At 38.3% G+C, this 68,335-nt stretch overlaps 1 protein-coding gene across 1 annotated transcript; it reads right to left on the reverse strand.

The window, feature by feature from the left end:
- Window positions 1-5,531: 5,531 nt before the first annotated feature.
- On the reverse strand, window positions 5,532-57,036 carry Stam (signal transducing adaptor molecule). The gene is made up of 14 exons (XM_005081262.4): window positions 56,248-57,036; window positions 45,151-45,235; window positions 34,590-34,665; window positions 34,409-34,504; window positions 31,983-32,129; window positions 27,581-27,671; window positions 26,892-27,084; window positions 25,523-25,617; window positions 23,015-23,103; window positions 19,058-19,145; window positions 18,612-18,666; window positions 17,695-17,848; window positions 13,831-14,006; window positions 5,532-8,769 (listed from the first exon to the last, which is right to left on the reverse strand). Exons 1-14 carry the CDS (start codon window positions 56,285-56,287, stop codon window positions 8,511-8,513), a joined length of 1,644 nt encoding a protein of 547 aa, XP_005081319.1. The 5' UTR covers window positions 56,288-57,036; the 3' UTR covers window positions 5,532-8,510.
- Between the last annotated feature and the right edge of the window lie 11,299 nt (window positions 57,037-68,335).

The raw sequence follows: 68,335 nt of genomic DNA on the forward strand, positions 1-68,335 counted from the left end.
AGAAATGACACTTTAAGAAGACACCAAATATAGTAATTAGATCAATCTATTCAACTCTGAGTGATGGGCATGAGGACTAGCCATCATTTGACACCTCAGATGTTTCCGTCTGACAAATCTATTCACACACACCTCCCAAACACGGCTTCCTTTTACTCACCACCAACTCCTCGTCATCTTTTGGGGGGGTTGGTTTTCCAAACAATTTTCTTAGCCATTAACATAAAACAAACATTTAGCATGAACTATTTAGTCAATTTAAAATTTCCAACATACAGAATAGACAGAACCGAGTTTTAAAGATAGTATTCTTCTGTGTTCCAAAAGTACAAATCAGTGTACATCACTATCAACTCAGGATGAACATCAGAAACAAAATTTGCTCCAATCATGCTAATAATTTTGAGAAAATAATATATAAAAGACATGTATAAAAGTAACTCTGTACTCTTCCATTTCATCTACCCTCAGCCAACAGTAAAACTTGGAACTACTGCCTAGGAAAGGTTTTCTGTTCTAGACAGGCCCCCTGCTTCAAAGCATATAAAGCTACCTTGAAAAGAATCTAGACTTCGTCTCTCTCCATTTAAACTAATATTTGCCAACTACGCACATAATAGATGGCCCTTGTTTTGATGTTGAAATATCTCACCAAGTCCTATTAGAGTATGAGTTGTTTTTAAAGGAAAGAAAAAGGAAAATGTGAAACAAGTGTGAAGTCAGTATTCACTGTGGCACACACATATTCTGCCATTGAAGGAATAAACCTGAATATTCCATTCATTCTGGGACTACTTCTGAAAGAATTCATAATGAGACAGAGAAAAAGAAACATAAAAGCAAAGAAATAAAAAAGAAAAGGGCTGGCCAGGCATGGTGGCACACTAGGGATGATGAGGCACAAGTTCAAGGGCAGCCTTGGTTACAAGACTCAAAAACAAACAAACAAACTTCTTCCCCAAATCATCTGCTTACCAAGAGGAAGTACATGTTTATTCTATACTCAAAGAAAGCCACTATATCTTCACTGGATTCCATTATAACAGAAAATAGCTTGAAATTTTTAAATACCAACAAGTTATCTAATTTAGTGTCCAGCAGAAAAATTAAACATAAATATATTTTATCCTTGGAATTATTTTTATGTAGCTGTAAAAAGTATAAAAACTTTATGGGACTGATTAAGACCCCCTGAATGTGGGTGTCAGTGAGGAGGCCTAGGTAATCTATTGAGCCTTGGGTAGTAGATCAGTACTCATCCCAAGTATACACATGGACTTTGGACTCCCATCCAACAATGTGAGATGCACTCTCACCCTGAACTCTTGGGGGAGGGTCTGGGCCCTGCCCTGGATGAAATGACAGACTGTGGACACCCCCATGGAGGGCCTCACCCTCCCTGGGGAAATGAGGGAATACTGGGGGGGGGGGTTGGAAGGAGGGCACGAGAGGAGGGGAGAGAAACGGAGAGGGACCTGGAACTGACTTGTGAAGTAACCTTGTTTCTAATCTAAATTTAAACTTAAAAATAATTTTAAAAACCTGAAAAACAAAGTTTAAAAAAAATTTTAAGCAGCATGAACATGGAAGGGGGACTACCAGGGGAATAGTGGGAGTGGACAGGTAATGGAGAATGAGGATGACCAAAGTACAAACATCCAAGTATGAAAACATCACAACAAAACCCCACGATTCTGTATGACTATTGTGTGAAACAAAATTAAAAGGTTCATGAAAATAAACCTAATAGCCAGCATTAAATTTTACATTGGTAACTTCAGACTAATTAGCATATAGTGGCATTTACCTTGATGCTGACCTTGTGCCTCATCTGCAATGTATTCAATGAGTTCTTAACTAGCACCAAGGATAGAAACTTCAATGTCACATTATAGTTTCTGACAGTTGTGAAGCTTGGCTTATCTGAGGGGACCCTGGCAATAGGACCAGAATTTAACCCTGGTACATGAGCTAGCTTGTTAGAGCCCAATCCCTATGATGGGATGTCATGTTCACCCTTAATGCATGGGAGAGGGGTCTGGTCCTGCCCCAACTTAACATGTCACTTTGCTGACTCCTCATGGGAGTTTGTACACATGAGAAGTGGACTGGGAGGGGGAAGATGAGAGGGAAAACTGTGGTTGGAAATGTAAAAGGAAACTTGAACAGCACCACCACCATTTTGTTTGAGGATCAAGACTACTACTACACCACACACGAGAACACCAGTAAAATAAAATCTCAAATCTTTGGCTACCTTTCTTCTTTGGTTTAAGTATACAAATACTCTCTATGCCTGGGTGCTGTGATGATTATTATGATGATTACAACCAGCTCAGAACCAATAGAACAGGAAGGGCTACTATGAAAAGAAAACCCTTCTTCCAGAGAGCCTATGTTTTGGCAGGGAATCTATGGGAAAAGGCTCGATGGCTTGCTGAGAGCATCAGTGTCACTAAAGGATGTTCAGAAAAGAAGTTTCCACATCTATGCTAGAAATATGCAACTCCAGTGTCACTATATCCAGCCCCGTGCCACACTCTCCTCATCTAAGTTAACACAGGTTAACTTACGTAATGAGTTAAGTTACTCAGGCCAAATGGCTGGATATTTCAGACGGAAGTAGAAGACAGGAAGCAGAGACTACCACTGATTCTGTAGGTACACAGCACTGTAAATACAAAATAAGTAGAAGGCACGTCTTGGAGGAACCACAAAGCTGCCCAAGATCATTCATGATGAAGAAAGTTCTGAGAAAAGTTGTATCTCTGTTATAGTCCTCTGAATTTCTATGGCAAAAACTGAAATTTCCATTTAATAGAATGGATGTGTGTACAAATACAGCAAATATATTTATATGACATATATATATACACATAAATATATCTACTTCTCTTATCTCCAATGCAAAAATACTATCACTACCATCAAGTACTTCCTTTCTAAGAAATCTTTATGACAACAAAGTATAACATTTACAATGAAAGTTAATGCCACTATTTTACCTTGTGCTATCTATCCAATTATATCAATGAACTTATTATGAAGCTTCTTAAAAGTGAATTTATCTGTATGTTTACCTTTTCAGTAAGTTTTAGCAACCCCTTTGAAGATTAATTTTTCAGTAACTTTGGTTTTGAGAAAAAATATTTTATGTATGCTTCTTTTTGCCTTATGTATACTTTATATAAAATTTCCATGTGAGATCTGACCTAACTAGCAGATATTCCATACTGTGAATTTAACAAAAAAACCTTCTCAACTGTCATGTTTGTCTTTAAAATATACATTTATCATGAATATACACATCTTCCAAAAAACATTAATTAGTTGTATTTCTTAATTCATTAATGAAGTAGGACTTAATTCCGAATCCTTAAAGTCTAATGGTGTTCATTATTGCATCTTGCATGTGTTTATAACTTCACTATGCTTCCCTCAACCTGACTCCAATTTGGTAACCAACTGAAGGAAATTAGCAATTCTGATTTTTAAAAAAGAATTCCCTTGCCCTTTTAGCATCCTGGTACTGACAGTCACTAGGTAAAGAAGAAATCTTTTACAAGCAAACCAAATGTGTATTATCTGAAAATAGTCCTTCTATAATACAGCACCTTTGAAATTACCTCAAAGCTATCCAGCCTGAGTCAAATGGGTATGTGAATATAGCTGTTGTTTTCAGCATAATTTTCTCCACCTCTCTGAATACTACTGAAAATGAAAACAAGGCTGCCGCACCTTCCCCTGGCCTCAGGGACCTAAGCAAGGGCAGTTATACACAGCAGGCAGAAACTAAGGTTAACCACAGTCATTTATATGTGCAGTTTCTGAGAGTGAAAAGCTTGTTTCACTACTTTCTCACACATGTATGTGTGGTCTCTATGTAGACTCTGCACACTTGTGTGTGTGGGTGTACCTATGCACACTCAGGGAAGCCAGAGACCATCATGTGCACTGCCCTGCCACTCACTGCCATATTCCCGTAAGACCATGTCTCACACTGAAACTGGAGCTAAGCCAGCTGTCAACAAGCCCCAGATGCCACTTCTCACATATGGGGTATATGGAAACATGACTACATCTAGTTCTTTTATGTGCATTCGGGGGATTTGAACTCATATCGTCAAGCTTGTGTTGTAAATACTCTTACCTGATGAGACAAATCCCAGCCTGTAGTTTCATCACTTTTATGTACAAGTCATGTGGGCTGTGATTATATATCTTTCAGGAATGAGTCACTTTAATGAGAATGGATTTTCAGATTTTGGGTGATGGATGAGAGCATAAAAATATATTTGAGCCGGGCAGTGGTGGCACACACCTTTAATCCCAGCACTCGAGAGGTAGAGGCATTAGGATCTCTGTGACTAGAGCTAGTTCCAGGACAGCATCCAAAAACCACAGAGAAATCCTGTTTCGAAAACCAAAAAAAAAAAAAAAACCCATATATATATATATATATATATATATGATAGTGAAAGTATAAAACCCAATATGAAGCTCCCCAGTTTGCATTCTGAATGCCTATTTTAACTGTATAGAAGTTAATTTGGTTTGTGGTCTTTTGTTATGGGTAACCTTGGTGTGTGTTTATTATTTACAATGCTTTTTTATAAATAAAGTATAAAAATTAAATAAGATAATAAAAATTTCCATTGGATATAAAAAAAATCAAGTTCAAGAAACAAAACATCTAGAATGTGGGTGATTCTATTGACATGGTGTGTATGGATCTTTAAAAGTCAATATGAGAGTACAGAAAAATGACAATGGGGACTAATCTACATTAATAACAGAATGAAGGGACATTATATGGGTGGCATATATTCCTAGAATGGATCCTAGATTTAAGGATAAATAGTATATATTGTACTTACATATATATATGACAGTTTAGAGGGTATTTAATGGTAATAACATCTTAAGAATCACTGTCAGTTTTCTTGATTTAGATTATATGGGAGGCTGTTCTTATTCTTACAGGAAACATGAAGTAGTCATGTATCCAACTTCCATTTGTAGCATGTTTATACATTTAATAAAGTAGGTGCGTGTGTATACACATGTACATCCACGTAAAAATATACGTGTATATAAATACATACAAAGACATAAAGCAAAATGTTAGTAATTAGTGAGTCTACAAGAAGGATATTTGTGTTGTTGATGCTTTCTTCTTTCCATTTTTGGTGAAGCCTCTCTGTAGGACTGAAACTTCTCTGTGCAGATAGCTGGTGGAGAGAGCACCACCCAAAGCATCAGCCAATTTAGTAGTCCCTACTCACCTTCCAAGATGAAAGATAACTGAAAACACTACCTTAGACAATTCCTTCTATATTTTCTTTATACTAAGGATACAAGCAGTTACGAACCCCCAAGAAACCAAAATTTAAAAACTAACAAAAATCTTTGGGAAAAAATGAATCACAATTTTAAACTTTAGTTTTGTTATTAACATAAAAAGGAGCAATAGGAAGCTATTATTATTATTATATAATTGGTAAGCAAAACAAGATAATAGGTAAGAAAAATAAAACAATCATTTTAATGTTTATTCGGCAAAATGACGACCAATTATACCAATAAACATCATATTAGGAAATAAGTTGTACAATTTGTTGGAGTTGCACAGTTTATTATGCAGGGCATTAATCTAACACAAACTTAAGCACTGGACAAAGGATATTTTCAAGTTCAATGAGACAGATGTCACACATGAAAGTCCTCTATATTAGAAATGAATGATGGCTGATTTATTGAGCACTTTTACGTATTGAAAGCAAAGAGGAAGAAAAAAATGTTCCAGAAGTAGTTAGTAAAAAGGGCACTTCTGGGCATGTATTAGAAAAATGTCCTTCCCCAAGTTGGGGGTGACAGGTAACAGTGACAGACTATCAAAGGGTCAGGGAAGTCTATGAAATCATATTAGCACATAGCATAAGTCACACCTAGTTAATTTCAGGGTACTGACATGTTATCACATCCAATTATGATGGGAACTGCAGGATAGAAAGAGCTGTATTTTGCCTTGGTTAGTTGTCATTTTTATAGAAACATTTCTCAAACTTAAAAAAAGGAATAAACCAAAAATTCATAGACATTTACTCTACACATAATTTGATTTGTGAGTTAGTCTATTTTATCAAAAATATGGACAGCTATCAATGAAAATTGCTTTTTGTTGTTGTTGGTGTTTGGTTTTTGAGACATTTTCTCATTATGTAGCCTGGCTGGACTAGAACTCACTGTATAGGTCAGGCTGTCCTCAAACTCACAGAGATGCACCTGCCTCTGCCTCATGAGTGCCAAGATTAATCACACACAGCAAAGATTTTCTTTAAGTATAGCTTGTGTAGGACTTTAAACAAAACTATTTGTGATTCCAATTAGCCCCATCTTCTACCCTGTCATGCATGCCACATGAAGGAAGAAAGACCAGTGCTTCATTTTCACTGTGACTTTTCTACCAAGTACTTGCATGCTTAACAATTAGTCACTTAGAATCAATGTCAATCACTCATTTAACTCTTTATACACTCTAATACATAATAAAGAATACATACGCATTGTAAAATTGGTAACTTTTTGTTCATTTCACCACTGAAGAACTTACAGGGTAACAAAGGTACTAAAAATATTTTGTTGATATTTTAACATGAAGGTATCAAAAATTAAAATGGGAATATAATTGCAAACAGGAACTTATTAAAATGAAAATACAATATAACTCAGAGGAAAGTATACCACTGAAACCATACTTAACTTGGAATAAAAGATTACAATCTAACTGCTAGCAAGGTTTTATTAAAAAATATTTAAACTGTGACATGTAAATTAAAAATTTAACTTTACTACTTGATGGAGACATACTTTAAATTCACGTAAACTAAAGGGTGAAAAGGGCTTTAAATATAAATCTGAGAATTAATCACCCTTAAGATTATCTGCCAAAACTGAGCCAGGTGGTGGCGGCGCACACCTTTAATCCCAGCACTCCGGAGGCAGAGGCAGGCGGATCTCTGTGAGTCCGAGGCTGGGCTGGACCGACAGCCTCCAAAACAATACAGAGAAACCCTGTCTCATAACCGCCCCCCCCCAAAAAGATTATCTGCCAAAGCTGAAGTCACTTTTAAAAAGGAAACAGACAAGTCTTGGAAATGCAAATATAATTTGCATTCATAGGAGGAAAATTCAGGTCTATCAGTTAAACATGGTACCCAAATTTTAGGTTATTTAAATACTGTTATAGTACAACCAGGGAAATTATAAATATGTGTGACTAAAATGTCAGTGGAAAACCTTTTTGTATGGATTAAAATAATTCATTAAAACACTCCTAAATAAGAAGCAAAAATAATTCCAACAGAACTACAAATGAGACAGAAGAAAAAAAAACTCCAGTTTGAAACTTAACAATAAATATATAAACTATTAAACAAAATTAGGAATATAAATTACTTTCAAACACCTACTTATAGCCATTTTAATGAGAATTGAAAGATACAATGTGTCAAAGACATGGTTAAAAAGGGGGTAAGACAAGTGAATCAAATTTTGTTTATATTTTTAAAATTACAAGAGATTCTGAAAATGTAGTGTTAGTTCCAGTTGAAAAGTTTCTAGGCATTGCCTCTATCTTTGGTGTCACTGCTACCAATAAACACAGTATACAGCTTTAAAACCTAATTACCACCTTCAACTAGAGAAAAGTAAATCAACATTACTTCTTTAAAAATAAGATATAAAGACTAATTTTTATCTCATGGTCCACAATACCTGGAACATCATGCCAAAATATAAAAGTTTAAAGGGAACATTAATCTCTTCTAACTGTACCAAAAAAATGTGGCTACTGTCTGCCGGTTCGATGACAGCCAGTAGTGGGTAGGAACTACAAAAGACATAACATACGTAGATTTTGCTCCTAATTAGTAAAAGAAAGGTTCAATTTAATGTAACACTACAACAGGACAACAATGCCTTCGGGTCAATGTGCTACAACTTGGTTTTCTCGCAGCTCAAAAAGATAGTGTACTTATCTTAAATTTACACAAAACATTAGCAAACATGGTAGTTGTTCATGATTAAAATAATACAGCAATGTAAATTAATTTAACACAGTGTTAAATATATTCACATGATCACCATTGTAATTCAAATGGTCACTAATGAAGTTACATGTCAATATATGTACATGACATTTGCCACAGCAGTTTTTGAACTTTTGAGTGTTGCAGACCAGGTAATTTTACAAGACAATCATCTTGTAACAATTCTTCATATTATGAAAGGAAATAAATGTTGTAAGTAGTTTCATTCCTCTGGGGGACGGGCAGACCTCTAAAAAGTCAGTGCAAATCGAACACAGTTCTACCCTCTTGAGTATTTGAACTTGTTGACCAAGACAGATTCCTATAAGCTGAGGAAAACAAATCTTAGGGTGTTAACGAATCTCCTAACATTGTCAATGGCATTTAGCAGAAACATGCCACCAAAAGGAACATCGGGTCCTATAGCAGAGCCTTCTGAGAATATGCTTGCTGTGGCTGAGGTGGCTGTTGGCTGCCTCCTGCTTGAGGCAGGGTTGATGTTAAAGTATAGTTTGGCACCTGGGGCATATTAGGTCCTGCGTTCTGGTATATGGTGACATCAGCAGGCACAGGTACAGCAGCAGGTATAGGTACAGGTACAGCAGCAGCAGCAGCAGCAGGACTATATATTGAAGCCTGACTGGGATAGGAGTTTCCTTGAACAGAACTAACCATTGCACTGTGGAAGGAGAAAAACACTTAATTAGCTAAACTAAATAATGAATTGTGCATCCAATTGATATGAACAGGAAATCTATTAAATATCCATTTATATTCATTTGATAATTTATTAAATATACACAAAGTGTCAAACACTGTTATTTAAGCACTGAGATGTTACTAAGGAAGAAAAACTAAGTGTCTACTTTTATAGCGCTATGTTTTGTAAGAAAAACAAGTCATTTAATACATAGTATGCCAATAGTTAAAGAAGAGAAACAGCATGGTAAATAGTAACAGAAGTAATAGGACAAAGAGTTTTCGTTTCCTTTCAGATAAGGCTTCACGCAAGGAAACCAGAGGAACCATTATCAGCAGTCTAGAAAAACACACATTAGGCTAAGAAAAAGAAGCCTTTCAGGTTTTAGAATTCGATTATGTTCAAGGAATAGAAAAAAGGACAAGGTGATTGTAACAAAGTGAGCAAGAAGCACAAGTGGTGTAAGAGATAGTGACAGTTAGGAGAGCAAGAAAAGAGATACCTTAATAGAGGGAGCCATTGTAGGTTTTAAGAGAAATGTCCAGAGATCCACAAGGATGACCCCAACTAAGAATCTGAGCAATAGTGGAAAGGCTGCCTTAAATGCCCTTTCCCCATAACGAGATTGATGACTACCTTAAATGCCATCATAGACCCTCTATCCAGTAGCTGATGGAAGCAGATGCTGACAGCACAGCTAAGCACTGAGCCATACTCTTGGAATCCAGTTATAGAGAGGGAGGAGTGATGAGCAAAGGGGTCAAGACCATACTGGAGAAACCCACAGAAACAGCAGACCTGACCAAGTGAGAGTACATGGACCTCAGTCATAAAGCTGGAGAACCCGCAATGGACCGAACCAAGCCCTCTGAATGTGGGTGCCAGTTAGGAGGCCTGGGCAGTCTATGGGCCTCTGACAGTTAAACCAGTGTTTATCCCTAGTGCACAAATGATGTGACACACTTTGATGATCCCTCATGGAAGGCCTCGCCTGTGGAAGATATAGTGAGTACCTTAAAAGCCACTAGGCTTTGCTTGTGAGTAAAATGGAATACACACTTGTTGGTTTTTGAGGAGAAAGGTAATGAGATATGACTTGCAGGAGCCCAGAGTCATAGTAGAGACACAAGAGAAGGGTCACACCCTACTCTGAAGAAAGTGCTATTGAAATCTGATAATACACCAAGTAGTCTAGAATGTCTGGTTTTATAACTGATAAAAATAACTGCAATGGCAACTTACTAAAAGCAGAAAACTACACATGGGACTATAGTTGATTGGAACAAGATAAGCACGGGCAAGAAAAAGAATGGTTTTGGACACCGTAAGTGAGATGCCTAGAAGACACAAGAAAACAATGCACGCTGAATCTGGAGTCCCAAGGGAGAGGAGTCAAAATAGACACTAAGATAGTTCTCATTCTGAGGGCCCTTAGGAAATGACTGAACAGAAGAGAGCAGTCCATATAATGAGCCCGAGACTTCTTGATGTCAAGAATATAAAGGTGCATTTGGCAAGGGCAAATGAGGAGTAGTAAACAAAGATGAAAACCGAGTGACAATGGACTGAAACACATTAATAGCAGGGAAGGGAATAAAGCAGGGTATGAGACTTGTGAAATGACCACAGGATCTGGCAATATGGACATGAACAGCACCTTGACAGAATAGTTTCTTTTTTTTTAATTTAGTTTTTATTTTTTTATTTTATTATTATTTTTTTTACGAGACAGGGTTTCTATGTATTGTTTTGGAGGCTATCGGTCCAGCCCAGCCTCAAACTCACAGAGATCTGCCTGCCTCTGCCTCCTGAGTGCTGGGATTAAAGGTGTGCACCACCACCGCCCGGCTGACAGAATAGTTTCAATGGACTAGTAAGCACGATTATCTCTCTATTTCCCTAAAACGTACAGCATTAAGAAGAGCATCTCACACACAGCAACTACCAGCACATCTACCAGCTACCTGTGACAGTACCAGTTCAGATGTGCGTCTTTGTGCTTATGCGTCTGACCTTACATGCAGTGGAACATTAGTGCTGCCTCTGAAGGAACACCTGTGCATTTTATAGGTGCTTTCTGTAGGATAAGTCTTTTAAATGTTTGCCCTTTTTGGCCTGGCTTCTATCTGTTCTCTAGTCAGTTCTTAGCTTGGCTTCATTTTCTCTAGGATACGTTTGCCTTCTGGTTCTCTATCTGTTGCTCCTGGGTGACATGAGAACCCACTTGTATATCTGTCACTGTTTCCTCTGGTGGCTGCAATTTTTATGTATCTACTATAAAACTATGGCAGCTTTAAGAGCTAGAACTGAGTTTCTTTCACCCTTTTAACAGCCATCTTTGCAGGACACAATTTTATACCATAAACTTGATGAATATGTAATATTTAAATGTCAAAGTGTTGATGATGACAATATCAAATACTAGATTGAGATAGAGGTGGGTTGCTGCTTTTCAATTCCTTGAAAGAGTATCATAAAGATGCTAAAATAATGCAAGAGTTGATTATAATCTATACATGTATGAAAACAAATGTGTGTGTTCTTATGAGGAGAAATAAGGCAACTGATAGCAGAGCAAATGAAGGATTAACAACAAAAACAAGCAACAACAAAAAAAAAAAAAAAATGGAAGAAAAAAGCAGGGCCCGGGGTGAGTCACACTGAGCTTTCCAGGACGTAAGGATTTTTACTGACTGACAGGCAGGTTTTCCTAGTCCTCTTGAACACACATCTAGGAGGCTATTTCTTCTTTTTCTTTCCTTTTTAAATCTTATATACATATATACACAACCACACACATACACATATATAAACACACACACATTATCATCACCACTCTTTCCTCCCTCCAGCCCCTCCCATGCACCCTACTCTCAAATTGCTAGTTTTTATTTCCCTGATTGTTCAATACATGTGTGTGTGTCATTTATATGTATGCACAAATACATATTGAGTCCATTTTTGTTTGTAAGTAAAGAGTTTTGGGGCTGACAACTTTGTACTGGAGAACCAATAAGGGAATGCATAAGAGGCTGTTTCTTACTCCTTCACACACTGTTTCTGTTTTAGTTTTAGAATTAAGAGCTTTTCAGACATCTGTCCCCTAAGCCATTTGGAAGGTGCTCATTTAGGAGGTGTACTCATGCAGGTTCCAAAAGCTACCTATAGTGGGGTCAGGACTTTGAGAGAAGAGTAAGTGATGAAGTCACCATAGCTTGTGTATTTATCAATTATTTTATCTATTAAACAGATGTTTAAGAATTTAATAAGATGAGGTACAAACTGGTGGTACACATAGTTTTGATCCCCAGCACTGTGAAGAACATGTGTGACTGGAGGAGTGGGGGGTGGGAGGCACAGACAAAAACAATTTCTTTAAAGTGACTGACATGAGGTCCTTTCAATGTGAAATGGGGTAGTCCAGGAAGGTCTCCCTGCAAGAAGAGACTCTTTGATATAGGCATATACTTCCAAAGTCAGAAAAGAATGTAAATTTAAAAAATGATAAAAAGATGGGAATAATAAAGAGAAATTAACTTCAAAAGCATCCATTCCACAGAAAGCATTCAATAATATTAGCTCCTTGAAATGAGTGATAAACTCAACAAACCTGGAAATACTCATGAAGAAAAGCAAAATCAATAAAATGAAAAAGAAAGCTTAGTGAACATATGCTAAATGCTTCCTATACAAATGATTCCATATCTTAGTTTCAAGATAATACCAGTTGTAGGAAATATATAAAATATGCAATTTGTTTTGCACTAAATTAGAAATATAGGTATGTAACCACTGCATTAAGGTGCCTCAAACTTTGAGAAAGTTTTCCAAGGAAATAGATCCAAGTTGTATCCTTCCAAGAAGTAAAAACAGTAAACATGTTCCATAGCCATAACCAACAAAAATATGGTAGTATGGCATGCAATGGCACCTGTGGCAGGAGCACACACGAAGGGTAAAAAGCCTGGAATGTATTAGAGCACACTGTTAGTACTGAGTTACTAAGGAATACAGTGGACGGCAGGATCACAAGAGAGATACACACCTGGAGAAAATGATGAGGACTGCAGAATGAATGAACTGGAGTCTTAGCTGATGAGAAACTCATCTTTATGTATAATTGGGCAAACTGATTCATAATGAACAAAGAGCTGTGCAGCCATGGTGATTAGGTAAGAAATTATTAATATCCAACTGCAACTATGACATTAACGGGAAAGGACTATTTTGGAGATTAGCAAATAATTACATATTAGTTGTCATGATAAACAGGCAATGCAGAGGAGAGATAAGAAGTTTGTGTGAACTGCAGGGTTTAGCCTTGGCTACCATGTGGACAGTGGAACTGTTAGTCGAGATGAAGAGTATAACATAAAAGGAGACAACTAGCATTTACAGGACATTTAGTATGCCCAGAGCATATTAATGCTACACCATTCCCATTATCACTCCAAATGTACTACCCTGTGAGAAAGGGATTTCAGTATGCAGGTACAGTGATTAATCTCTAGAGCCAGAATACCTGGTTTTGGATCTTAGCTAAGTGAGACAGATCCTGGTCCACAATCTCAGTTTCCCATCATCAAAATGGAGGAGCTGATGTAAGTCAGTTCAGTATGTGTTAAACATAAACACGGTCCTGGAACTGTACCATAGCCTGAGACTCGGGCTTCATTACCTTCCTTAAAGTCACGTTAGCACCCTAAACACAACAACTGTTTTTAAAAGCTCACACACTCTTTGTGGACAGATGCTACAACGGTGAGGTACTTACAGGAGCATTTACAGACACTTCTGCTTTCTGGAAAGTGTGCCTGTGCTACCAAGAAACACTGTGCTAGTGAACTCTTAAAGTCTAGCCTTCTTACTTCCAGGAAAAGAATTAGGCTGGGTTCTTCCAAAACCTACTCAACACTACAGGTGGAGCAGTCTGAACAGCAATGCCCACCTCCAGTTTTTCTTATCCAGGTTTCTGCTTATAGACCACTGCAACAAACTGAGAATTTACCATTAACCCCAAATAACCAATAAGGAAATTACTTTGGGTAAGAAGCCTGGGTCTGCTGACTAGGGAGAGCGGAGTTTGCCGAGGGTGGAACTGCTCCTTGGCTGATGGAAGACAGCTGCTCTGGGGGCAGACTGTAGCTCTGGAGATGGCTCATCTGTGCACTCCCTGTAACCAGGTAGGTACCACTTTGAGCAGGTCCTGGATATACCTACAAAAGGTGACAGGGAAACATTCCATTATATAACTTTAATGCTTATTTCAAATTTACTCAGCAGAGGCATTCAGTCACAAAAACAGCAAACATTGCTCCTTTAGAACGTCTTTTAAATGTTACTGCTATCAACTGGAATTTTATGAAAAGCACTTTTTAGCAGATTGATGGTTTTATAATCTTTTTGAAAGTGTGTGTGCTTGCAGGAATGTGTATGCATGTATGAGTATGTGGGAGCATGTGGAGGCCAAAGACTGATGTCAGGTGTCTTCCTGGATCATTTTCCACCTTCTATTCAGCCAAAGCTCAACTATCCAGCTACTCTGTATTTCAATACGCCAGGATTATCATGCCCAACTGGCATTTACAAGAGAGCTGGGAATCCAAGCACTTTACCCACTGAGCCATCTTCCTGGTCCACATTTTTATTTTTAAGCATTACATGAACAGATTTTACTTTTACATAGAAGCAGTAACAAAATATATCTTATACTAATATAACCTCTATATTAACCTCATGATATACTTTTCATGTTGGTCTTTCAAAAAATCTTTTTTATTTCAATTCTGGTTTGCTTGTTTGACTATTGGTTTATTAGGCAGGGGAGTTATGGTAGTATGTAGGAGGGGAGAATCTAGGGAAGAGAAAACCATGATCAGAATATATTACATGAATATATATATATATATATATACATATACATACACACACACACACACACACACACACACACACACACACACACACACACACACACACACGAATCCCAACACTTTGGAAGTATACTTGAATTCACTGTTTTATAGCCCCAGACTGTTGTGGATATAAGCTTCTGTCCCACCCAGTCCTGCTGCTATTTAGTCCCAAATAAACACACTGAGGTTTATATTAATTATAATCTGTTTGGCTGATGGCTTAGGCTTCTTACTGCCTAGCTCTCTCTTAATTATTAACTCATATCTATTAGTTTATGTATTTCCACATGGCCTTATCTTATCAGAGAATGCCCATGTGTCCTACTTTCCCAGTAGCTACATGGCATATTTCTGGCAGCTCCTCTCTGCGTCCCTCTTCCCAAAATTCTTCTAGTCTGGTAGCCCCATTTGTACGTCCTGCCTGGCTAGGTCCTGCCTGTCTATCGGCTGAAACAGCTTTATTCATCAATCAATAAGAGAAACATATATTCACAGCATACAGAAGGACATCCCCCATCAGACTGTATTTATTAATTCACAGTTTCTAAACTGTAATTTAATAAATGGAGAACACACTAACTTCTGAAGGCAGTGGGATCAATAAAATTTTCTTATTTTGCCAATTCTTATCTAAAAGCTGTTCTTAGTTGTTTGTTGTACTTAAATTTAATGAGGCAGAAGTTCTTTTCTTTCTGAAGAAGGTTGGTTGTAACCCTGACTGGCTTGGTACAGCCTCACTATGTGGTCCAAGCGGGCTTAGACATGAAGCAATCTTTCTGCTTCTGCCTCCTCCACCATGTTGGCATTACAGGCAAGCACTAACACATGTTCAGCCAACCTCTTTAGCAATCATCTTACCAGCTGTCTTAAAACATTTTTTTAGTTACTATGAAAGTCTTTTTATATATTTGAAAAGACATTATACTGTCTACACTGTAAGATTGTTCTCATGGGCTAAGACAACTGACAAAATCACCAAGAAACCAATACCCTTATACTTCTTTAAATGCCACAGATACACTCAGAAGTTCAGAAGTCTTCATTACAAGTATAGCTAAACAAGTTCTCATGGATACATTTTATTACTCTTTGCAGATTCAATGTGAAAGATTGTTTAACTCAAACTAGTGACAGAAACTATTGAGCAGGTGCCATTCAAGCTCCTGATTCTCCACTTGAGGGTGGAGAATTCATCCTCCTGAAGATGCCAGTTTCTTTGTTTTTTGGGAAATGGGTCATGCAAGAAAATCTGAGCTAAGTTTGTGACTGCTCTAAGTGGATAAAACAGACATCTAATTATATTCAAAACTTGCTCAACTGGTGGCACAGGGGCTCTTTTTTGTTTTGTTTTGTTATGTTTTACGAGACAGGGTTTCTCCGTATTGTTTTGGAGGCTGTCGGTCCAGCCTGGCCTCGAACTCACAGAGATCCGCCTGCCTCTGCCTCCCCAGTGCTGGGATTAAAGGCGTGCACCACCACCGCCCGGTGGCACAGGGGCTCTTAAGCAATTGTTTGGGGTGAAAGAGAAAAAAGGGTTCCATGTTGAATGTATGCGTGATAATGGAAGGAGAAGGAGCCTCATCATGAAGGCTACTCTGTGAGTACAGATTATTCTATTTCATTGATATCAAACAGCTTCTCAACTCATTTTCCCACTGCATTTAGGTCCTCCTCTTACAGATGGGTTCATATTCATTTTGTGTTTAAGACAGTTTTTATAACAATGGAAATGGTTCATTTTACTTTGGAGCTTCTATCAAAATCTACTAAAGCATGATCGACATACAAAGGACAACACATACTTAGTGAATTCAACTTAATGAGTTGGAGATAAACATATAATACCCTTGAAAGCATAATCATAATCTATGGTCTAAACACATTCATAACTCAAGGGTGACCCCTATTCTCTTCAGTAAGAACACTTAACCAGGGCTGGAGATGGTTCAGTGGTTAAGAGTACTGGTTGTTCTTTCAGAGGACCCAGGTTCAATTCCCAGCACTCAAATGACAGCTCACAACTGTCTGTAATCTAGCTGTAAGTGTTTTGACACTCTCATACAAACATGAATGCAGGCAAAACACTATTGCACTTAAAATAAAAATCATAAAAAGAACACGGTTCGGTTCAGTGTAAAATAAAGTTGTAGATACTAGAAAAATATTAGAATTAAAAAAAAATATGATAGAAAAACCAAAGGTTTTTTTTAATGATTTATTTACTTTTATTTTATGGCATTTGTGTTTTGTCTGGATGTATGTCATTATAAGAGGACTGAATCTCCTGGAGTTGGAGTTACAGACAGGTATGAGCTACCATGTGTGTGCTCTTCAGCCACTGAGCCTGAAACCTTATAACAAACCTCAACTTTAAAGACTTTTATTCTGGCCATTTATCTGAGGAGGCAGACAAGTGCGCTCTCTCTCCCCCTCAACATCTCCCCCTACCCCTTCCCTTTCCCCAATAAAACTCCCTTCTCATGTGGAAAAAAAAAAAGACTTTGATTCTACAGGTCTAGGGTAGGATCAAAATACTTTTGCTTAAAGAAAAAGGGGTGGGAGTAAACTACTTAGTGGGTAATTTTTCTTCTTATCCCCATACAAAGTAAAACTTTAAAAACGTGTATGTGTGTACACATATATACAGAATAGACTGGCACATTCAGTGTATCATGTATTTGTGAATTTTAAAAATTCTATCAATTTTTTCATTGTAAACATTATACTGAAGAAATTACACATTTGGGGCTGGAGAGATACAGAACCCACATCAGACAGTGCAAAATCATCTGTAAATCCAGTTCCAGGGAATGTAACACCCTCTTCTGGCAAACAAGGGGCCCAGTCACACATGTGTTAATACTCAACGACAAAGACACACATATATATATGCATGTATTATTTTTTTTTACAAAAAACCGCACATTCCAAAACATCTCAAGTACATTCAAGAATTTGCACAACATCCCTGAGCTTTACCAAAACATACCTGGGAACCAGAAACACCAGATGACTGCATATAATACTGCTGATTCTGTAATTTTGCATACATAGAATACATTGGATCTTCATTCATTAACTTCGTATACAATGAAAGAGCTTCCATCACTTTCACATTTAGTTCTGAGAGTTCTGAATGCTTCCTGAAACAAACACAATAATTTAATTGCTAAATGATACAATGCTCTAAATAGTGACTTTAAATACCAATAGATAGGACAAAAACCTTCTCCCTTGACTCTGAGACAACAGAAACATGTTTTCAGGTTAGATCCCATGCTGGAGTACTTGACTGTACCTGGAACTGTCCAGATCTGCTCACTTGTCAACAGATGCCAGCCTGTGGGCTCTGTAATGCCACCTCAGTAAGTACAATTATATAAAAAAAAGAGGAAGACAGTGAAGGCCCACAGAAGCCCTGCTTTTCAAGGAAGGGCAAATGAGTCCAAATCAAGGTGAGAATGGTGAATAAAGAGTGGTTCTTTGAAGTACTGCCTGTGTGTGCTGTGTGTGACAGCTGTATGCACACACAGAAGCATGAGGCACACTGGGTGTCTTTTCTCTATGGCTCTCTACCTTTCGTTTTGAGACAGGATCTCTTAACCCACCTGAATCTCATCGGTGCACCTGGACTGGATGGACAGAGATCCCCAGAAATCTGCCCATCTGCACCATACCTCCTCCTTCCTCTACCACCCTCACCACCCTGGCTAGGTTTACACACATGCACAACCATGCCCAGCTTTTTATGTGGGCTTCGAGGATCCAAACTCAGGTCCTTGCAGTTATGTGGCAGGCACTTTACCATCTGAGCCATCTCTACAGGCCCGAGTACCTTTTTAAAATGGCAGTCTACTGAAATGCTTTCAGAAAGATACACAATTCAACACAGAACAAGTTCTTTACCTATCAATATCTTCCAGCTTTTCATCAATGAGAGGTCCCATCTGGTGACACATTGCTAAAATGACAATTTTTGAAGAAATAAGAAAATGAGAAAAGAAAGTAAACTTCCAAAAAATTTTCGTTAAAGAAATGAAAAGTTTAATGTGAAGTAATAAAAAATATTAATTATAGAACCTAAAATTCATTTTCTTAAAGTATAATGATGACAATTTAAAATATTGATTTCAATTTTTTTCATTAAGATGCTGAATAAAATAATTTGTACAGTAAGGTTTGTGATTCCAACCTCTACTCAAGATTTAAACAGCACGTGAAGGTGAGACAGGCACAGGAAGAAGGTCTAATGAATGTTTATTTCTAAAGTCACTCTCAAACGCCATCTAGAGCAGTACAGTGAGATCTTTGGTTATTCTTTGCTTGCAAGGTAGACAGAAAAAGAGGTTTACCTTCCAGATGAAGCAGCTCTGGTAAGTCTGGCTGATTATCACTGGGATCTGTACTTTGCAACATCTGTAACAACTGGTCCATTTTATCCTATAGAAATTAAACAGCTACTGTCAAAAAGTATCCAATCTCTATAAAAAGTTATGTTCTCACTTTGACAACTCAATTACCGATAGATTCCCCCCACACCCTCGGACAGGGTTTTTCTGTGTAACCACTCTGGCTGTCTTGGAACTCACTTTGTAAGCCAGGTTGGCCTCAAACTCACAGAAATCCACCTGCCTCTGCCTCCTGAGTTAAAGGCATGTTCTGCCACCACCCAGTTTTAGATTAAAGATTTTTATAGTTCATAGTTAGAAAGGTTAATTTTCTTTTGTTTTTAATATCTTATGTGTTCCCTTTAGCACCATGCAAAAATCAGACCCTTTCATGCTATTTGTAGTTATTTTTCAAAATGTTCATATTAGAACAGGACATCCTGTTACAAGGTATAATTTCCCCCATCTCTTATATAATGTTCAAGAATCTCACTGTTTTGGAGCATCTGTAGCTTAGCCACACAACAGATGGAACATCCCTCTCAAGACAGCCTGCTCTGACTAACAATTCAGTCATTACTTCTCACTGGCAGTGAGTAAGACAGCTGTTCCACAGGCAGAGCTCAGGCCTTTCACAGCTGTTCTTCTAAGTGGAGCTTTAAGGATTTAATAAGTTCTCTTTCCATCAACATTTCCATTTGTCAAAAAAGAAGAAAAAAACTTGTGGTTTATTCTTTTTGTGGGAAAGACGGATGATATTATCTCAAACCACTTACTTGGGTCTATTTCAGTATCCTTTAATACTTAGGATTGAAGGAACCAAAAAAAGGCAGGTGCATAAATACTCATACATTATACAAGATCTGTCTTTTCATTTACCAAATTCTATGAAAATTATTACACACTTTTCACTCAGATTTTCTATATAGTGATGCTAATACACAGAGGTAAACACAGCTAATAATTTAAGGACTACAGATTCTGAGTAAAACTATTACTTCAAATACAGACGGTTCGAGAGATGGAAGCAGAGGAAAGCTCCTGTCAAGTCAAATGAATCCTGTACTTTAAAATGGATGTTCTTTCAGGTAAAAGATTCATGTTCATTTTAAGACATTTAAAAAGGCAGCAGAAACGTTCATCTCCTGTTAACGCAACATGGTTTCTTTATGAGCCACAATTGAGTACTCAGACATTTCCTTATGTAACAAGCAGAAAGTCTCTGGCTCAGTGGGATTCCTTAGTACTTAGCACTCATCCACATTCTTGTCTCTCTCAAAGACAAAGGAGCACCACACCACCATTGAGACCAGGCTGCTCACTAGAAGACCACTTCCCTGGCATGTACAAAGATTCTAGGTTCCATCCCCCAACCACAAAAACAAACAACTGCTTTTAAATCAGCAATTCCAAATTGATCGTTTTTCTCCTTAAACTCATTATATTTCTGTTCATTATCTCCTACAAAAATTTATCTAAATGTACTTTAAAGTCTTCTAGAAGACTATGTCAAACTTCTCTGAAATAAAAAAATGTATATAAACTGTTAAGACTTAAATCATCTCTATGCATTAATGATTTCTACTAGTATATAATAGATTGAAGTAACAAAGTTCAAATTTAAAAGAATCAAATGAGCCAGGATTCAAGGTCATTCATATTCATATCTTATGTCATCATAGGTGAAACTAATGAGAAACCTTGTTTTTATATTTCAAGCTATTAGAGCAGTACCACGGAATTATTTCCATCGCTTCTGAGTGCCACAACAAGAATCTTCAGTAGATTATCATTAAAAATTATTTTTAGGGGCTGAAGAGATGATTCAACAATTGAGAACACTGGCAGCTCTTTCAGTGGACCCACATTCAATTCCCAGCACCCACATGGCATCTGTTATTCCAGCTCCAGGGAAACCCAATGCCCCCTCTGGCCTTTGTGGACACCGGGCATGCAAGTGGTGCACAGACATAAATCCAGGCAAAATACCCAAATATGAAGTAAAATAAAAAAAAATTTAAATTGCTTTTAATAATCTATAAGCTGACAATTCACTGTACTCATGTTTTTTTATTGTTGTTGCAAAAAATGTATGAAACCATTTCATTGTGCTGCCTAGTCATAACCACCACCAATATTTGGAAATGCTGCTAGAAATCAATCACAGTAAGGCTCATTGTGGGCACAGGATGAGACTTTTATCTGTACAGTGGAAAAACAAATGTAAAAGCAGAGAAAGAAAATGGAAAATCATGGCAGGAAGTGGTCTCAAGCACATCAACTTCTAATACAAGAAACAAATGCAAGAAAACCAAGTTCTGAAAAGTGTTCTACATTGATCTATACCAAGGGCCAGATAGTCAGCATGAGGACTATACGATATCTTTAGTAACTTCTGGACAAAGGTAGACAGAAAATATGTACATATATATGTATGTAAGTAATACAACTGTGAGAAAATGTAACTATATTTCAAATTTGACCTGCTGGAATCATCCTTGCTGATTCCATCATATAATGTAATTTACTATAAGTTAATTCAATACAATATTGATATTACTATTCAAAACAATACTATTAATAGATTTGAATATAAAAATGTAATTTCAGGGGCTAGAAAGATGGTTCAGCAGCAGAGAATGGCTGCTTTTCCAGAGGACCAGGATTCAATTCTCAGCACCTACACGGCAGCTGACAACTGTCTGTAACTCCAGTTCTAAGGAGACACAAGCCCTCTTCTGGCTTTCACAGGCACCAAATATGCACATGGTGGTCAGATTTACATACAAGCAAAAATATTCATACACATAAAAAAATAAATTTAAAAATATACAGCTGCAAACATGATTAAAGATAAAAACATAACGAATGTTAATATTTTCTTCCTATGTATTAATAGCAGATTTCCATGCAGCCTAAGGAATTATGACATATTTACTTAATTCCAGAGATAACACGTTTGAGTTGGAGACAAAGCCCAGGGGTAAAGTGCTGGCCCTGCATGCACAAAGCCCTAGGTTAATCTACAGCACTGTAAAACAAACTTACAACCTACCAAGTTGACTATAAAAAACACTGTTACAGTTGCAACTAGGCATATTTTCAAACATAACTACAGAAAATAATCACTGTTTCAGATTAACAATGACATATGGACAGGTTTTAAAATAAAATTAACAAGCTTTCCCCAAAGACTCAAATGTGTTTAATTCAAGGAAGAAGCACAATTCATTTCACTTAACTGGTTTATATGTAGTAGCAATTTAATAACAGCTTCATTTAAAAACCATCACATTTGTTTTATTCTTTCAACAGACAATATGTGTCCCATACTCTGTAGTGTACAAGTGTAATGTCTGCTGAGTATCTGGAAAAGCAGGTATTCTTATAAAGCATAAACAAAACTACAAAATCTCCCTCCTGTTCAACAATTTCACAGTACCTATTAACATGAAAAACACACAGATCCTCCAGTTTGGAAGTTCCATCCCTGGATATCTAAGCTAAGAAAAACAAATGTTAAAAAAGAAACCCAAACAAAAAACCCTGACTATATATATTGTTTGATAGCAATTAAAATTGGAAACTGCCCAAGTGCCCAACAATTATATACATCAGTGTATATCCAATCAATAAAATACTAGACAGAAAGTTATATTCATTCTTATATTACCCCCTTTCTATAGCACTAAAGATCAATTCAGAGTTTCACATGCTACTCAAAATGTTTAGCTACTGAGCTATACCTTCAACCTTTAGCAGGATAAATAACAAGACCTAAGAAAGGTAAAAATGGAACCAAAAAAACTGTAAGAAAAATGTATGCTCTATCTATATTGTTAACCTTTTCAGAACAAGAAAACAAGAATCCAGCTTTTACACATACAAAGTACACGCCACTTTAACAAGGAAATCACTCACCTCATCAATGAAGGCTGGTTCTGGTTCTGGCTCTATCGTTTCTATCTGAACATCATCACTGAATTGTACTGTTTTTTTCTCTGTTTTAACTGAAAAAAAAAATAAAAATTATATTTTCCTTAAAATGTACCTAAAAGTTTAAGTCTTAATAGAGACTATGGACTTTAGAAACTGAAGACATCTTAGAAAATGACAGAATATCACTTTATAAAATTACCCAATTTTCTCTCAAAGATCTTTGTTTCCTATAAGCCATCTCACTAAAAATAAATTAAGCTTCTGAAATAAAAACTACCTACTTCAAAATTCAATAAATTATTACAAAGTAAAGTTTAATATGGTGTAAATGAATTCTGTAATTTAAAACAATTCTTTTTAGATGACCAGACAATTCAAAAGAAAAATTTTCTTTGGTAGAAATACCACATTACTACAGCATAATGAATTGGAAAATATATGTAGAGAGTAACATCAAGGCCAGTAAAGAACCATGCAGTAGCCTAAACAGGAATCTGCAATGGCTAGCATGTGAGCCTGATTTTCTAGTTTCATTGTACTCAGAAGAGAAACATGGTAAGATTCAGCAAACAACTGGCCTTAAAGAGATTTCCCTTGCTCACCAAAGCATTCTTTACCTTGTATCACTGAGGTCAATCAGACATGGAAATGTTAGGGATAAAAGTGAAAAGGGAAATGCCACAGTAGCAGGAACTGTGGATAATAATAATATTCATCATATGACGCAATGTGCTTGATGGCAATATTAACTTGCTCTGATGAATTTCTAAAACAATCCTATATGGCATGCTTTTTTTTATAAGTAGTTTAGAAAGATTAAAATCTCTTGCACAAGGAAAACTAGCAATTAAAAGGCTTAACTTGAATGTCAGTTGGTCCTTTTGCCTTACTACTGAAATCTGGCTTGTGACTTGATTTTGAAAAGAAGTTATGCATTATGGGCTTTGGCATTGTCTGTTTAATTGGAAATGTAAGGAACATATTCGTTCCATTCAACTCACTATAAAGCAACATTTTACATACCAAAAACAAAAAACAAACACAAACACAATTGGCTGATTCATCTTCCCATGGGGAAAGAGACATCTGTTATAGACATTCTGTTTGCTATCTTGTACTATTATCAAGTAGAAAGCTGGAACAGCTCTCTATTCATTGGCTGTTACCCAAAATAAAACACATGGCAGATTTCACAGAACTGATAATGCACAAGTTTGCAGCCCCTTTTCTCATAGGAAATGATACCAAATGCATGATATGCAAAATATGTTCTCTCTATATATATACACACACACACACAAAATAGTATATTTTCACAATAACTAACTCTGTCTCCAAAAGAAAATAAGTCAGGCATGTGTATCTATGTGACAGATAAGTAAATTTGACTTCTACTTCCTGTGAAAGAATGATGCTACAAAGATCCTGCTAGCACATTTTCTAAATCTGAAGGCTATTACTGCACTAGATAGGTTCCTATCCTCCTGTTTCTCTTACACTAAAGTGAAACATGTAAGAATCAGAAATCTCACAGTACAGCTCCATTGCTGGATGAAAGATAAAGATGAAGCAGCTACATAACAGACACGAGTGAGATCTAGGCTCTCGTTTTAAACAACAGTCCAATTAAGTTCTAAACTTGCCAACAGCTGACATACAAAAGCTCAAAACACAACAAACACTTCAAGCTGACCAGATTATTTAAAAAAATGACATACCATCCAAGGCCATTCAAACAGGCTTACCTAGGCTTTAAATGTATTTTTTTAAAACTATGCATACATGTCTGTCTGCATGTCAGAGTATGGTTAAGTACAGGTGCCCAAGAAGGGGAGAGGCACTGGATAACCTCCCTGGAGCTCCAGATAAAGATGTAAGCCACTAAACGTGAGTGCTTGGAAATGAACTTGGTCCTCTGGAAGAACAGCACATGCTCTTAAAAACCAAGTCATCTCTCCAGACCCCAAGTTTATACATTCCTGAGTTCCAATGATTATTTTAGCTCTAACAACTGTATTAAAAGAATGAGTACCAAGATCTGACTCTACAAAAGTGAAAAAAGACAAGTCAGTAGCTATAAGAGAGAACCATTTCATTAAAGATCTATTAATTTCTGATTTGCTGTTAAAGGCTTTTCTTCACTGTTAATACATATAGCCTATGGTAGATACATATAACAAATAATACCAGGCTTCAGTTCTTAAACTGTTTCTGATAGGACTTTTATTTATTTATTTGCTTTTAGAGACAAGGTGTCTTATGTGCTGAGGGTGGTCTTCACTGCATAGCAACCGTTCCCCCACACACTGGGACTGCAGGAGAGCTGGGATTATAAGCATGCACACCACCAAGTGAGCCTGGAATGTCAGTGCTGAAACACCTAGAGGCAAAAACATTTAAGCCATTCGCCTATAACGCTGGGTTTACTCAACTTTCATCAAGAAGACTATGAATTACCCATCATCCATCAACAAACCGAAAGTTACTTACTCATCTCTGGTTCAGCAGTGAGGTCTGCAGTCACAAAATTAGAAGGAAAAAGACCTATGCCTTGATGGGCTTCACCTTTCCACCAGTTAGGATCACTAAGACAGACAAAAAAGAATGCTTTACCACAATAAACACTTATTCCTGTAAGAATTTACCATTCACAGCATTTAACTTGCATTATCACCAGACTGGAACTCCACAACAATTCAGTAAAGGAGATAGTAGCCTATCTTCACAAACAAGAAGCCAAGAGCCTGAGTGGCACCATCAGTTAGTGTGAGGTTATGAAACAAATAGGAAATGAGTCCCACCAACAGAAGCTTTTGAAGGCACAGTTCTTTCCCTCAGAAGGTCAGTAAATCTTCCAAGAAGCCAATAAAAAGCTATTAACTCTCCCCCAAAAGAGGCCCTTAGGCTTAAAATCACACTTGTCAGGTACTCCCTTGGGCTCCAACACGAGAGCTCTTTCTACTAAGATGTGGAAGTGGACTCTTAGACCACATCTCCATTCCTAATCACTACTCTTTCATGCATACACTAACAAAGAGTGTTTTCTCATCCCAACTTGACACACACAGAAGATAACACCACCTGTAGTACAAAACTTGAAACAGAACTGTCTCCAGTGCCCACTATACAGAAAGCCAGAAGGTTTATAATAAACTTTTCCTTTTCTAAAGAATGAATGATGCAACTCTAGCTAACCAGCTTGAAATTTACATCATTTCAACTTCTTCATGAAAATGTTAAAATATAACAAATGTTTGTCTTCCTAAAACTCATGTGCTGAAATCAGAAGGTGGTGCCTTTGGAAAGTGATTGATTCATGATAGCAGAACCTTTTTAAATGGAAACTGTGACCTTATAAAAGAAATTCCTGATTCTTTGCTCCTTCTGCCACTCGTGACACCACAGAATACACAGCTGTGTCTGAACCAGACAGGGCCCAAACTATGTGCTAAATCTTACAGATCCTGGTCTTTTCAGTCTCAGAACTAAGAGAAATACATTTCTGTTGTTCAAAGGTTGGTTTGGCAACACAAAAGACTAAAACAATAAAAACTTTAAAACCTTAAGCTGTGCAGCTCTTCCCCTATGACACCATAGGCATAAAACTGTTATGGTTTACATGGATCTATTGTTCTGTATGAATACTATCAATAGATAATGTACTTTCTTCAAATCAATTCACCATATTTTCAAAACTTTAATACTTACAAGATTTAACAATTTGAATTACTAGATGGAACAAAAAATAAACAGAAAAACATTGTGATTATGCTTGGTAATTACTTTCAATAAAATGATATTAAACAAGGGTTTCATAGAATATATTTTTGCAAGTGTTCAATATATAATTAACCATTACCTGTCGTCAAGAACTGTAATAACTTCTCCAGCTTTGAAAGTAAGTTCATTATCCTCAGCCGCTTCAAAGTCATATATAGCACGAACTTTTCTGCCTTCATGTTGGTGGTTAGTAAGGAGATTAGATGTGCTTGGATACAAAGTAGAAAGGGTGGTTGACTGCTGTCTTTGCTCCTTGAGAGACAACTCAATAGCTACAAAACAGTGAGATTTTAAAGATCTTTATTAATATAGTCAATAATACACTGAAAGTATTACCTTTCAATATTATAACAGACTAGTGCATACCCTCGTACAATAACAAATCATTACAAGTTATGCACATTCGCCCATCACTGAAAGAATAAAAATAACTTTCAAAAATATGACATTTTTATTGAAAAATTACAATTTAAGTTATTCTGGGTAATAAAAAGACAAACTTCAGGCTGGAGACATAGCTCAGAAGTTAAGAGCAACCATATGATGGCTCACAACCATCTATGAGATCTGATGCCCTCTTCTGTCATGCAGACACACACGCAGGCAGAATACTGTATACATAATGAATACATTTTTAAAAAATTAGAAAATACAAACTTCATTTAAAAACTAAAACAGCTCTGCTCATCTGAAGCTGTGACTCACTAAGAAACGGTATTCAGTCAGAGACCTATCTTCTTTCCTTCCTTCCAGAACTTACAAACTCACCTTTTGCTAAATCTTCTTCTTCCTTTTTGTTAGCCACAGTGCCTGGGTCTTTGGCTACCAGAGCTGGACTTGCTTTCGCTTGTTCTGCAGCCTAACATACATGGAAAAATAAAGACAAGGAGTGAGCATTGTTCTCAAATTGCCCTATGTGTACCTAACCTAAAACCTTGCAAGACCCCTCTCATTAGTCCACTACCGACTTCTCAAGAAGACAGACACCCAATCTGGAAGGCCTTCCACTAGAAAGAGGAAGGAGCATCACAAATGGAAAAATGAAAAGTAACTGAACAGGCTGATAGACATCTGCATTTCCTCAGATTAATATAATGATGATAAACAAAACCAGTATTTTATGATTTCAGAAAAATTCCAGAACTAGTAAAGGGGTCAGGAGAGGAAAGCATGGAATTATTTTAAAAACAAACAGCTTTAGAAAATTATGTAGTTGTATTTTACTATTTCCTTTCAGGTGAAAAGGCAGAAAGTAATCTATAAATGAATTCATATTTATAAATAGCAATAAAGACAGTTCATCCTCATCTCCGCTCCAGACAGTTTCTCTGGGTAGACTTAGCTATTCTGAACTTACTATGGAGACAAGACTGGTCTTGAACTCAAAAGAGATCCACTGTCTCTGCTTCCCAAATGCTGGGATTAAAGGCTAAACATAATCTTAAAAGAGCATTTCATATAATCTTAAAATCATTGGCAGTGTATCAATGCTTACAACTATATTGTAAACATGAAAATGTGCAGACAGAAACATGTGTTACTTCACACCTGGAATTAGAAGCTTCTAAGCTTCTCAGGATATGCATTCACTCAATGCAGATCAGAATGCAGCCTACTTTGCTAATTCCCAGAAGGTAACAGTGGTTCCTGAGTAGACTCACACTCTAACTTCCACATATGGCCCATATTTGCTTCTGTTTATAGTTCACCTTAGTTCACCGTGCTCCATCACTTTTTTTTTCTTTTTGTCCTACTAAGTTCCAACTCGATAGTCAGTATATAGCTAACCCATCACTTTCTCAATGAAACACTACTAAACCCTTAATTAAGCATTCTTTGTGACCTTTGGTAGTTAAACAAGGATTTGGGAAAAGGTAGTATGAGACAGATGATTAAAAATACGAGCTGAAGCTGGGCGTTGGTGGCACACGCCTTTAATCCTAGCACTTGGAAAACAGAGGCAGGCAGATCTGTGAGTTCGAGGCCAGTCTGGTCTACAGATCGAGTACCAGGACAGCCTCCAAAACCATACTGAGAACCCCTGGCAAAACCAAAGGGGGCAAAAAATTATAAGCTGAAGAATTAGGCAAATGTAAGATTCACATCTACCACACTTTCTAGTCATATGACATCAGGTGCCTCTAGCCACATGATACTCTTGATGCCTCAACTTCTACAATAAAGTAAGGACATAACAACATCTGCTTCTCATGGGTGCATTACAACATATTCAGAGGCCTAAATTTGCATGTGTAGCTTCTAAAATCAGATGGGTTCAAAGCAGAACATTTATATTCAGGGGCTTACCAAAATGTATAGAGGTAATTTACGACAAGAGATGCTGAGGTAGGGAGTAAACAGCAAATGATGTATCACTGACTTGATTACAAATCAATAAAGACATTATTGCAATCAATTAAAAAAAGTGAAACTTTTAAGAATTTTTCAAATTTTCACATGTACAGTACTCAGAACAATGGCTGACACATAGCAAAGGGCGGTAAATCTCAGCTTCTAGGGTGAGTTTCTGTCTCTCCCAGACTATATGTTCCTTGAGAGAATGTGTCTCACTATTACAAGCAATCAATAAAATGTATGCTGAGTGTAATGCAAGGCAAACAGTCAACATGACAACAAAATACAACTGCAGATTTGCCACTTACTGATTGTACATTATCAAATGCGTAGGCAGTTTTTATTCAGTTCCATATGTTCACTTAAACACAACTTTGGCCACACTTAATTCTGACCCATGGATACACTTAAGACTCTTAGATTCTGTTGTGACTACTATACACATCTCAAAGTTTTAAGTATACTTGATCAGAGACAGCCTTTATCATTTATATGAATTTTTTCATTATTTGCTGAACTTAACACAAACGTAAGTTGATATTTTTACATTCTTTGAGAAAAACTCTCTACAAACTAAGATGGAAGTATAGAAAAAAAGCCATATGAAGCAACGTGTTGCTAAACTGTGTGCTTGGTCTTCAGCTCCTATCAAGAAGAGTATTAGCCAACCAAGATTCTTATCACTAACTAGTCAGCACGGCAGCAGTTCTAGTTTTCTACTACTACGTCAAGTGCTAACAGGACTGTGCAGCATGAGTCTGGTGTGACGAATGATTTCCACAACATCTTCACATCATCTTCTTCTGTCTTTGAGTAAAAAAATAGGTTTAGAAAAGCCTTTATATCTTCAGAGGCTTTTATGAAGTCTGCTGATAAAAATCTAGTTTGATGAAACTGCAGCAGGGACTTCAGTGGCTAAGTAGCTCTAAAGTCTACAGGAGACTCTGCAGTTGGACCCATATCATTTGCTTTTCATTAAATACATCTTTATAGTTTCTAATGACAAGCTTTTCAGAAATTAATTTACTTTCCATGCAATTTTCTGTAGCTCAAAAAAATAATTAAAATAAAAATAGTTTTGCATATATATATGTATATATATATATATATATAAAGTCTTCAGGATCAGTACTCTACATGTGAAATAATCTGAAAAGAATAATATAATTTCTACACCAATCAATAATAAATGCTCTCTCTTGCCAGTGACTACTACATTTCATGCTTCATGAAGCCTGATCTAAACAGAAGTATATCCAGTGAACACGATCAGAAAGCAGCAAGAGCAGGCAGTCTAAAAACAATGAAATGAATTAGCCAGTGGTGTCCTTCCTCCAGCCACTCTCAGAATCAGTTATCTCATGTGCAAAATGAAGGGATTACAGTAGAGGACCTCTGAGTTGCTCACATCGCTATCTAAGATTCCAGACTAATGATGAAGGCTCTGTGTCAAACACATCATACTGTTTCCTTCTCTTACAAGGGCAATTCCATCTGTGAAATGAGAAGCATTTGCATTTAAACTGAAGGCTGTGCTCGAGAACAGTGCTTCTCAACTCCATGTTCACAGTGGAAAGCATCCAGGAGATCTTATTAAATGGAAACAATGAGTCCACAGCTGTGGAGTGGCATCTCAGAGGCTGAAGTCCTGATAATCTCCCAGGAAATCATGATGATGGTCAATGAATCACACTTTGAGTAACAAGTTCTAGAACAGGTATAGAAAATGCAATTCTACTAAGTCCACTCTATATCTCTCCAGTGCATCTACTCTCTGATAAGATATTATTTACGTCACCAAGGATTCTATAGTACCTTGGATTGTTCTGCCTAAATATCATTAATTTTAAATTTTCAAAATTATTAATAAAATATAGCTATCAAATATAAATGAATTTTAAGATATATCACAATAAACTTAATTTTAAAAACTATTTTTTAAGCAAAAAGAAAATGATCTACTTGCTCCTTTCTTTCTTGAATATTTTTCTGGGTCTTCATATCTAAAGAGCACTTATATAAAATGAAAATGCTTTAGGAAGAAAATCTAGACAAAAGTATACAATCTTATAACTCATGAAAGTGGTCAACAGTCAGAAGGTAAGCTCTTTACAGAAGGGATTGGTTCCATCATGGTTCCACATAACCTGTTAAAATGTGTTCCAATCCATACAGCAGGAAAGGAAAACATACTAAATTACTATGCATTCACCCTTAGGGATTGGCTTCCTAGAATAGAAAAGACATCTAAAGGATGTCCTTTGATTTTTTTACTGTATGACACAAATCAGAAATTCACTGCATTATACCAACAGTTTTGTGTGCCAAAGGAAATCTAACCCTGCACCAGTCACATCTTTTAGAGGAAATGCAAGACTCAAGCTCTACTTAACTCCCGTTTAAAAAGATAAAAGTCATCTCATTTGCTTCTGTTCCACTGGCCTCTTATAACTCCTAATTTAAATAAAGGTACTTATAAATTTCCCAATAAAAAGATTGCCCAATTTTTAAGCTATCATTCTTTGTAGATAAAATAACAGCATTAAGAACATTTAACAAGACTATCCAATGTTACCTGATCCAATACAATTTTGTTGTAGTATAACTAAATAAAGAATTTAAATTGCAAAACATTAAAACAATTCATTTTTGAAGGAGAGGTATTGGGAAAGAAGAGTCTACAGTACACTAATAGTCTTCTACAAACCACTCTATAGCAGTAAAACCTAACTATAAATGAAAGCAAGAGAAAAATTGAGACATAGCTACATTAAAAGAAAAAATAAATTATAGCACACACAACTTCACAAAATACCTGAGAGCCAATAGCTGGGAATGTAACACCTTGTTCCTTAAGGTTCTTAATCATTGCCGATATCAGACTAAGCTGCGGATCATTCTTAAATTCATCCGTCCATTCAACCATAAGAGCCTTTAATTTTTCACATACTTTAGGGTGACCCTAAGGAATAGAAAAAAAAAGAAAAACTGTATAGTTAAAAATATAAAAATTCTAAACTGTTACCTTTTAAAATTACAAATTATCCCTTTATAAGAGATGCCATTTTAAATATAAAATTAAATTCATACATGTAGCATGTATATGTATATGTTCATTTTCTATAGCAGTAGATTATACATATGAAAATAAGAAAATAACAGTTAGCATCTATAAATCAACATTACTTTCATACCATGAAAAAACAATGAAAGATACTATTACCTATATCTCACTGCAAAACTGAAACATTAAATGTGTAATAACTTACTTTGGAGATTGGAATGACAGGCCTTTTCAGTGTAATTTACAACTTTACATGCTTTATACATCAGCATGACAAAGAAAACTAACTTATTTTGCAGCTATTTATATTAAAAAAAACTGGACAGAGAGAATAAACTGTATGGTTCTCCCATTCCTTTCAATTTTCACACCTGTGGTTTCCATGACTCTTGAGTGAGGTCTGTGTGAGGTATGCTACATGCTGATCATCTTAGGAGCTCCCTTTCTTCCAAAGAGCACCTTCCCCTCGAGGAAAAAACTAAAAGCATTTAAAGTCCCCTCTTTGTATGTTCCTTTCTTTCCAAACAGCTGTTTATAGTACTACGTAACTTTTTTCTATATCTTAATTAAAATTACAGAAAATTGTTAGCAATCTTCTTAAACAATCACCCCTTTCCCTAGACATTCAGAACACTGTAAGACATGTTCTTTCATTAGTTAAAAAAAAAAAAAAAGACAAGTGTGATTCACTGAAACAGAAAAGGGAATCATGACTGAGACCTATAAACTTTTTATTTCCTTTCCCATTTCTGTACAAGCTTTTCTACTAAAACTCAGAAGTACTCATATACTTCAAAATCGCCTGAGGAATTCCCCTATTAACATTAAAACCCTTTTCTTGATATACAATACCAAATAGTTTGAGCCAGAAATAATTACTTATAAAACACGGAATCTTTTACTAGAAAAACTGTTACTTTTATATTTTTAGACTCCTTGAATTATGCACTGAATTTTTTCTGACATGCAATTACATAAGCAGTATTAGAGTTCCCAGCTCTCTTGCTTTCTTTGTCCAGACAAAAACACACAAACACAGAACACCTTCATGTTTTCCTCTATAGACTTGCAAATAAACCAGGCTTGTTCGAATTCTTGGCTGTAATACTAAAGATCAAACATGTGGGTAAACATAGAATTCAGTCCTGACCTTGGGTAACTTCTAAGTCTACAGTCTTCCTATAATTCTCTAATCAGCTACCTTCATTACAGATATATCTGGAGAGACTATCTCTTTTCTACAATGTCTATTTATTATGAGGATTCTGCTGTCCTCAATATCTAAGTTCTACTTAACAACTAGTATGAGGCTGATACCCCCGGAATTGAGTGCTTCTTAGTTTGGAATCACAACTGGCTTAGTCTTGGCTTTGGGGCAGTCCCTAGTAAGAACTTCTCTGCCTCAACCTTAGGAGCAACTCCATCTATAGGCCTGACCCAACAGAATAGTAATACGTAGGAACACCCTTTGATGGCGTCAGGTAGTGTCCCTGTTTACATAAGATGAAGATTCAGCAGGACCTTAAATTCTGGCAGCTTCTTATGAAGGATTCTACATTAGGGGAATATCTTTGTGTAGATACAAAAATGGTACCCAAGCCAGGCGCTGGTGGCACATGCCTTTAATCCCAGCACTCGGGAGGCAGAGGCAGGCAGATCTCTGGTCTACAAAGCCTGGTCTACAAAGCGAGAACCCTGTCTCAAAAAAAAAAAAAAAAAAAACTCTTGCCGGGCATTGGTGGCAAGTTCCAGGACAGCATCCAAAACAAATCAGAGAAAAGAGAAACCCTGTCTTGAAAAACCAAAAAAAAAAAAAAAAAGTACCCAAAAGTACCAAAAGAAGATAGGTATTTATTTCATTAAATATATAGGAATATGTTTTCTTATCAGATGAAGGGATAGAAGGACCCTAAACCTATTTTAATGTGGTTTGCAAAAGAACTAACACAAAAATTTATGTGAATTTGTAGTCTTTTCAAGGAAACACAGTTCTTATAGTCTAGGAACACATACATACACACACACACACACACACACACACACACACACACACACACACACACACACACACACACACACTCTCTCTCTCTCTCTCTGGAATTTAAAAAGGGAAGAACTTAACAATAAAATACATAAAAATGAAGGCTTCCTTGATTTTTGAGCATAATGTTCCTTACCTTATTTAATACGTTGCTTACTTCACTAGCAAAATCTCTTGAACATACTTCTAAGTGAAAAATTTTGCCACAGTTTGATACACATGCTCCTAGAAGCTATAAGGATAAAACAAGAAATTAAAAGGGTTAAATGTTGAATGATAGTTAAACAATGCTGCTTGTTTTAAGTAGGGCTACTTACAGTTAAAGCTTGCATAGCGACGTGGGGGTCTTTATGGTTCACTCTTCTCATAATAGAACGAAGACAGTCTTTAGGTCTAAAAAGTGAGAAGTTTAACAATAAATCTCTCTCCACTTCATGTATGAAAGGCAAAATATTGTACAAGAGTTAGATTATTAATGACATCTGAAAACTATATACTAGTTCCTTTAAAATTTCCAAATGTTATCATCAAGTTTCCTTGCTTAGTAGGCATAGATAAGGCATTTCAAACTAATTCTGCATTAAAAATTGTGAGTAAAATTGGAAACACTTGCAATCAACCCAAGAGAGAGGCCATGTAGACAACAATGCAAAGGTTAAGGGACGGAGTTTATCACTGAATGGAAAATATTTGCCAGTTATACATCTGGCATAAGATTAGTAACTAGAATGAATATAAAAGAAATTTAAAAAGCTAATCTTCAAAAACACAAGACGATCAAGAATGGGGTATAGAACTGAACAAAGAGTTCTCAACAGAAGAAATACATACGACTTTCTTAACACTTCATAATTTTTTCAATATCCTAAGCAATGAAGGAAATGCAGATTACAACTACTAAAAATTCCATTTCACCCCAGTAAAAATAGCCATCATCAAGAATAGTGGCAACAAATGCTTATGTAACACAGAGTTAAGTATCCTTTGACACGCTGGCAGTAATTTAAAATAGTGTAATCACTTAGGAAGACAGCCTGGAAGGTCCTCAAAAAAACTAGAAATAAAGTTACCATGACTCATCCATACCACTCTTGGGCACATACATACCCAAAGAAATCTGTCTTATTTCAGAAATACCTGCGTATCCACATTCACCACTACCCTGTTGTCAAGATAGGAAATGGCATCAGCCTCGATGCCATCTCGGTGGATAGGAAAATGTAGTACATATACACAATGAAATTCTATTCAGCTGTAAAGAAAACTTAAAATTTGAATTTTCAGGTAAATGGAAGCAACTGGAGTGAGGGGGAATACTAAGTGAGGCAACCCAAACCCAGAAAGACAGATGTCACATGTTCTCTTTCTTAGGTTCCTAGCCCATCTCCCCCCCTCTCTCTCTCTGTGTGTGTGTGTGTGTGTGTGTGTGTGTGTGTGTGTGTGTGTGTGTGTGTGTGTGTGTTTAACTTGGTGTATATGCAGAAGCCGCAAAACTAGAAAGAGGTCAGGGGTGGGGGTAGGAAAAGGACCTTAGTGAGGAGGATCGCAGCACACAGGTAAGAATGTAGAAAATGGGGAGTGGGGTGCACACATAAAAAATACAGAGCCATGAAAAGGCCATATGAAAACCCACAATCTTCTAATTCAATTTATATAAAATTTATATAAAAGTTTGAAGGGTGATGCCCTGTATGGCAACACACTGAACCAAAATTCTAGTGCTAAGTGAGGGAAATCTCCATATGAGTAATTTGTCAGTGAGGCCCCTGAGGCCCAAAAACAATACAAAGCAAGACTTATTGTTTAAGACATTATACATCTTGGTTGCAAGATATAGAGAAATCAAGCTAAAACTGACCTGGAAACCTCCCTGCTGGCTAGCAGGAGAGGATTATACAGATTACTGGGGGAAGAAAAAAAACTTTTTCAGCAGTGAACTCCACATATTACAACACTAATCTGTCAGGGATATGTGACCCGTGTGCAACAGTGGCACAACTGTTATATGGCATTAACCAACCACTTCTGACTGGACCTGAGGCCCACTCCACGGATGAGAAACTCATGCCCTGCAAAGTCACAGGATCTATGAGGGAAATTACTGCTGATGTCGATTTAAGCTATTTAGACAAAAATGTTAAACTGTCTTCTAAATGTCTGCATTATGCCCTTAGACAAAGGCTACTCTCAACCCTAATAAGAAAAGCCTATCTTTCTAGTAAACAGCAATCAATGCAGAGACCCAAGTAATAAATGAGGGCTCAGACCACAACAATTCATTTTTCATCCTCTATTCAGGATTGAAATCATCTCCCAGCAGATACAGTTACTTGTGTTGGACCTGTACAAGACAAGCCCTCAATGATCAGTTGTGAATGGAGGAATCATGGGACTATGCCCCTTACTGCTACTGTAGGATATTGATAAGACTCTGTGAGACAGAGAGTCACTGTCTTCAGTTTTGTTCCCACTGGAGAACCACCAGGTTCTAATGGATAGTTCCAATCTCATGGCCGTGTAGATAGCCCTGTTCAAACAAAATAAAATTGTAAAACTAAAGGACAAAATGAGGTGTGGGGATGTGGAGGGGAGACAATCAGGATACATTTTTACATACATGCAATTATCAAAGAACAAATTCAATGAATAAATTAATGGGGGAAAGTTTTGCCTTTAAAGTAATCAAGCCAATTCTAAAGTGTATATGGGGACAGAAGAGAAGATCAAAAGAACGGGTAAGATAAACAAAGAGAGGAACAGGATGAAAGTGATATGAAAGTCAAGTGGGAAGGGAGGCTTTGATTGGGAAGGGATAGCAAAACAAAGGAGAAGGAGAAGGAGGAGGGATAAATCTGAAAACACCTAAAGGGAACATTTTATATTTATCTAATTGTGTGGGGGGTGTGTGTATCTTAAATGAAGTTTTGAGACTTAGGCTAACAATGTTCCCCCCCCAAGAGCCATGGACCCCTAACAAAACCCCACTAGCCAGCATGAGAAATCTCCTTCTGAGCTGTTGGTAGAGGGAGTCCAAGAGCCTCCTAAAACAATGTAGGACACCGCAGGATACTATAGTTGCCCTTTGATGCTTCCCTATTATTGCTGAGGATACCATGAACACAGGATCTGGAAGATTCAATCTAGATCTTGCCTAAATACCACCTCCTTGAGCTTTCATAGTGCCAGAAGTTTCTATACAAACTGCCAAAAGAGAGAAGTCCTACCCTGCTGTGATTTCTATAAACCACAACAATAACCAAATATGGCAAGATACCCTAAATGGTGTAATAGTGGCATTCATGAATGGAAACCAAAAGCTCTCTAACTGAATTTAAATCCCTCTCAATAGGAAAATCATACTTATTACTGGAAACCTAGCCAACTACCTATGGTAATAAGACAATGGATCTTAGAGGAGAACCTATTACCACTACTTTACTAGGCCAGCATAATTCCTAAGTGCATTAATGCTACTGGCAACTTAGGAATGCTGAATGCCTGAATGCTGGAGAGGGGGAGAATTAGTCTTCCCCAGGAAAGATGCCCCTAACTGGTTATTCAAAACCAAGTGGTCAGCACTGAAAAGCATACACACAGAGTAAGCAGTGTGTGAGTGTGTGAGTGAGTGAGTGAGTGAGTGAGTGTGTGTGTGTGTAAAAAACAACAACAAAGAAAAACAGACCACGATCTGGGAAGAAGCAAGGCAGGAACATGACAGGGGTTAGAAGAAAAGGGAAACCGGAAAATGATGTAATTATATTTCAATTACAATTTTAAAAATTTAAAAATTAAGAAAAGAAAGCAATGAGGAAGACTAGTCCTATCAAGTATTAAAACACATTACAAAGCTTTATCAACTAAATCCATAAGTAACACACATATAGCAGACACAGTATGACATTAAAGAGAAAACTCAAAAATATATCCAAATACAGGTTGGAAAGTACTATAGAAATGTAGTATTTCAAATCAGAAGGAAATAAAATAGGACTATTCAGTAATGGTACCATTGTGCTTGGAAACAGGTAATAGTTTGAAAACTATCAGCACTGTGTATGCTGAATGGAAAAAAGTAAAGTTGGGATAATTCCACTTAGTGCTTAATAAATAATGCGATAAATACCAAAACAGACTAAAGACCTCAAAGTAAAAGATGAAACTATAGTGGGTAGTGTTGAGATGGAGTGGTGACTTCTTACAAAGCTAAGTATAGTCTTATCTATAAGAACACACCCAAGCTCCTAGGCATTTAGTCAATAAATAAACTTCCCAAGAATTTGCATTTTATTTCTCACAAAATATCTGATAAAATGATTACCATTTTATCTTTTAATTCTGTTTCAGAAATGTTAAGATTGACTGAACAGCCAAATATACCCTTAGTCAACTAAAGAATGACATCATGTTTTCCAGTTTCTTCATAACTAAAGGGAAACAATTAACACAAACAAAACAGAATCAATTATACAACTTCAACTAATGTGGATAATCAATACTGTGCCCTCCAGTTTTTATGTCTACGTGACACAAGCTAGAGTCATTTGGGAAGAGGGAACTTCAGTTAAAGAAATGTCCCCACCAGATTTGTTTGTGAGCAAGCCTGTGGTGCACTTTCTTAATCGATGATTAATGTGGAAGGGACCAGCTTACCTGGTGGAGCCACCTCTGGGCAGGCAGACCTGGGTACTGAGCAAGCCAGAAAAGCCAGCCAGCAAGTAAGCACTCCTCCACAATATATGCCTCACTTCCTGCCTCCAGGTTCCATCCCTGTTTGAGTTCCTGCCCTGACTTCAGTGGTAGATTACAATGTGGATGTGTAAGCAAAATAAACCTGTTCCTCCCAGAGATGCTTTTGGTCATCGTGTTTTATCAAAGCAATAGAAATCCCAAATAAGACAAAGGCCTAGCCCTACATCTATTACATGAACAACTAATAAACCAGCACACAAAAGAAGCTATTTAAGAAGACATTTTAAAGAAAACTGGTATCATTTTGAAACTTCGCCTGATTTCTAAACAAACAAGAGGCTGTTTAGTTCATCATATGACCTAGTTAGCATTCTTCACCACTGACTCATGCACTGGAACTGCACACTAAAAAATCATGTGAGTATTCTGAGAAATCTCAAGTATTTTTCAAAACATCAAGTTTAAGTTTAACATAATCAAATAGTTTAGTTTTATCTTTATAAAAACCACATAACCTATCTAAGAAAACAGAGAGTACATGAGTAGTTTTCCAAGATCAATACAGTTACTAAAGATACTAATTTTTATTCATTAGTGATTGAACTTTGTTGAATATTCTGTTTATAACCAAAATTGATGTTAAATTAAAAAATGTTTTTATTTAATCCAATACTAATAGACATAAAAAATACATTTCCAAGAGTGACTGGCTATATTAAGGGATTATGTACTAAGTACAGAGTAGCATTGATTGGACCACATACAATCATATTTGTGTAAAGGTATAATGAAAAATGTAGATTAAAGTGTTTTTACCTATAGAAGGTGGGTATAAGAAACATGGATGGTAGTAAGATTTATCAATTTTCCTCTTGTAGACAGGTATGCTGGTATATGCTACAATTCCAGCACTTGAGGCTGAGGCCGGAAGATGAAGAGTATAATGCTATCCTGTATCCCAGCTTACTGCTCTCTTCAAAAGAAACTTAATGGAAGAGAGATGACAGCTCAGCAGTAAGGGCACCTGCCATGCAAGACACTGGCAACAGAATAAGATTCAAGGATAGAGCAAGACGCCTGACTTACTCCTCTGGCTTTTGCATGTGCGCAGGCAGGCACACACCTCACACAAGACATAAACAACACACAAATCAAACTTTCATTTTAAAAAGAAGCTTAATAGTTTTCTATTACAGACTTAATCTGGGAACCTATAATGCTAATCCTTTGGGCATGTAAACACATGGCATCTCTAGTTCACAAAAATCGTAGATGCACACAAAAATGTTAAATTCTTTCAAAGATTAAAAAATAATTTTTGTGGGGTTTTTTGAGACAATGTTTCTCTGTATAGCTTTGTAAACTCAAAGAGATCCTCCTGCCTCTGCCTCCTGAGTGCTGGGATTAAAGGTGTGTGCCACCATCACCTGGCTAAAAAAAGAATCTTTATATTAAGATGGTTAAACATATGTAAATTTCTTCAAAATAATTCAATGATAAAATCCCATAAAGCAAAAATTTAAGGTCAGAGAAGTCCCAGTGGCACTCTATGCTTATTACTTTCTTTAATAAGAATATTGAGGTACTGCAATAAAGCAGAAACACATGTATGTACATAAACAGAAAACATATTCATACATTCATTCACTCATTCATTTATCACTGTGTAAGCCAGGCAAACCCAGAACTCTTTATGTATCACAATCTATCTTTGAATGCCCACCTATCTTCCTGCCTCTGCCTACTGAATACCAGAATTACACACATGGGACACCAACACTGGTTTCCAAAACAGTCTTACAGGCCAGAGAGGAAATCACACATGATTTTTAAACTTCAGTAATACTGAAACAATACCTCCATTATTATTTAGATTTCCAAACCATTAACATGGGCACTGACATGTCTCATGTATGCAAGCAAATAAATGCTTAGAAAATAATGATGGTTTACAGTGGGTCTCAACCTGTGGGTTAGACCCCATTTTAGGGATCACATATCAGATATTTACATTACGACTCTTTTTTTGTTTTGTTTTGTTTTGTTTTGTTTTTGTTTTGTTTTTCGAGACAGGGTTTCTCTTTATTGTTTGGAGGGTGTCCTGGAACTTGATCTGTAGACCAGGCTGGCCTGGAACTCACAGAGATCCACCTGCCTGTGCCTCCCGAGTGCTGGGATTAAAGGCGTGGGCTACCAACGCCTGGCTTATATTACGACTCTTAACAGCAGCAAAATCACATTTATGAAGTAGTACCTCATGTTGTGGGGGTCACAACAACACGAGGTGCTGTATTAAAGGGTTACAGTATTATTAGAAAGATTGAGAACCACTGGTTTAGAAGAAATAGAGACCAGTAATTATTGGGGGAGGGTAATAAAAGGAGGAAGAAAAGAAGGGAAGGGGGGACTGCAAGTGAGTAAGAGCAGATGAACAAGAGAACCATCCCTGATCAAGATGGAATTATCTAAGTAAATTCCTAGATTTAGTATAACTAGTTCAAAATCCCAAGCAATAATTCAAATGTTAAGAATACACTGGGGGGGGAGGGGCTGGAGAGATGGCTCAGAGGTTAAGAGTACTGACTGCTTGCTCTTCCAGAGGTCCTGAGTTCAATTCCCAGCAAACACATGGTGGCTCAGAGCCATCCATAATGAGATCTGGTCTAGTGTGCAGACATACATGAGGCAAGATGTTGTATTCATAATAAATAAATAAATCTTAAGAAAAAAAAGAATACACTGGGAAAAAGCATGTGGACTGATTTTTTTTTTTAAAGAGCATGTACCTAAACCTACTGGTGCTGAATAAAAAATGTAGACAAATGCATTCTTACAGGTAAAAATGAGTACATTTCAAATGTATAAGAAAACATGTCTAATGAATATGGCTGGTATAATGTTAATATAATGAAAAGAAATGATGCAACTTCCCCATCATTAGACACCACACAAAATTTCAAACTGATTTTTAACTAGAAAAACAGGAAATATTTCTAGTAATGAAAGAGATATACGTGATTTTAGACATTTGACCAAATTGTTAGAAAAGGTACCTACCTGATGAAATGGCTCAGTGGTTAAGAGCACTGACTGCTCTTCTAGATTATTTGGGTTCAATTCCCAGCACCCACATGGCAGCGCACAACAGTCTGTAACTTTAGTTCCAGGGAATCTGGCACCCTCACACACACATGCAGGCAAAACATCAATGCACATAAAATAAAAGTAAGTTAAATATTTTTAAAGTACCTATAGAAAAAAAGAACACTAAAGAAAAAGAAAAAACTGAGGACAAATTCATAACTGTGATACTAGATAAAGTTGTACTTTTAAAATACACCAGACTAATCCTTTTTTTTTTTTTTTTTTTTTTTGGTTTTTTTGAGACAGGGTTTCTCTGTATTGTTTTGGAGGTTGTCCTGGAACTCACTCAGTAGACCAGGTTGGCCTCGAACTCACAGAGATCTGCCTGCCTCTGCCTCCCAAGTACTGGGATTAAAGGCACGCACCACCAACGCCTGGCTTCAGAAGAATGTTTTTGAGGGGGCTAGAGAGATAGCTCAGCAGTTAAGAGCAATGGCTATTTTTCCAGAGGATTTGGGTTCAATTCCCAGCACCCACATGGAAGCTTACAACTAGAGTTATTGCCTATAACTCTGCCTCCAGGGTATATGACACTCTCACATAGATATACATGCCAGCAAAATAACAATGCATATAAAATAAAAATAAATTAATGATTTAAAAAAGAAAACTGTTGTTGATACAGTACTTTGAGGACTAAGAGACTCAATATTATTAACAATGAAGAGGACAAAAAAAGCTTTGAGATAAATGAGTCTGATAAGACATATGTCAAAAGGGTAGGAAATGAGAGAAGAAAACATTCTACATTTAAGGAATAAAGAACCCAATAGCATTTAACTCTTAAAAATAACAACAACACTCCCCCGCCACTGGCAACTCCAACATTAACTGCACAGAAATCAATGTCATGTAGGAAAGAAAGGAAGTTAAATGATCTGGAAAACTATAAAGTGACTCCAGAAGGCAAAAAATGGCATGAACAGCTTTTGTTTGGCAATCGGGTACCAGATTTAGACACAAAAGAAACAACAGGTTAATGTACCACTCCAGACAACTTAAATGTTCTATTTGCATTTCTGTTGCTATTATCAAAATACCCTGACAATAAAAAGCAATTTAGGAAGAAAGGTTTATTTGGTTTACAAGTTCAAGTCACAGCCCATCATCATCTGGAAGAAATCAGGACAGTAACTGAAGGTAAAGAGAGAAAGAATTAAGTTATGCATGCTCAGTGGGTTGTCTGCTTACCACTCAGCTCAATTTCTTCTTCTTAAGAACAGTTCAGGACACCCACCCACCCATCCTCACCTCTTACTCACCCAGACTGGCCTTACTCTTCAGGCATCAACTAAGACAATCCCCCACAGACAGACCCACAAGCCAACCAACATAAACAATCCCTCACTGAGACTCTTCTTAGGTGACTACCTTGTATCAAGTTGACAATTGACACTAACCGTAATGAGGAATATTCCAAATAAAGTGGGCCAGATGAAAAGTGGAGAAGGAGCAAAAGCTAAGTAATACATAGCAGTTACTTAAATTTAGTTAGAAGAACCAGACCAGAAGAAAACAGTCTTTTTTGTTTTGTTTTTGCTTTGGTTTTTTGTTTGTTTGTTTTGGTTTTGAGACAGGGTTTCTCTATATAACAGCTCTGGCTGCCCTGGAACTCACTTTTGTAGACCAGGCTGGCCTTGAATTCAGAGAGATTCTCCTGCCTCTGCACCCCCTCCTGCTGGGATTAAAGATGTGCATGACCACCACTGCCCAGCAGAAAAGTCTTAGTACAAGAGGTAGATGGCTCAACTGGCTCAATGCACATGCGTCCCTGAAATCCATGTAAAGGTAGACGGAGAACACTGAATCCTCAAAGTTTTCTAGTGTGGAATGAATGCACCCATATGTAGACACACACACACACACACACACACACACACACACACACACACACACACACACACACAGATTAAAGTTAAATTAAAAAAAATTAAGTGAATACGCAGAGGACACATTGCAGACAATCTTGGAGAACCAAATAAACACAGTAAACCAGAGAAACCAGAGGCTGAAGGCACTGGAATAAAGGCCCTGTGCATAAACTGCCTCTGTCTAGCCAAGCTTATGGATCATGGACATTTTGTTACACAGACATTTTGAAAGAGATTATGAAGGCTACATGGCTGAACTGAGTAATGGCTAGGATTGTTAGGATTGCCACTGGAAGAATGAAGCATGTACCTGACAGTGCTTCTGAACTATTCCCATATGACTAAAAATACTATTTGTATAGTAAAACACAGTAAATGATGTTGCTACGGACTGAATGTTATTAGCCCTGAAGCTGAAGAAATCATCTATACATACACATCAGTTAATCAACTCTGAACTGTTTAGAAAGTTTGTAATTTATGTTAACGTTTAAGATTCTACTTTGCTTATCTTTCAATCATCATTAATCATTTGAGATATGTGAAAAAAATCCAAATATAAGCATGAAACTTGATAACTGGGAAATGATTAATGTCTCTAAAGTGAGTGAAAAGGTAATTTCAGAAAGAAAAAGATACAACAGAATGCGCAACAAGGCTCCAACTTTATAGCAACCTTATCACCTCCACATGCCATAAGGAGTTATAGTATTTGTTTTCCTCATGGCTGAAACCAGATTGGGACCAGAAGCACTAAGGGCTAATTTTGACTACAGTTCAAAAATGGTGGGAAGGATATAATGATAGGAACAAGGGGCAGCTGATCAGAATATCTGAATTCAGGACACAGAGAAGGGACAGGATGCAGGGCCAGGAATAACCCCTGAAAGCATATTCCCAGTGACCCATTCCACCAATAGGGTTCCAGGTCCAAAAGGTTTTACAAGAGTTCCAAACATCACCACCAACTAGAGACCAAATGTTCAAAACAGAAGCCTAAAAGGGGTATTCCCAATTAAACCACAATAGGGGTAAACTAAATAAGACAATTCTTCAAATCTTTTTAGTGAAAGTGTTTTTTAAGCTAATTTAGAATTACAATATACTTTACTTTTCTAATTTGTCTTAATTATTAGAAAGATGAACAAGAACTCCTGAATCCTTGCATACTCACCCAGTACGAGATTGGCCAACCTTATCACAAATATCCAAGATGAGGCCCCAGTCCTCAGCAGTATTCATCTCACTAGTTGCTTTCTCTGTAGATTATAAAAAAATTACAGAAATATTTACAATAAAAACTGTTATAAAATGTTATCACATTCAAATCAAACTGTAATGCAATCAAGTCTCAACACCAAACCCAAATAGTTGCCAGCACTATGATTAATCAGATTTTGATGTCCATCTTTCAAAGGTGTGGGCTCAATCTATCACAATCTACCCTTTTCACACTTCATTTGCTTTTTACTTCACACGTAAGCCACTGATTTTTCTTCATTAAAGTCAACCCCTATCTGCAAACAGACTAAGGAAATATTTTTTATGTTCGGAAAAATTTTAGCTTTACTTGGCAATGAAAAGGACATGGACTAAACACTCATCTCTATCAAAATGTTTCAGGTAAATAAGTTATTTAGCTACATTTGTTGATTTGTCTTTGTCAGAATGGAGAGGAGAGAAAGCTCCAAAAATCAAATCAAGCTCTTTACTATTTTTCCTTAAATAAAACATGACACATTAGGGCCAATAAAATAGGTTTGACAGACTCTGGATCCTACACTGGAGACTTGACTCTTGAAAGTTGTCCAGTGCACAAATGTATACGTATACACACACATAGTAAAAATAAGTCTAAAACTTGACATATGAAAGACATCAACAGAGGCAGGCAGATTGATTTTTAAAAACAAGGGCAAGATAAACATAACAAGCTTTGGGCAGCAAGTTTTCTAGCAATATAGATATATAGGGTAACCTATATAGAAGACATAAGGAGAATCAAAATAGACATAATAAAGCCTTAAGAACAAGGCTGTTTTATACTGAATTACAAGAAAGTTCAAAGCCTGGCAACATCAAACTCTAGAAATGAAAGTGAACATAGAGGACTTAAAAGGAACGAATATATATAGTGACACACTCCTTTAATCCCAACACTTAGGAGGCAGATGTAAGTGACTCTCTGTATTCAAAGTCAACCTGATCTATACAAGAAGTATCAGGACAGCCAGAGCTACATAGGTGAGACCCTGTCTCAAGAGAAAAATACAAAACAAAAAAGCAGCTAGTCTTGACTAGAACACAGTGATAAAGTAATGTAATACTATCATGATCTTCAATAACAGATTCAATTTTTTTTAGCCTGAGATAGATCAACCAATACCAAGATTCTTATTTGTAGCAGTTGGTCATAATCATGTTAACAGTGAAATCCCCTGCTTCCTTCTCCTCCTCAGTGCCCTGCTAATTCAAGATTATTCCCTATTTGACATACTACTGAAGGCTAGGTCAGTGTTGGAAAAGTTTAATAGCATAAAATTCTTTGCAGACTTACAAAATGATCCATATCATAGATCTCAGAGAGTCTGTCATTTTGTTCCAGGGAGGGCCCAGGCCCTCTCCAAAGTGTCCAGATTGAGAAAGCATCCCTCATCGTGGGATGGGCACCCAAAGTCCATTCATGTGCCAGGGATAAATACTGATCTACTACCCAAAAACCACATAGATTGCCTGAGTCTCCTCACTGACAGGTCCATTCAGGGGGTCTGGATCAGTCCCATGCTGATCCCTTGTTCAGGTCAGCTGTTTCTCTGGGATTCACCCACCCAGTCTTGACCCCTTTGCTCATCACTCCTCCCTCTCTGTCACTGGGTTCCAGAAGTTCAGTTCAGTGTTTAGCTGTGGGTGTCTGCCTCTGCTTTCTTCTGTCACTGGATGGAGGTTCTAGGATGGTATATAAGATAGTCTGCAAAATCATTATCAGGGAGGGGCATTTAAAGTAGTCTCTCCACTATTGCTTAGCTTGCCAGTTGGTGTCATCCTTGTAGATCTCTGGAGATCTCACTAGTGTTAGATCTCCCCTCAAACCTAGAATGGCTCCCTCTGTTATGGTATCTCCTTTCCTGCTCTCTATTCTTCCCCCAACTCAACCTTCATGCTCCCCCATGTCCTCCTCTCCCTTTCTTTTTCCTGGCTCTCTTTCCCCACCCTGTGCTCCCAATCTGCTCAGATCTTGCCTCATTCCACCTCTTAGGGTCCTTCTTTACAGGTCCCATTACCTCTCAACATTGCCATAATGGATACCAAGCTTCCAGCTCATGAACCTGAGGGACAAATTTAAGCTACAGTACTGTTGTACAATATTTTAATAAGATAACAAAAGTAAGCTATTCATTACTATGTAAGAATGCATAATTTTCAAAACATTTTTTAATTTACTGTTAGGCTCAGAAAATGTCTCAAAGTAAAGGCCTTATATGCAAGTTTTTTGTTTTGTTTTGTTTTTTAATTTTCTCTTGCCTTCCTGTCCAGTCCTATCCCTCATTCTCCCATGACCAAATTCATAAAACTAGAATTATTTTTTCCAAGGGTGTGTTATAGTAAGTAAAAGCCATTCTCTCCACAGTCAGCAGTAAAACCTAGGAATTTTCTAATCTTTCTCTGCCTTTCTATCTAGTAGCTTGCCATAAAAAAGACCCTCATTCCAGAGGTGTCCTGCTTCACATTCAGGAGAAACAAGTTCCATAGCAGAGATGAGAATCTCAACAGGTAGGTCTTGGTAGGTTTCTCATTCATTCCATTGCCATTAGCTCATAGCCTTTCTGTCTAATCACTTTTATGCATAGTTGTGCAAACATTAAATTAAAGCATGAAATGTAGAGAACACCCCAGATGTCTGAGACTTAAATAAGACAGAAGTCGAGAAAAACTATGGTAACATCAATCTGTTATGTTTATCTCTTGTTAACTTGTCTTAAAATTGATTTCCTTTTTAAGATGGGTCTTGCTATATAGCTTAAGCAATCACTGAATTCACTATAAAGCCCAGGCTGGCTCTGAATGCATAATCCTCCTGCCTCAGTCACCTGAATGATACAGAGACCAATAAACACCACCATGCCCAGCTCAATCTGGCTTGATACAAGGATACTGACTGTGGTACAATCTCAGAAATAGGATCAATATGTCTCTCTTACTGGTTGATAATAAAGCACTGTTGGCCAATAGGGAAGCAAGATACGTGGGGACTAGGAGTGAAGGATTCTGTGAAATGTAGTCAAGAGTGCGGAGCTGCCATGTGCTCCCAGGGGATGCGTCAGGATGCCGTCCTCGGTAAGATAAATCTTTATTATAGAAATATATATTAGTAGTCATGGGTTAATACTTAAGACAGACCTAGCCAATGAGAAACCCTGGACATTGTCCAACAGCACTGTAACTAATAAGAGTCTCTGTGTGTTTTTGGGGGGGGGGCTAAACCGGTGACGGGACTCAAGCAGGAATCCTGCAACAAACTATCCCACGTCTACATTGATAAGATGACCCTATAGAAAATTAGAAAATTATGACATTTCAGTACATACTCAAGAAACTAAAACAGATTTCTAGCCCATTCCAGGTCATATCTGTAGTGGTCTACTACTATAATGACAAAGGAAACTAACAGATACAGACCTAATATAAGATAGGAAAGGTGTCTCAGAAATTATAAAGACCAAAGTAATTTGAAAGAAAAGTATAGAGGGGAGAAAGAAAAAAAATCAAAAAGGATATGGATACATTTAGAAACTAAAAAGAAATAGACCTCTTTTCTTTCTACTTAAGTGATGAAGCATAAAGTAATACAAACAAGAAAGCGTAATGATGGATCCAGACTGGTTGCTGTACAGACCACTTTGTTAAAAGTTGAAATAAGACAACTACACTATGATGTAACCCATTTGAAGAAGTATTTGTATTGATTCAAGAAACAAGAGAGCCAAGAGCCTTAAACAACCAAAAAATACCATCAGATTTAGGCTGCTAGAAAAAGAATTATTCTCTACCAATATAAAAGTAGATTACAAGAGAGAAAAAAAGAAAACATGAAAAAAATGACACTACTATAATAACTAAGTTGCTTGTTTACAATGCAACTACAAAATGATTTTTAGTTTTGTTCTGATTAGAGAAGAACTGTCTCAAACTTACCTGCAATTGTTTAGGCATCCAAAATACACTCTATATTTCTTTGAAAATAATCAACTCTATTTAAAATGTTTCAAAACCTATGCTCCCAGCCCAAGTATCAAACAAATGCTGAGAAAGCCCCACAGATAAAAGGTCAGTATACAGGTCCTCAGCTGCTTTGAATCTCAAAAAGACTTGAGTCAGCTGGGCAGGTATCTCTCAGTTTAACATTTACTTCATCTTTGGGAAGGCAAGCCAGCTGTTACTTTGACTTGGTAGTACATTTTAATAATTTGTCTTGGACTGGTAGACAAGCAGGCTATTTTTTAAAAAGGATGCCTACATGTAACTAGCTAACTGAAAGTAACAGGCCTATTTCTGATCAACTATAAATTGCCTATTATCATAACTATGACCTTTACATTTCCTAAGTTAATGAGATTTTCAGGAATGTATGGTGTCTTAGTTTCATTTATATTGCTGTGATAATATCATGACCAAAAGATGCATGGGAAGAAAGATTTATTTGGCTTACATATCCCAGGTCATAGTTCACTGAGCAAAGCCAAAGCAGGAGCTAAGTTAGGGACTGAAGTTAAGACCACAGAGGAATGCTACTTACTAGCTTTGTTCTCCATGGCTTGCTCAGAACCAACTACCCAGGGATCACACCATATCATTAACCAAGATAATGCCCTACAGGCAATCCAGATTGAAGATTTCTCAGTGGAGGTTCCTTCTTTCCTAGGTATGGCCAGGTTTGTGTTAAGTTGACAAGAACAAAGCAAAAAAAAAAAAAAAATCTAAGCAGCATATATGGTATATTCCTTAGCAAACATGCTGAACACCACTAGGAATTCTTCCTCACTTCCTATGCATACAGAGGATCAGCATTTGACTCAGATCTGTTCATGTAAATCAGAAATGCATGCAAAACATACAAGCAGGCATGGTGATGCATGCCTTTAATTACAACACTTGGGTGGAAGAATTACGTAGAGTTCTGAGTTCGAGGCCAGCCTGGTTTACAGAGAAAGTTCAAGCACAGCCAAGGCTCAAAAAACCAAAACAACAAAAAACAACAATGCATTTTACAACTCTGAACTGATCACATCATTTCTGATACTGCCTCAAGATCAACCAAATAGTGGCACAATTCTTCTGAGCGCTTTAAAAAAATTATTTTCTAAATCAGAATATAAATGACCAGCAGCAACTCAACCTGGTATTATAAACAGCAAATGAAGTAAAAAACATTAATTTCTAAGATAAAATGGGGGTAGCAGGGACATACACACATACCAGACCTGCTTCTGAAGAATTCAAAGCTCATGATTTCATTTTATCTTTAGATTATCTCTACAGTTGTGGTGGTTTGAATGAAGATGGCCCTCTATAGGCTCACAGAGAGTAGCACTATTAGGAGGTGTGGCCTTGTTGGAGAAGTGTGTCACTGGAGGTGGGCTCTGAAGTTTCAGATGTTCAAGCCAAACCCAGTGTTACTCTTTCATCTTGCTGCCTGCTGATCCAAATGTAGAACTCTAAGCTCCTTCTCCAGCACCAAGTCTGCCAGGATGCTGCTATGCTTCCTGCCATGACGATATGGACTAAACCTCTAAAGTATAAGCCAGTTCCAATTAAATGCTTTCTTTTATAAGAGTTGCTGTGATCATGGTGTCTCTTCATAGCAACAGAAAACTAAGACAACAGTCATAAAAAGGAGATTAAGGATTTTCTAGCAGTACTCAGAAGAATCACACATGAATGCCTCAACTGAATTTTAAGCCTTCCCAAAGGATTACACAACTTTTTACTGATAATCAGGTATTTCTAATTTTCCAAAATAGACTGTTGAATATTTGAAGTAAAGAAATGGGACAGGATAATTACCTCTAACAATTATTCTACAGGGAAAGGATTGTCCTTAGTCAGCTTCAAGATGTTACAGTTCTCTAACCCTGAACAATGAAGGCTTAAGGCTCAGTGGTAGTGGGTATGCTTATGTTTCAGACACTGGGTTCAATCCTCAACATTCAAAGGAAAAAAACCAAGCTAGTGAAGAGAAATATATTTCAGGCCAGAAGAGAGATATACCTGATCAAACACAGTTGCATAAAAACAATAAGGAGTAGAAATACACCTTTAAGAAACAAATGGAAGAAGGCAGAGGCAGGCGAATCTCTGTGAGTTCGACAGAGTGAGTTCCAGGACAGCCTCCAAAACAATACAGAGAAATCCTGTCTCGAAAAACCAAAAAAAAAAAAAAAAAAAAAAAAAAAGAAAGGAAGATTGGAAGATGAGGAAGGAAGATTGGAAGATGAGGTTGCAGAATTAAAAAGAAGCCAAATCAGATGCAGGCCCTTCACACCTGTAATCCCAGTACTTAGATGCAGAGGCAGGAGGATTGCTTCAAAGTGCAGCCTGTTTTACATAAAAAGCATTTCAGCCTGCCAAGGTTTCACAGCAAGGCACAGGGAACCTGATTTGAATTGTTATAAGCCATCATGAAGAGTTCCTATTAGGTTGTAGATTCAATTAAAATATTTTATTCAAAAGGACTACATTTACATTCTTTACAGTTTCTCTGTGTAGGCCTGGCTGTCTTGGAAGTAGCTCTGTAGACAGGCTGGACTTGAACTCAAAGAGACCTGCTTGCCTCCACCATGCTGGGATTAAAGGCATGCACCACGACCACCACCACCATCACACAGCACATTTACATTCTTAAAAACATGACCATTAACTATCCCTAGGGGAAAAGATAGAAGCTTCTGTACTAATCTAAAAGGTATTTACAGTTACAAGAATAGAGGGATGCACTCAAAGCATACACACCATATCAATATCCTGAAGAAGCAGGGTAGATGTGTTTATTACAGTCAACAGTACATATTTGCTGTCAGGAATGTAGAGGATTGCAACCACAGAAGACAAAATGTCACACAGGTTACTGACCTGTGTAAAAATTAAGCAACTGATGTCCAGTCATAAAAAAGGGGGATAATGTTAACTAATAAAAATGTCAAAAGCTTCATGATAGTTTTGAACATACTAAATTTGAGATATATGACACACATTCAACAGCAGTAAAGAATCAGAGTATCAAGTGTTTTGACAAATAACCTCAACAGCATCCCTATGAGTGAGGTATTTTCACAACTACTTATAATACTAGAAGGTGAACTCAAAAAGTTTGATCCTGTCCAATACAAAATTCTCCCGTTCACCAACAGTAACTTAGCAAATTGCCTAGTACCATAATTACGACTTCACATTTTCTGAATTAAATGTGCAATGTTTTAGCCAAAGGCATGAGCTGTGCACTTTAGGATAGTGGTTCTCAACCTGTGGGTCCCAACCCTTTGCCAAATATTTCAAAAAAAATATTGCATTAAGATTCATCAATATATTCATAACATATTACAATTCATAATAGGAAACTGACAGTTATAAGGTAGCAATGAAAATTTTATGATTGGGATCACCATTACATGAAGAACCATGTTAAAGGGTTGCATTAGGAAGGTTGAGAACCACTGGTTGAGGACAAAAATTAATCTGTGATTTATGATGCTGACTGGACTAAGCAAAAAGAAAAAAATCTATATATAACATATTAACAGTAGACAGACTATGAACTGATCAAACAGAGTTTAACTAAGAATGCTTACTTTAAAAAAATTAACTTATTCCCTTTTATTTAGACAAGGTCTTGCTGTATACCTTTGACTGGCCTGGAATTCACTAGGTAGACTGTCCTCTAGCCAGAAGAGATCTACCTGCCTCTGCCTCCTGAGATCTGGGATTAAAGGTGTGGGTCACCACACCTGGCTGATAACTTACTATTGTAAAAATCAAAAGCAGCCGGGCGCTGGGAGTACAGGCCTTTAATCACAGCACTCGGGAGGCAGAGGCAGGTGGATCTCTGTGAGTTCCAGGCCAGCCTGGTCTACAGAGCGAGTTCCAGGACAGCCTCCAAAACAATACAGAGAAACCCTGTCTCGAAAAAAAATCAAAAAATCAAAATCAAAAGCAGCATTTAGCAGAGAAAAGGGATGATTCAAAGATATTTCATGTTGGCACTAGGCTTGCTGTTGGACACCCATCATCTTAGCACTTAGAGGCAGCGGTAGGAGCATCTCAAGTTCAAAGCCAACCTGGGATACACAGTGAGACCCCATCTCAAGAGAACAAGTCAAGGACTGCAGGGTGTAGGTAAGAGGTAAAATGCTTCCTGGCACTTGCAAGGCCCTGGTTGGATCTCCAGCACTAAAGAGAAGGAGGGAAATCAGCACTTTTATATTTTAAAAGTCAAGATAAATGGAACATTATAAAACAAATAATGAAAAGAACATGGAAAGGTAAGCTCAGTTTTCTTTTTCTTTTCTTTTTTTCTTTTTTTTTTTTTTTGGTTTCTCTGTATTGTTTTGGAGGCCATCGGTCCAGCCCGGCCTCGAACTCACAGAGATCCGCCTGCCTCTGCCTCCCGAGTGCTGGGATTAAAGGCGTGTGCCACCAACGCCTGGCTTATAGTCCATATTTAAAAACAAGGAAACGGAAGGTACAGAATATCTAACAAACTAGTTCGAAGTCACACTGCTGTTAAACAGCAAGTTTGATATTTGAATTCAAGTAAATCACTCAAAATTCTACTTAACACCAAGCCTCCTAAGGCTCTAAGAGAACAAAGTGTCAATGCAAAAGAGGTTTTATTACTGAGCCCAGGTTGCTCAACATTTAGACTGGGGGGGGGACGTGAGGGAAAGACTAAAAAGTTAAGCAGAAAACCAGAAAAACTTTGGAGACCTAGAACCCTATAGATAAAGCACAGAAGAAAAATTTAAGACCTCAATTAAAAAATGAATGAGGAATTGATTTTTGGAATTGGTAAATCAAATCAATAGTGAATTTGACGGTATAAATTATCTTTATAAGTCAAACTGAATTTTTTCAGAATCCATGTCTAGCAGTTTTAACATATTTTCAACTCAGCAAGGATTTATTCAAATATGACTGGATCAGCGAACAAACAAGGAGCAAAATAAAGAACACAATGATATCTAATGCTTAATTTAGTACAGACAAAAATGGTGAAAATCGTAGGAATTTCAGGAAGGTGAAAATCACAATAGTTCTGAAACACAATGTAAACACCCTAAGAGACATTAAACAATGCCTAAAGACTTTCAAAATCATGACTGGCATCTACTGAGTAAAGAGCAAAGCCAAAGCTAACACTTCACTGTATAGAATATAATCCTTAAGAATTTTATCTATTCCAAACTGTCAGTAATGTTGCTAAAGAAACTCCAGGTTGCAGGAATTAGCAAATAATTGGAACAAGTTGGATTCTAAGTTGACCTTAAAGCACGAGGACATATACTATGTAGAAAGATTAAATAACAGGAGTGAAAACGTAAGGGCTAGGAGGGGCCTGAGTTTGAAATGGGTGGCATGGGTAGCAAGAACAGGGTTGTAACATTAAGAAATCCATCTGGGCCAGGAGGTGGTGGCGTAACGTAACCCTCTAATCCAGCACTGAGGAGTCAGAAGCAGGCCAGCCTGGTCTACACATCTACACAGAGAAAGAAACCCTGTCTCGAAAAACAAAACAAACAAAAGAATCTGAATCCAGTGCAAATGTGAGCTCAAAAAAAAAAAAAAAATTAGAAGGAACACCAATATTAGGCCCTGAGCTCCACTCCCTGCACCACAAAAACAAACGAGTCAGCAGAATATAAATGTGACTGATTAACAGGAAGCAAAATGCCATTACAACTAGATAGAGGAGCCAGGTATGGTGACACACGCCTTTAATCCCAGCGCTTGGGAGATTTCTGTCTCAAAACAACAACAAACAAAAAAGTAGATACAGGTAAAAGTCCTGGGAACAGAAGCACCAAATATTGTTTTATATTGATACAGTAAGTTGTAAAACTGCCAAGGAACAGCAATGCAGTGGCCTTCGTGGTTGTATTTCTTAATTCAATGAACACTGTGTTCAGTACGTACTGGTGCTACGCACTTAGTAAACACACTTTTCTAATTCATTACTTATTTAGCATTATTGATGATTTCTACAGCTCCATCCACTGCTCAGATTAGGGACATTCATTTAAATCGCTATGCACCAAGCAGGAAGTGGCAGTAATAGAATTCCCAGTGAGACGCTATAAAGAGTTCAAAGAGGAAAATTTAAAATTCACCCCTCATAGACAGAATTCATAAAGCAACTCTCACACGTTATCCTCACATTGTTTTACTATTGGGATGGTTAAAATCAGTCTTGCGGGCTTGGCTACGGCATTGGTTTGCTTTCATTCTAGTTTGTTGCCAGTGTGGACCTACATGAATTCATCAACCCAAAATTCTCTTTCAAGAAATCTCAAATTCCACTATTACCTTCAGGCCAGTAAGAGACACTTAACCTATTTAACGGGTATGATCGATTTCCAACACCAATGATTCAACGAACAACAAAAATGGAACAGCTGGGACCCCTTCCTAGATGCAAAATGCTCTTCCACCCTCCCAAGGCCCAGCCTGAGGAAGGCATCCCAAAGGTTCGCGTCTTCACTTGCGTTCCAGCTGTGCCAAGCAGTGCATCCTCATCTCCCCCAGTATTTCAATCTACCCGTAACCAGACGGGTCATAAGAGCCACTCAAAAGCCCCCTGAGCAACCTTACCCAAAACATTTTACCAGTTCCTGGGGCTTCCCATTGGGCCAGGCAAAATATTTGTGAGATGGGGCTTATACTCAATGTGCTCACGCCAAGATAACGCCCCAGCCCTTCGCTCCTCTCCAGAAGCCCAGCCCCAGCGGCGGATGGCTTCATCGGCGGCTCCTCCCGTGACCGACAACCCTTTACCCCAAATCCCTTAAGCAATTCCCCCGAAGCCCCCCGAGTCCCGTGCCAGGGCCCAGGGGAGGGGTGCTTAGACCCATTTCTTTTCCGAAGGGGATGAGCCAAGCCCCCAAGCTTCTCCCGACTCTGAACGAGGGACCCCAGAACGTGGGGTTCGGCCTTGGAGTCCAGAACGAAGGCGGGGGGTGGGCGGCGTGGGCTCCCCGGTCTGGCGGGCGGCGAAAGCACTTACCAACATCCTGGTCGAAGGGATTGGTGGCAAAGAGAGGCATGTCCGCAGCGAGCCGAGCTGTCCCCGGGGACTGCCCCCTCGACACCGCGGGAGTCAAGGTGTGACGGAGAAAGGAAGCCCCCTCAGGTACGAGCGCCGCGACGGACACAGCCTCCACTGGGTCCTCCTCGGCCCCTCCTCTCACCCACCCCCGGCGACAGAGGCGGCGGCGGCGGCGGCGGCGAAGCGGCCCAGGCCCCCGCGCGCGCGGGGCGTGCCGGGAAGCGAGGCGACCTGAGCGCTGCCTGCTCCGGGTCTGACGAGAACCCTGCCCTTCCGCCGAGGCCCGCGCGGCGACGAGCCCCCTCCTCTGTTGCTCTCCCACGTGTCCGCGGGGTTGGCGGCTGTGTGCTCGGCTTCTCCCTGGCCCGCGCGTCTCGTGAGGACGAGGTCCTTCAGGCGCGCCGAGGCCGACTAAGCACCTCTAGAGTGAACCCGACGCTGGGAAAGAAAGAGCCTTCGGTGTGGGTCCCGCCGAGCCCTCAGCGTGCGCTCCCGGGGTTCATTCGATGGGCTGCTGTCCCGTTGTAATCCCTCTAGAAGGTCGGGCAGCCCTCTGGGCTATCCGAGTCAAATGCTCAGTGAGCCCGTCTGCGGGGACGAGGAAGTGACCGGGACGGAGTCATGTGAGCTGGTGGAGCTGGCTGGAATCCCTTGGGAGGGAGTGTCAAGGCGCGCTGTCTCTGGAGAGGCTGAGGTAGCTAACGCTGGCTCCTTCCCCAGCCTGCGATCAGAGGGAAGCTTTCCGGGTGTCAGCACCGACTGACTAAAGGTGTAGTCACCGAGCCGCCTGAGTGACTGGAAGATTCGTTCTCCGCAGCCCGAGATAACCACACACACCCAACAGCAGGATAAACAAAACGAAAAATGGAACCAGACATTGATGGGGGGTTCTTGGCAACTTAAATTGTTGATTTGGTGATCTAGTCTGTACATTTGTATCGCACACACATACACACTGCCCTCTAAATTATGTGGAAATCTTAAGGATCATCTCTTGAAAATATTACGTAAAGTTAGAGAGCTCGTCTTGCACATACTGTGAAATTATGTGAGGTATGCCCAAATAGAAACACATAAATGTAGCCTATACACAGATACATGACAACAACAGGATTGGTATGACAGTACAAAAAAAATGCTTACAAAACTCAGTTTAAAATGAAGTCAAATTGTGAAGAGAGATAAGCAAACAAAGAATCCAGCAGGCGGTGGTGGAACACTCCAGCACTCCACTAAGGAGGCAGAGGCGAGCAGATCTCTGAGTTTGCGTCAGCCTGATCTACAGAGCAAATTCCAGGACAGCCACGGCTACAGAGAGAAACCCTGTCTCAAACAAACAAGACATAAGAGGGTCCAAGGATTGTAGGGATATATTACTTACGATTTTTAAAGCTTGCCTTTGGGTTCAGAAAGCAAACTGCCACAATCCATAGAAACCAGGCACACACCTTTAATCCCAGCAGCCAGAAACTTGGGGGTGGTGGTACACGCCTTTAATCCTAGAACTGAGGATTAAGAGATAGAGGGATCTCTATGAGTCCAAGGCCACCCAGATCTACACAAAAGTGAACCAGTCTAAAAGAGAATTATATATCACACCTTTAATCATGACATTAGGGAAATATTTAAGACAGAAACAAGTTCTGAGAGAGGCATTCATTCTCCAACCATGCTGAGGAGAGGTTACAGTCTGGGGCTTGTGAAAGCTTGTGGAGACAGAACCACCCAATTAGGTCTGAGGTAGAAGTAAGAAGCTAGTGGCCAGCTGCTTTGCTTTTCTGATATTCGGCTTGAAGCTTGAACCCCAATATCAGTCGCTGGGTCATTTTTTTTATTCGTGTTACAAAGGATGGGGACTGTAAAATTAACATAATATTCCTAAGAGAAACTATGGGAAGTATATAAGGAGCTTTGGAAAATATGCCTTTGATCCAACTGTTCTGATTTTTAGAGCTTACCTAAAGACATTCTTTAAAAACATAAGTCCAGATGCTAATGGCAGCATTATTTATAATATCTAAGCACTGGTAACCTAGAATGTTCAACGTTGAAGAGATTGAACAAACTCATCTCTTAGTATCAATTTCCTCATTTATAAGAAACAAATACTAAACTACAGAGGGTTGGATAAATTAGTAGAGGCAAATCCCCTGAAATAGTACCTGGCATATAGTAAGCATTCTAGTGCAATCAGTAGTTATAATTGTACTGCTTCTCACAGCCAGAAACGTTAGAGCTAGCTAGCCATGGGCTGAGACCTCTGAGAGTGAGCCAAAGCAAATATTTCTTCCTTCTAGTTGCATATGCCAGGTATTTCGCCACAGTGATGAAAAACTAACAGAGTAAGGTATGATTGATTTCAAAGATGAACCAATAGCAGTACAAAACTGATCCCAAGGAGACAGGAAATGTGCATCAAGCCACGTAACAGCCAATAGCTTTCAGCCCAGAACCGTAGTGTAGAACCCCAAAAATAATCCAAAATGGTCATAATGTACTAAAGAGAAAATTCAGAATTAGGGGAGGCCAAGGGACCAGTGCCCAGCCCAGTTTGGAGGTTTCAGCCCATGCTCATTCATTCATTTTTTTTTTGAGGTAGCATATCTTGGCAAGAGCAGGTGGCAAAACAGAATCACACATTTCCTGATAAGAAAGCAAAAGACAGAAAGTATTGGAGTTTCACTATGTCCTCTCCAGAGCTCCAGTAACCTATAAGATCTCCTGGTAGGACCCACTTCTTAAGATTTCTACCACCTCCCAATAATGTCAAGATGAGGGTCAAGCCTTTAACATGCTGACGCTTGGGGGACACATGGCCCAAACTGTAGTGTCCAAAACTGCAATATTTTTTCTCAATATATTTTTTATTTAAATTAGAAACATGTTTGCTTCACATGTCGATCCCAGCTCCCTCTCCCACCCCTCCTCCCTTGCCCCTCTACCAGCCCTTCCAGCCCCGCACCTAATCCCCACACCATTCCCCAGGGAGGGTGAGGCTCTCCATGAGGGATCTCCAGAATCTGTCACTTTATCTGGGGCAGGGCCTAGGCCCTCCCCCATGTATCCAGGCTGAGAGAGGTTCCTTCCATATGGCTCCCAAAGTTCATTTGTATGCCATGGTAAACACTGATCTACTACTGAAGGCCCCAGAGATTGCTGAGGTCTCCTCACTGACACCACATTCAGGGGTTCTGGATCAGTCCCATGCTGGCCTCTCAGACATCAGTCTAGAGTCCAAGAGCTCCCCTTGTCAGGTCCACTGTCTCTGGGTTTCACCAGTACGGTCTTGACCCCTTGGCTCATCACTCCTCCTATTCTTTTTAATGGACACCTCTATAGTGGATCATAGTTACAGCATCTAACAAACTAAAATAATGTTCAATCAAATCAAAAATTCACTGGATATGTGAAGAGAAATGTAACTCATAACCTTTTTTCTTTTCTTTTTCTTTTTTTTGAGACATGGTTTCTGTGTGTAACAGCTCTGGCTGTCCTGGAACTTGCTTTGTAGACCAGGCTGGCCTCGAACTCACAGACATCTGTCTGTCTCTGTCTCTCTAATGCTAAGATTAAAGGCATGCACCAACAACCTGTGTTACAAAAGAATAAAAACAAAACAGTCTGCAGAAACAGGTCCTGAAATGAAAGGATGTTTCAGCTATCATAGTAATTTTTTTTATTTTATTTTATTTTTGATTTTACATATCAATCCCAGTTCTCTCCCCACTCATCACGCTCCCCCCACCTTCTCCTCACCCCACCACACATTCGATTCTCAGAGAGGGTATGGTCTCCCATAGAGGGGGTCAATGAAGTCTGTCCCATCACCATGTTCAGGCCTGACCAATGCCCTCCCCACTGTGACTGGGCTGAGCAAGGTATCTCTCCATAGGAAATAGGCTCCAAAAAGCCAGTTCATATACTAGGGATAGATCCTGGTCCCACTGCCAGTGGCCTCATAAACTGCCCAACTCACCTACTGTCACCTGCATTCAGAGGGTCTACTTCCTCAAGGCCCAGCAAAACCACAGTAATGTTTAAGAGCTGCTATAACTATACTCCATGTATTCCAGACTTTAGAGAAAAGAGGGAAAGATATGAGATATGGTATAAAAAAAGAAAAAAAAGAAAGGCCAGGCGTTGGTGGCATACGTCTTTAATCCCAGCACTCGGGAGGCAGAGGCAGACAGATCTCTGAGTTTGAGGCCAGCCTGGTCTACAAAGAGAGTTCCAGGACAGCCTCCAAAATAATACAGAAAAACCTTGTCTCGAAAAACCACACACACAAAAAGAGCAAATGGAAATTGTAGAAGTGGAAAACAGTATATAAGAGTACATGGATCATAGTTACAGCATCTAACAAACTAAAATAATGTTCAAGCAAATCAGAAATTACCGGACTACAAGGAACTCACTTTAAATATAAGAATACCCTGTGACATGAATTGGAGATGACTTGGTAAAGTGCAAATGTGAGAACCTGAATTAATTCCCCCAAAACCACATAAAGAGAAAAGTATAGAAGTTTGTGCTTATAATTCCATGCTGGAGAGATGGCTCAGTGGTTAAGAGCACTGACTGCCCATCCAGAGGACCTGGGTTCAATTCCCAACACACACATGGCAGCTCACAACTGTCTGCAACTCCAGTTCCAGGGGACCTGACACCCATGACAAAGAACCAAGGAATATGAAATTGAAAAAAATTAATCAATTAAAAAAAACAAAAAATAAACGTAATATTTTTATTGATTATTTGGGAATTTCACACAATGCACCCTGATCACACCTGCTTCCCAGTCCTGCCAAGTCCACTCTTCCACCCTTGTTTCCTCACCACCAAAAAGAAAATACACCATGTCTGATCTGTGTTGCCCATATACTCATTGGAGCATGGTCAAACTCCCAGTGGCCAGCCCCTCAAAGAACACTGAGTTCTTCCCCACCCCTAACCTCCACACCAGTCTCCCCAGCAGAAGCCATCAACTGTGGAGATCCATACTTCAGCATCCCTGTCACACTTATAAATTCTCTCTTCAATGGCTTCCTGTCTAGACTGGAGTTTTTTTGATGTGTGTGTGTGTGGGGGAGTTGTCAGAAAAGTCTTCAGCGTTGCTCATTTTCAACTGTGAACTGTCACCAAAACCCCTGCAAGAGAAGTTTCTTTGCCCTTTACAGTCAGCAGCAGCATGGCTCTTGGACTTCCATATGGTTTCTGGCAACAGCCCAGACCACAGACATTCACACACCTGCAGCACAGACCACAGACATCAACATGGTCCTTGGTCACAGTGCAAGCACCCTCTCTTAAACTCCCTTCTCCACCCATGATCCTTTTTTATCTTTCTGATTTCTGTCGTTACTCCAGGTTACTCACATATGAAGATTTAGAGCTAAGGAACCACAGATGAGCAAGAATGTTTGTGTGGGGGGGGTGGGTTTCAGGGTCTGTGTTAGCTCATTCAATATTTTTTCTAGTTCTATCCATTTACCTGAATTTCATTATTTCTTTTCAAAAATAAATATTGATAATAAATAATAGAAAATTAAGATAAAACAAAAACTAATACATTGGAATAGTACAAAACAAGGAAAGGAGCTCAAGAAAACACACAAGAAAAGTAGATTCAGAACCCTACTCATTCACACACTCAGGAATCCAATGAAAACACAAAACTGGAAGCAATAATATATACACAAGGGACCTGAGGGGGGAGTATATAAATAAAATACAATTTAAAAAGAGAAAATAAGCCGGGTGGTGGTGGCGCACGCCTTTAATCCCAGCACTCAGGAGGCAGAGGCAGGCAGATCTCTGTGAGTTCGAGGCTGGGCTGGACCGGCAGCCTCCAAAACAATACAGAGAAACCCTGTCTCGTAAAAACCAAAAAATAAAAAATAAAATAAAATAAAACGAGAAAATTGAAAATGATGCAGAACTTGTGGGAGTGGCCAAACACTGGCTGATCCAACTTGAGATCCATCCCACTAGATAAAGCCTATACCTGACACTGCCTGGAGGGGGGAGAACCAGAGGCTGGGTAGCCCAGAGACCCAGACTAGAACCAAACGTGGAGACTGGGGAGTGGGGGGTCAACAAATGATTCCTAATGCTACTCTACTATACTTGTAGACCAGAGCCTAGCACAATCATTAGAGAGGCTGTATTCAACAACTGATGGGAGCAGATCCAGAAACCCACAGCCAATAATAGCAGAGCTCCGGGAATCCTATGGAAGAGGGCAAGCAAATATTGTAGGAGTCAGAGGGGTCAAGGATACCATAAGAAAACCCAGAGAATCAACTTACCAGGACTTTTAGGATCAAGGAGACTGACTGAAGTGACAATCAGGGAGTCTGTATGGCTCTGACCTAGGACCCCTGTATATACGTTATAGTTGTGTAGCTTGGTGTTTTGTAGAATTCCAAACAGTGGGGGTGGGGGCTGTCTGTGACTCTTTTGCCTGCTTTTGAGACCGTCTTCCTCCTACTGAGTTGTCTTGTCCAACCTTAATATAAGGGGATATGTCTAGTCTTATTACAACATGATATACCATATATGATTGATATCCCTGGGAAGTCTGCTGTTTTCTGAAGGAAAATGGAGGAGAGTGGATCTAGAGGAAAGGGGAGGAGAGGTGGAAGGGACTGGGAGGAGAGGAGGGAGGGGAGACTGTAGCTGGGATGTAATACATGAGATAAGAACAAAAACAAAATAAAATAAAATAACATTCTGGCATGACATTATGCAACCTCCAAAGATGCAGTTGAGTTTGTTTTCTCCTGCATGGTTCCTTGAGGCCTGAGGGGGGAATTTGATAGAGATATCTCATTTAGTGATGAGTGTTCCACATTCCCTCATTCACTCTCTGCATAATATCTAGCTACGCATTTCTGTATTTGTTTCCATCTGCTACAGGAGAAAGCTTCTCTGATGATAGTTCAGCAAGGCACTGATTTGCTTTTCTGTCTGGAGTCAATCCATAATCTTCTTTAAAGTTGAGTAAATTCAATGTTGTAGGTAGATGACTTTAATGTTTTTGTCTATAGGTATTTTTAACAATGAAACTCTTAAGCTCCTACAATCCCAGTATGTGGCGGGTTGAGGCTACAAAGTGAAGTTTCTACTGTATTAGGTTTCCATACTACTCAAATGACCCTTAATCTTATCTTTATCTTCCTATAGATCTCTCTTCCCTCCCCTCCCTACTTGATTTTCCCTTTTCCAGTCCCCCATCCCTGTGGTGATATATTATTTATGATTAAAGCTTGCCTGAGGATTCAGAAAGCAAAGTCAGTCAAAAGCTATAGAAGCCAGGTAGTGGTGTTACATATCTTTAATCCCACCACTTGGGAGGTAAAGGTAGATGGATCTCTGTTAGTTCAAGACCACACCGAGCTACAAGAAATATATCCAGTCTTAAAGAGAAACAGCTCACACAAAGATGATCTCAGCACTTGGGATCACACGCATTTAATCCCAGGACTCACGAGAGGTAATTTAAGACAGGAACAGGGTCTCAGAGCAGGCATTCAATCTCCAGCCACATTGAGGATAGGAAGACATTGAAGTCTCATGATTCTCTCCAGCCAAGCTGAAGAGAGGCAACAGTCTGAGGCTTGATGGAGAGCTCACAGATCAGCCCTTTCAGCCTGAGCTAGAGGTAAGAGGTAGTGGTCAGCTTCTTTGCTTTTCTGATCATCAGCTTGAAGCTTAAACCCCAATATCTGTCTCTGGGTCTTTTATTTTTTAAGCTACACAACACCATCTGCTCATAACTGTCTATCCTATTTTCCTTTCATAGGGATCTGTCTGTTCCCCTCACTCCCCAGCCCCTTATTCTATACCTAACTTCTGTGGTTCTACAGAGTGTAGCTTGGCTATCATTGACTTAACAGCTAATATCTACATATAAGTGAATATATACCATATTTTTCTTTCTGGGCCTGGGTTGCCTCACTCAGTATTATTTTTTTCTAATTCCATCCATTTACCTTTGAATTTCATGATTTCATCTTAAATGGTTATGTAATATTCTATTGAGTAAATATACTACATTTTAATCCATTCATCATTATTTATTTTTATTTAAAGTCAAATAGTATTCCATTGTGAGTGTATATATATGCATATATATATCACATTTTCATTATCCAATAATCAGTTGAAAGACATTTACAGTGTTTCAATTTCCTAGCTATTGTAAATAGAGTGGCAGAAAACATATCTGAGTATCTGTGGTGTTGTATGTCCAGTCGTTTGGGCATATGTCAAGGAGTGGTCTAGGTATGTCATATGGTGGATTTATTTTTAGGTTTCTGAAAATTCTCCACACTGATTTTCAGGTTGACTGCACCATTTTTGCAATACTACAACATTGAATAAGCATTCTCCTTTGCCCACATTCTCCCCAGCACCTGTTGTTAGTTGTTTTCTTGATATTAACCATCATAACTGGAGTAAGATGGAATCTTCAAGTTGCACTTCATACACAGGACTAACGAAATACTAGCTTTCATAGGTGCTATGCAAGCTGGCAAAGAAAGAGAGCATTCAACAGTTCTACCACACTGTGACACTGTGACACTTATGAATTACAACAATGACCAGCATGACAAGTTATGCAATAATGACACTCATAGCTTGGTAATAATGAACATATATTTAATTGGATTTACAGCTCACACAACAGGAGGAAAATCATACTAAGTATTGTAAACCTAGTGTGGTAGTTTGCGTGTAATTGGCTCATAGGGAATGGCACTATTAGGAGGTGTGGTTTTTGTTGAAGTAGGTGTTGCCTTGTTGGAAGAAGTGTGTTGCTGCACAGGTGGACTTTGAGGTCTCATATATGCTCAAGATACCTCCCAGTGTCTCAGACCACTTCCTACTGCCTGTGAGTCAAGATGTAAGAACTCTCAGCTCCTTCTCTAGCACCAAGTTTGCCTGCATGTTGCCTTGCTTCCTGCCATGTTAGAGGAAGATGGGCATCAAAGAAACTCATTATGGAGTTTGCTTTTATAAGTCAAGACTAACCATTTGGGCAAGAAACTGCTCTTGCCTGGACTGTTTGACTGTATGCTGTATAAACTGGACATGCAGGAGCCACAAGAAAGTGACTGCTGAACTTGCCAAAACAAGATGGGACAGTCCTTCAGGGTTCCTGCTTAATGGAAGAGTCTGCCAGACATTCTGCATGACACAGAGAAAAATGACTGACAAACTGTCAATACAGGCAGGACAGTTTCAAATTTCCTGCTTTGCTAAAATGTCTGCCAGACACTCTAGGCTGAAGATGCATGACCCAACGTTACAGAGAAACTTTGGGTGACTGATCAGGCAGCAAGATGTCTCTGTCAATTCTAGACAGTTTATATATTATCCTTCTGAGGTCTTTGATGGAGTTGAAGACACATGGTTATGGTTATTGTTTTTCTCAGTTAGAATTAAAGATAAGTTACATATAAAACTTTACACTTGCCTCAGTTCTCAGACCACCTGAAGTGAGCTACAGACAAGATGGGAGCAACTCCACCTTCTCTATCCCACATACCCTACATGGCAACTGGAACAATACTTCGAAAAGGAGCCACACCCAGACCTCCAGTCTTGAAGGGATCTGGCCACCAAACTTGACCTGACCGAGGAACAAGTTGAGACTTGGTTCATTCAGCACTCCTTGGAGAAGGAGATGCAGCACCCAGACTCCTATTCATATTCCTCTGCTTATTGAAGATTCCTCTGTCTCCAGATGTCCAGGATACATAGAGCTCCCAGGTGCACACCCAGCTAGCCATCCAGGGTCTTTCTTAATTCCTTGGAGTCCTCAACCAGATCCTTCTGGGATCAATGCCCCCTCCAGAGCTAAAATAAAAAGCCAAGAAAAAGTCGATTTACCAGTACCTGGCTGACAGACTCAGACGTTAAGATGAAGCACAAGCAGTTGTTCAAGGTCCATAGAAAGGAGGGGAGGCAGAGTTCACCCAAAACACCAACCCCAGGCTCCCTGAAACTCTGGAAGCCTTGAAGAATCTCAATCCCTGTCCAAGGCACCAAAGCATAATTGACAAGTCACCTCTAGCATCTGAGGATGGCAGCCTTCTACCTTGCACATTATTGGCTACCGGACTGGTGACAGAAATTCTGTAACAATTGGCCCCCATAATTTCACAGGGAGTGACACTATTAGGAGGTGTGGCTTTGTTGGAGTAGATATGGGCTGTTGGAGGAAGTGTGTCATTGTGGAAACAGACTTTGAGTTCTCATTTATGCTCAAGATACTGCCCTCTGTCTCAGTATACTTCCTGTTGCCTGTAAATCAAGATGTAGAACTCTTAGCTGGCCCTCCAGCACTATGTCTGTCTGTGTGCCACCATGCTTCCCACCATGATGATAGTGTTATTACTAATAATATCTTATTACTCCAAGATAGAGAATATACCTTGTTTACTTGTAAGACTATTTTTCTTTATCCCCTCTAAAATTCTGCTTCATGAGGATATACTCTTTTTTTCCCACTCATTGGTATAGTCTATTTACAACTAGTACATAGCAAATTATTCATTAATGAATCTGTTGGTATGATTTATTCTGAAGTATTTAATATTTTTTCAAAATGTCACATTTTGAATTTATAAGACACATCAGTATTGTGAAAACAAGGTACAATCTTGTGTCAACTTCCATGCTTTACACTGATCTCAGCCAAAGGGCTAAGAAGCAACTCAAATTCAGTGCTTTTAAAGGGACATTGAAAGGGAGATTATTAACCACAAAATAAAACTCACCTCTGCCATAATATTGGGTTTCATGTCATCACTAATATGTAAATGTACACTTAAAATATTATGCAGGGTATTTTAAGATTAACTTCAAGTAATAATTCATACATAAGTTAATCCATTTTTTCATTTAGTGTGAAAACTGCAATCACAATGAACAGGGTCCCTGTTTTGTTTTAGACTGTCCTCCCCAAAGACATCATTAGCTTTAAGCAATGTTGTCGATGTAGTTTTATTTCTTTTTAGTATCATAAAAATTCATACATTATATATTTTGTTTGGCTGCTTTAGCTCAATACTAAGTTTATGAGATTCATTTATGTTGAATGGACAATTGCTTATCTCTTTATACTGCTGAGTAATAGCCTATTAAACAAATACACTACCATTTGTCTATTCATTCATGTGTTAGTAGACACGTGGGTTATTTTTAGTTCAGTGCTACTATGACTAAAGCTGTTATGAATATCTGTGTCTAATTCTTTGTGTGGGCATATGTTTTTATTTGCCTTGGTTAAATACAAAGGAGGAAACTGCTGGGCCATATGACAACAAAAGGTGTTGATCTTTTAAATACGTTGATAAATTGTTTTCCAAAGCAGTGCTCCTTTTCGCCTTGTGGAGAGGGCCAATTGCCAATTGCTGCAAACCCTAGCCAGCGCTTTGAAATGTTAACCACTTTAACAGTGCTGTTGTTCTCTCTGTGGGTTTAACTCAAATTTCACAAATAACTAATGAGGGAAAGTCTCTCTCTGCATGTACCACTGGCCATTTCCACATTCCCCTTGTGGTCTATATTCTTTTATTTACTAAAAAATTCAGACTATTTTATTGAATTAAAAAATATTTTATTTACTCGTGTGTGTGTGTGTGTGTGTGTGTGTGTGTGTGTGTGTGTGTGTGTCCGTCCAAGGAAGCCAGAAAAGGGATTTGGATTCCCAGGAGCTGGAGTTACAGGGCTGCAAACCACCTGACCTGGATGTGAGGAACCAAACTCAGGTCCTCTGGAAGAACAGCAAGCACCTTGAACTTCCGAGCCATCTTGCCAGCCTGTCTTAGGGGATTAGAAAGTCAATATATAATCTGGTTATAACTTCCTTGCTAGATGAATATATTGTGAATATTTTTTATTTTTAAAATTGCTTTTGGAATAGATTTTTACATTTTTATGTTCAATTGTTTTATGTCTCCTGCCTTTTTAGTCACATGCTAGAAAGGGAAAGGGAAGAGGGCTACTAGAAGTATGATTCTTGAGAGGAAGAGAG

The sequence above is a fragment of the Mesocricetus auratus genome, unplaced genomic scaffold, assembly GCF_017639785.1.
Source record: "Mesocricetus auratus isolate SY011 unplaced genomic scaffold, BCM_Maur_2.0 Super-Scaffold_100013, whole genome shotgun sequence".
NCBI classification, from domain to species: Eukaryota; Metazoa; Chordata; class Mammalia; order Rodentia; family Cricetidae; genus Mesocricetus; species Mesocricetus auratus.

Bases quoted from the DNA above. Each gene is read 5' to 3' on its own strand.
- Stam (XM_005081262.4), bottom strand. From the start codon at position 56,287: ATGCCTCTCTTTGCCACCAATCCCTTCGACCAGGATGTTG. The intron at 34,505-34,589 runs GTAAGTAGCCCT...TTATCCTTATAG, and splicing joins TCGCTATGCAAGCTTTAACT to CTTCTAGGAGCATGTGTATC. The intron at 18,667-19,057 runs GTAAACCTCTTT...TTGTCATTTTAG, and splicing joins AGAGCTGCTTCATCTGGAAG to CAATGTGTCACCAGATGGGA.